A 60,948-nucleotide genomic window follows, 5' to 3' on the forward strand; every position below is an offset into this window, starting at 1 on the left:
GGTCACCGGGTCCCAGCCAGTGATTCCCTGCTAGCACCCAGCAATCGCTGAGTAGAGGGGTCTGTATCAGGGGCGGACTGACCATTCGAGCACTGCCCGAGGTCAGTAGGGGGCCCCATGAAATGCCCCTGGTACCTTTTTATAGGCTTTTTTTGAGTGTGGGCGAGGACATAGGGGCCCCATGAGTTGTCAGTCCGCCCCTGGACTGTAGGTAAACAATACAGATCTCTCCTCTGTCAGCTTCAGCACGCTGCTTTGTATTGCTCTGCATAGCAGAGCAATAAAAAGCAATGTGCTGACACAGTAAAGCACACACACAGAACACAGTTAACCCTTTAATCACCCCAGATGTTAACCCCTTCCTGCCCAGTGCCATTAGTACAGTGTCAGTGCTTTTACTAGCACTGATCACTGTATTGGTGTCACTGGGGATGTCAGTGGCAGTTAGTCAGTTCCCATCTAGTGTCAGAATGTCCGCCGCTGTGAGGGATCCCAGTATGACCAGAGATGTATGGACTGACACAGGGAAACGCAGGCTTCAAGTATAATGTAAAACAATATAATTTATTAAGACTATACAGTACACACAGTGCAAAACCCAAACCTCCAACAAATCACAATATGTGCGGGAACACAGACGCAGTCAGGCAGGCCGGGTTGGTAACTATCGGTCAGACAAGGTACAAAGGAGCAGGCAGGAGAGTGGTCAGGAATAGCTGGGGTCAGTGCAGGGAGAGTTCTAGCAGAGTCACGATCAGGCAGGAATATCAGACAGGAAGCAGACAGGATGCAGGTACAGAGGCTCATGGGAACAAACACCAAGGCACTGACTGCAGGCCTGGCCATTGCTTAACCACTTGCCGTCCGCCTGCTGTTCATAAACGACACCCGCCTTTTCTAGCTGTGCGCGCTCCTTGGGAGCACGCAGCACCGCGATCTGGTGCCCGCTGTGTCCTCCGGACACAGTGAAACACCGATCGTCGGACGGGACCTCTGTATGAGGTCTCGATCATGTGATCACTGATTGGTCAATCAGTGATCACATGCAAAGTAGTAAGCAAGATGTCACTTGTGACATCATTGCTTACTACGTGTGAAATCTGTGAATGATCACAAATGTCACATGGTACAAGGCTATTCACAACAGCCTTGTACCATGTGACAAGGTGTGACCAATCACAGCTCACTCAGTACTTCTCAATGAATGCAAGAATGCAGACAGAGAGAAAGAGAAATGATTGCTTTTACATCCTATATGGGTGTAAAAGCAATCACTGTAAAAAAAAAAAAAAAAAAAAATCTTCATCACCCCCCACAAGTAGTACAGTGTCACCATGGTGACACTGTACTGCTAGGGTGACAGTATGTAAAAAAATAAAAAAAATTAAATAATATAAAAAAATAATATAAAAAAATAAAATAAAAATGTAAAAAAAAGTTAAAAAATTATAATTTTTGGTTATAAACTAATTTGGCTTATTTTGTTTTTACTAAAAATATAACGGAATACATTTTGGTCAATATTTATGATGAAAAATTATTTATTTGCAAAATAAAACACTTTTTTTCAAAATGTTTTGACTTTTTCATTTACATAGCAAAAAGAATAAAAATCCCAGCGGTGAATAAATACCACCAAAATAAAGCTTTATCTGTCTCAAAAAAATGGTAAAAAATTCATATGGGTACAGTATTGCATGACCGCGCAATTGTCATTCAAAGTGTGATAGCGCTGAAAGCTGAAAATTGCCCTGGACAGGAAGGGGGTAAAAGTGTCCGGTCTGGAAGTGGTTAAATACACCTCCTGCAATCAGCCTCAGGTGATGGCTTGACTACAGGAATGAGATTCTGGCTGCTGAGAGCACCCGCTGGCCAGCACTGGTACTGCAGCCCACAAGGCAGGTGAGCCCCAGCACCACCTGTGGCGAGTCCATTCCTGACAGCCGCAGTCCCACTATAAGTCGCTGATCACCGCCATTTCTAGTATATATATATACCAGTATCTACACCGCCATTTGCAGACGCTAGAACGTTCACATAAAACCAATTATTTACACGTATTGGGATTTTTTGAGCAGAATACATTATGGCCTAAATTTATGGCGAAAGTTGATTTAAAAATTTTGTACTGGATATGTTTTATAGCAAAAAGTCCAAAATATTGTTTTTTTCTCAAAATTGTCAGTCTTTTTTATAGCACAAAAAATAAAAAATGCACAGGCGATCAAATACCGCCGAAAGATAGCTCTGCTTGTGGGGGGAAAAAAAAAGGACATAAATTTCATCTGGGTGCATGACCGCGCAATTGTCAGCGCCGTATCGCAAAGAACGGCCTGGTCAGGAAGGGGGGTAAATCCTCTGGACGGTAAGGGGTTAATAAATGCAGCTGCAGGATGGCGGGATGGCGTTTACAGGCGACACATCACCTCCTCACCATCTTTCCAGTGCCTCTGAAGCGCGATCCTCTACCATATTGCTTTTTAGGATGATGGCACACGGTTACCTCAGGAATGAACTAGCCCTTGCACCATCGCTCGGGGTGCCCATCATGTCTAATTGCACAGTCCTCAAATTATTGGGGAGGGGTTTGCCTTGTATTCCATATAACACGCCCTTTATACATTGTTACAGCTCAGGTGTCACTTGAAACGTAAAAAATAAAAATAATTATCACCAAAAAGGTCATTAGAAGAAATAAAACTGCCATTGTTACCATTCTAATGCTGGCCCAGCTCTATCAGCTGACACCGTCGCCCTGAACCTCTCCTCAGCTGACACCTCTCCCCTGACAGAACCTTTCTCCTCCTCTCCTCAGGCGCTTCCCGCCCTCACTCCTGGACCACGTGACCCCCCCAGCGCTTTATCAGCTACCTGCACACCTCTCACCCTCCCGCTTTTTTATGTCCCTCCATAGATGAGATGCAGGGGGCGGGCCCGCTGACGTCACGTCTCTCGCTTTGCCTGAAAATGACGGTTCTCGTTTCTTTTCCTTGGGCTCTCGGCTAGCTGTCATTGCGGAGATGAGGGGGGCTCGTCTGACAGTCGGCTCCTGATTGGTCCATAAGCGATAAGGCCAACGCTCGCTCGGCGCTGATTGGCAGGCGGGGACGCCCGTCGGTGGTGGGAGGGGAGGAGCCTGGTGTGACAATGAAAACGGAGAGACTGGGAGCGGAGGAGAGGCAGAGGTGAGCAGAGGGAGCGGGGAGGAGGACCAGCAGCACCTGCATCATCATCATCATCTCATCATCATCACTGGGGGCATCCTCATCATCATCATCCTCCTACACAGGACAATCAGGGGGCACCAACCACTGCACAGGTATGTCCATCTTCTATGGATTAGTCATCCTTCCAGTGCTGGAATCAGATCACCCCCTTATGTCTGATCTGTATATATACTATATCATGGTACTTATCACATTACTATTCCCATTGAATGCGAAAATCATGCCTACTGCTCTTCTTCCTTTGTGACCCATCGATCTATCTATCTATCTATCTATCTATCTATCTATCTATCTATCTATCTATCATCTATCTATCTATCTATCTATCTATCTATCTATCTATCTATCCATCTATCCATCTATCCATCCATCTATCCATCTATCCATCTATCTATCCCTCCCATATCTATCTATCTATCTATCTATCTATCTATCTATCTATCTATCTATCTATCTATCTAATTAGAATTATTATTCATAATTTATTAATTTTATTATATACTAAAGAACTCCACTGTTGTTTGTGCTTAATTCAATGTGTATATATATATATATATATATATATATATATATATATTATACACACACATATATATATATATATACATTAGTACATGTTACGATTATTATATTCTCGTCATTGTTAATGATAATATTTTTGTTATTATTATTGTCATTGAATGCTAAAATAATGTAATTTGCTGTTCTTCTATTCTACCTAATCTATATACACACTATTTCTTCAAAAGTATTGGGCCGGCCCTCCAAATCATGTGATTCAGGTGTTCCAATCACCTCCATGGACACAGGTGTATACAATCAAGCCCCTAGGCATGCAAACGGCTTCTACAAACATTGGTGAAAGAATGGGTCGCTCTCAGGAGCTCAGTGACTCCAAGCGTGGTCCCGTGATAGGTGGCCACCTGTACAATAAGTCCATCCGTGACATTTCCTGGCTACTAAATATTCCACGCTCAACTGTTAGTGGGATTATAACAAAGTGGAAGCAACTGGGAACAACAGCAACTCAGCCACCAAGTGGTAGGCCACGTCACATGACAGGGCGGGTTCAGCGCATGCTGAAGCGCACAGTGCGCAGAAATCTTCTGCACAGTCAATAGCTAAAGACCTCCAAACTTGGTGTGGCCTTCAGATGAGCGCAACAACAGTGCGTAGAGAGCTTCATGGAATGGGTTCCCAGGGCCGAGCAGCTGCATCCAAGCCTTACATCACCAAGTGCAATGCAAAGTGTCGTATGCAGTGGTGTAAAGCACGCCACCACTGGACTCTAGAGCAGCAGAGATGTGTTCTCTGGATTGACAAATCATGTTTCTCTGTCTGGCAATCTGATGGACATGTCTGGGTTTGGTGGTTGCCAGGAGAACGTACTTGCCTGACTGCATTGTGCCAAGTGTAAAGTTTGGTGGAGGGGGGATTATGGTGTGGGGGTGTTTTTCAGGGGTTGGGCTTGGCCCCCTAGTTCCAGTGAAGGGAACTCTTAAGGCATCAGCATACCAAGACATTTTGGACAATTTCATGTTCCCGACTTTGTGGGAAGAGTTTGGGGATGGCCCCTTCCTGTTCCAACATGACTGCCCACCATTGCACAAAGCAAGGTCCATAAAGACATGGGGTCCTGACCTAAACCCGACAGAACAGCTTTGGGATGAATTACAGCGGAGACTGTGATCCAGGCCTCCTACCCCAACATCAGTGCCTGACCTGACCAATGCGCTTCTGGAAGAATGGTCCAACCTTCCCATAGACACCCTCCTAAACCTTGTGTCCAGCCTTCCCAGAAGAGTTGAAGCTGTTATAGCTGCAAAGAGCGGAGCCAACTCAATATTGAACCCTACGGACTAAGACTGGGAGGCCATTAAAGTTCATGTGCATGGAAAGGCATGAAGTCCAATACTTTTGGCAACATAGTGTATATATATATGTGTGTGTATCACGATATGTATTATTATTATCATTATTAATGTATTATTATTATTTTCATACTAAAATACTAAGGGCCAGTTTCTACCACATGCAGTCCAGTGCGTTTTTTTTTCTGCATCAAAAATGCATGGAAAGTAGGTTATATGGTTTCCATTCGCAAAGCTCACATCAGTGTAGTAAGTTCCGGTGCATTCCAGTTCCAGGGGGGAAAAAAGCAGAACATGCTGCATTTTTTTCTGCACTGACCTGTAATGCGGAAAAATGCATCAAAAACACACCAGAATGCACCTAAAATGCACCGGAACGCACATGTCCTTATTAGAGGCCTTTGTACACCACATACAGTCCCATGTGTTTTTTTTTCTATATAAAAAATGTAGGGGGCCCCATGAGATTCCCCTGGTACCTTTTTCATAGGCTTTTTTGAGTTTGGGCCCCATGATCCCCTATTGCCCGGGGGCCCCATGAGTTGTCAGTCCGTCCCTGGATGTGATTATTATATTGTTACTATTATTATAACTATTGAATATTAAAATAATATCATCTATTAGACTTGAAATCTAATGGGACATGGTGTAAGGCTAGGTTCACATCCGTGCGGGTGGTGCTGCTGCGGATCCGCGCGAAAATCCGTACAGCCGCACCACCCGCACAGAGAAATGCGGACAGACGGGTGCTGTTAATTCTAATGGCACGCCACCCGCACTGGTAAATGCAACCGTACTGGGAACCGAGGTTCCCATGCGGGGTGTGTTTTCAGAAGAAATGCAGGGACTTCTTCCCTGCGTGTCATGGGACACAGGAGTCCATTAAAATGAATAGGCTCTCGTGCCCATGCAAAACACGGCCCGCACGGCCGCATATATGTGAACCGGGGCTAAAAGCAGTATTAAATTCGCAAGCAAACATTTATTATATTGCAGCTTATCAGTTCTTAGATGTGTTGGCAGCATTTGTTTTCTTTTGTAGACTTTCTTTCCTCTATTTTCATCTGGTGATCCAGCCAGTAAGTCTGTGGTGTTTCAGAAGGTCAGGCTGTCCAGCAGAATGTATCAGTTTACATGGATGAGCCAGACTATTCAACACTGATAGGGGTGATTAAAATGAATATGTTTTATTTATTCACGTAAAACCTTTATCCCAAAAAGGAAAAAACTGTTTGCTGTAACTGATTATAAAGTGTGAGCTGGAGTTTGGCTTCAATATGTTTTTGTATTTAAATCTGCTAATACATTTAATGCTCCCCTCCCCCCCAGACTGACAATTCTGCTGTCTGCTTGTCCTGTACTCATCCCTCCATGTGGAAGAAGGTGCTCTGGTCAGATGAGACCACAATTTAACTTTTTGGTCTAAAAGCAAATGCTATGTGTGGTGGAAAACTAACACTGCACATTACCCTGAACACACCATCCCCACTGTGAAACATGGTGATGGCAGCATCATGTGGTGGGGATGCTTTTCTTCAGCAGGGACAGGAAAGCTGGTCAGAGTTGATGGGAAGATGGATGGTGCCAAATACAGGGCAATCTTAGAAGAAAACCTGTGAGAGTCTGCAAAAGACTTGAGACTGGGGCGGAGGTTCCCCTTCCAGCAGGACAATGCCCCAAAACATACAGCCAGAGCTACAATGGAATGATTTAGATCAAAGCATATTCATGTGTTAGAATGGCCCAGACAAAGTCCAGACCTACAGTATCTCACAGAAGTGAGTCCACCCCTCACATTTTTGTAAATGTTTGATTCTATCTTTTCATGTGACAACACTGAAGAAATGACACTTTGCTACAATGTGACGTAGCGAGTGTACAGTTTGCATAACAGTGTAAATGTGTCAAAATAACTCAACACACAGCCATTAATGTCTAAATCGCTGGCAACAAAAGTTGCATATTTGAACCTACAGACAACATACACTTTTCTCACCCACTCAACCCACAGCAATATAGAAGACCACAGCATGACTCACTTTATGTGATGACTTCAAGGTCTCCAGTTTCTATTTCAGTTCTAGAAATGAATAGCAGTGGCTGTGGTATAGCATCACGTAGTACAGGCCCCTGACACTGAATCACGCCATGTGGGGACGTGAATGTACACATGGCTTCTGCTGGGGGGGAGCAGAAAGAGAATAAAAACCACAATGTACTATTTCTCTGTGTTTGTACCGTAGATATAAAAAGAATTATCATACACCATCTAATATGAAGGCTTGGCCCATGTGTCGGGTATCAGGAGTACAAGGCTGTTTTCCAAGTGATTTTGTCCAGTTGGACCACCAAACCTCCTGAAATGGCCAATGTGGTGACATTCCTTCCTAGGAACAGAGATCAGATCTTAGTGGTAGCACATGTCTTTATAGTATTAATGGCTGGTAAGCTGATTACCACTGCAGCATCTCAAATGGATTGTACTGCAGCTTGTGGTCAGGAGGGCTTTTCAGCTACTCTAGCTATTATGAAGCTAGGTGCTTCAGCTGCCGTGGTCTGATCCTTGTCTAGCTCAATCCATTTAGCTCTGACCTTAGAAATTCTGCTAATCTGACTTTGTACTTATGTGACCTTCTGATACAGATAGTTTTAGATCTATATTTCCTAAGGCAGAAATGGACAAATCCTAGGGCCAAGGTAGCCACCATGCTTGAAATCATGCACCTGTTATCTAGCTTTTTCAAGGCCTTTCTGTTGTTATTGGAAGATCCAGTTAAAGTCCTTGATGTCTCCTAAATTGGACTGAATTATACATTCATCCAACTGATTTAGGAGTGCTTTCAAAATGCTGTAACACTAAGTTCCCTAAGCTGTGATGGCCACCATTGGTGAGTTGGGTTCATGGAAAGCCTTGCAGTTCACAAGGAAATTGTGCAGCTGCCCCCCATCCTCCTTATTAAGAGGTAATGTCACTACCATGCTGGTTTAAGATGTACAAGGGTTGGAGGAGTGTAAATTACATTCCTACATTCAAATATCTTGAATGTCAGATATACAGATATGTCAGATATACAGAAGTGAGTACACCCCTCACATTTTTGTAAATATTTGATTCTATCTTTTCATGTGACAACACTGAAGAAATGACACTTTGCTACAATGTGACGTAGTCAGTGTACAGCTTGTATAACATGTAAATTTGCTGTCCCCTCAAAATAACTCAAAACACAACCATTTATGTCTAAACCGCTGGCAACAAAAGTGAGTCCACCCCTAAGTGACAACATCCAAATTGGGCCCAAAGTGTCAATATTTTGTGTGGCCGCCATTATTTTCCAGCACTGCCTTAACCCTCTTGGGCATGAAGTTCACCAGAGCTTTACAGGTTGCCACTGGAGTCCTCTTCCACGCCTCCATGATGACATCACGGAGCTGGTGGATGTTAGAGACCATGCGCTCCTCCACCTTCCGTTTGAGGATGCCCCACAGATGCTCAATAGGGTTAGTTCTAGAGACATGCTTGGCCAGTCCATCACCTTCACCCTTAGCTTCTTTAGCAAGGCAGTGGTCATCTTGGGGGTGTGTTTGGGGTCGTTATCATGTTGGAATACTGCCCTGCCGCCCAGTCTCCGAAGGGAGGGGATCATGCTCTGCTTCAGTATGTCACAGAACATGTTGACATTCATGGTTCCCTCAATGAACTGTAGCTCCCCAGTGCAGGCAGCATTCATGCAGCTCCAGACCATGACACTCCCACCACCATGCTTGACTGTAGGCAAGACCCACTTGTCTTTGTACTCCTCACCTGGTTGCCGCCACACACGCTTGACACCTTCTGAACCAAATAAGTTTATCTTGGTGTCATCAGACCACAGGACATGGTTCCAGTAATCCATGTCCTTAGTCTGCTTGTCTTCAGCAAACTGTTTGCAGGCTTTCTTGTGCATCATCTTTGGAAAAGGCTTCCTTCTGGGATGACAGCCATGCAAACCAATTTGATGCAGTGTGCGGCGCAGGCTGACCCCCCACCCCTTCAACCTCTGCAGCAAATCTGGCAGCACTCATACGTCTATTTCCCAAAGACAACCTCTGGATATGATGCTGAGAACGTGCACTCATATTCTTTGGTCAACCATGGCAAGGCCTGTTCTGAGTGGAACCTGTCCTGTTAAACCGCTATATGGTCTTGGCCTACGTGCTGCAGCTTAGTTTCAGGGTCTTGGCAATCTTCTTATAGCCTAGGCCATCTTTATGTAGAGCAACAATTCTTTTTTCAGATTCTCAGAGAGGTTTTTGCTATGAGGAGCCATGTTGAACTTCCAGTGACCAGTATGAGAGAGTGAGAATGATAACACCAAATTTAACACACCTGCTCCCTATTCACACCTGAGACCTTGTAATATTAATGAGTCACATGACACCGGGGAGGGAAAATGGCTAATTGGGCCCAATTTGGACATTTTAACTTAGGGGTGTACTCACTTTTGTTGCCTGCGGTTTAGACATTAATGGCTGTGTGTTGAGTTATTTTGAGGGGACAGCAAATTTACATGTTATACAAGCTGTACACTGACTACATCACATTGTAGCAAAGTGTCATTTTTTCAGTGTTGTCACATGAAAAGATATAATAAAATATTTACAAAAATGTGAGGGGTGGACTCACTTCTGTGAGATACTGTATAATCATTACATATTGAACACTTATATGGATCAGCTGTCTGTCTCGCAGACAAGCAGAGGTTACAGGGTTTGGTAGCATGGACGCTCAGGGGTATTTATACCTATGTATATGATGAAATCTTCACACAGTCATGTGAAAAGGTGAATACAGGAGGAACTATACAGCTTTGACACATTCAGCAGAATACATTTAGTTATAAGTTGTGTCTAATTAGACATTGATGTGATGTACGTGGGCGCCACTTTCATAGCTAGGTACTTTGCTGTCTGCTTCTGTGGATCTATAGGAAATAGTACCAGTTCATCACAGGCCAATACCAACAAACATTACATACGGCAATAAATGGAGAATGTGCTCATAAAATATACCTAAAGGAGCTTTTTAACAACAAAAATTGGCAATGTGCAAAAATCTGTGGCACCCTATAAAAAGATTGCTTTGAAAGGCATATAGTGAATTTATGTAACATAAATGTTGATAGTCCAAATGCTTATTGCTGCACACCACCATTTTGTCATTAAAGTAAAGTAAAGCTTGCATGAAAAAAAAAGAACACAGGCCCTTGACTTCTAATACGTCGCTGAGCATTGCATTTTGGGATGTAAAGTGGTGGTTCAGAGTTTCAGGAAGTTGAGGTTTGTGTTGGTAATTCAGTGGACTCTTAGGGCTCTCTGCTGAGCCAGTCAAAAAACCATAGAAATGCTAGATCACCTTGTGTTGCTACACATTTATGGCAGTTGTGATGTAGCCTCTTTTTTTTGTAGGCAGAGTTTTTTGTTTATACTCAAAGGTGTGTCATTTACAGCGAACAACTGTGAGGAACCAATTCAAGGTGCTACTCATGCCAGGATGATTAAGCCTCTCTGTGTGTTGGAAAAAACGGGAGAAACCCGGCAACAGGGTGACAGCTGCTAAGAAATGCTAAGAAATGACTCAAGAGTTGCCAGTGATGTTTTCACTAAGTAGGCTTTAGATCCAAATTGGTTAGGTGACAGGATGAGATAACCTTTCATGTGAAGAAATGCCTTCAAGGCACCCATGCCGCCATCATGTACATGTGGAAAAATTAAAAAAAATTGTATCAGTGTGGCCATTCCTTCTGTGTACCTTATCCATTACTCAGGCAGGCTTCCTCCTTGCTGTTTATCTAGTCCTCCAAAGCCTCTTCTCTTTTTGAGGTTGGCAGTCACTTGCTGAATTCATTGACTACAATGCAGGACTAGTAGTTTGCCCCTCCTCCCTCTGTCGTTAGTTGCTAGGGTGCTGGCAGGTAGGCTGCACAGCATCATTGGTAGCTAGGATGCTAGTATTGGGGTGGCATAGAGTCCTTGGTACTAGGACACAGGTGGGAGGGCTGCACAACATCATTGGTTTTCATGGTACAGGTGGCTACCCGTGGGGTGAAAATACATAGGGCTAAACATCAACTGCATACTGATACTCTGGCTTCAAAGCTGACCCCACATCGCATCTCCATGAGTGTGTCCTGAGACAGCCACCTCAGTTGGTCCCATGGGCGTCACAGCTGTGCCCCCATGTTGTAAGATACACAAGCTGGTGATTTCAGTAGTGACCAGAACAAGCATGCACAAGGATCTTCTCGTTTAATACAACGTAACCCTGTGCCCCCATGGTGATTTTAGTAGTGACCAGAACAAGCATGCACAAGGATCTTCTCGTTTAATACAACGTAACTGCTTATGTGCATGAGAGTTTATTCATCCCGGCTCAGAGGCATGCCGAGAATGTACACTGAGCTACCCGTTTTCAATTTTTTACTTAATTGCAGTTTAAGTGTCATTATTTTAGCCCTGTGTCTGTAATTTTCAAATCTCATTTGGATGACTTTGCTGTCCTGATATTATATTTTATTATAATGTTCGGCCACATTCTGCAGCCTTCTCATCTGACCTAGGTGGGTGTGCACCTTCTTGTTGCATGACTCCATGTTTTTTCACCTACCCTATCTAATCCCTGCATAGAGTGGTGCTAGAACCGAGAACTCCTATTTCTGCAGCCTCAGATATAGGGCCAACCAGTCAAGAAGGATAATAGCAATAGGGATTTTGGTTTGGGGCCAGGGGCGGACTGACAACTCATGGGGCCTCCGGGCAATAGGGGATCATGGGGCCCCTGTGTCCTTGCCCAAACTCAAAAAAGCCTATGAAAAAGGTACCAGGGGCATCTCATGGGGCCCCCTACTGACCTCGGGCCCTCGGGCACTGCCCAAGTTTCCAAATGGTCAGTCCGCCCCTGTTTGGGGCAGTAGATGAATGCTGGGACAACAATCTGAGCCATTCAACAGGAAAGCTGTGACCCCTGCAAGAGTATGAAGTTCACCTTTCATGGGAGAAATATGTGCGCTGCCATTGCTAGCCCTGTTCTGAAAATGGCAGTTGCCTGGTGGTTTCTGGATGGAATATTTCTGAGTCACACCTAGAATAAGCATGGCGCTATTGAAAGTCAGACTGAGACTGAAGCATCGTAGATGAGGTCAGCAATCGTAGGCTTCCTTTAAACACAACCATTTCACATTTGATTAGCTTCTATCTTTAAATACAGATAAAAACGTAACAGGATAGGGCAAGACTGAGCACCTGACTCTCTCCATGCAGTCATATGTTGGGTGCAGCACTGTGATGTCTGCTTAATACATTGTGTCCCGTCCCCCCCCATCTGTACTGTCTGCAGATATGGGATTCTCTCTCTCCCTTTCTCAGCCGCTGATGCACATTAATATAATTTGCTCTGACTGGTGGATGTGCCATGGGATTTCGGCCTGCTGATGAACTGTTCCCAGGCTTCCATTCAGTGTACGGTCATGCCAGACAGCCTCTGCCTGTAAGGGAAGCCGCATTGTTTGGGGTTACTGTCGGTCATATTCCTGCCTCTGTTTCACATCTCTTCTGCTGTATGCTTGTGTCTTGACGCATCGGAAAAAAGAAACTTCATTATGTTAAAATGCAATTGCATGTGCCTTTCTGTGAATGAGAGTAACAGGATTCATTATTTTTGCTAGAAAAATAAAGCAGGCTGACGGTTAAAAATGGAAATGTAAGCTCACAAAAGGGGGGCAGTCATCATAAAGCCAGGGAAACAAGCCTAGTCACTAAAGTCCCATGTAATCTTTAAGGCTAGGTTCACATCTGTGCGGGTGGTGCCACTGCACTGCACGAAAATCCGTACAGAGGAATGCGGATTCGCGGGCGGGTGCCATTAGTTCTAATGGCACGCCACCTGCACTAGAAACCGTAACCGTACTGGGAACCGAGGTTCTGCATTTTCAGAAGAAGTGCAGGGACTTCTTCCCTGTGTGTCATGGGGCACCGGAGTCCATTCAAATGAATGGGCTCTCGTGCCCGCGCAAAATGCAGCCTGCACGGCCACATATATGTGAACCTAGGGTAACATGGAATGTAGTTTTCCATGTTTATAAAACCTTCATCCTGCCATGAAGGGCTTTGTTCAAGAACTTCCTGTTTATAGGGTGACAATATCCTGTCCCTGTTTCCCAATTGGTCAGCTGCATTGTCACCCTGTCACATGGACTTCTGATGGGGACTACAAGTGGGCATTTCAACACACATTACGCAAGCATAGTCTACTGTTGTCACCACCACCCTGAGAAATGCCATGCAACCATCGCTGGAGTGCATGTAGACAGAAAGAGGCTGAAGAAGATTAGCAGCACTGAGCTGCAACAAAGGATGCAAAAAGATAAAAATAGTTTTACTACAAAGATACGTAATTGATTATGTAGGGAGCCATATAAAGCATGTAAGGGGTTAAAACCATAGGGCTAAGTCTTTACAGAAAATAACTTGGAAATCCAATATAAAGTCCAATATGGAGTCCAAAGGGAAAACTCCTATGATCTGTTTCAAACTTGTGGCTGCTATCCCAAGAGTAAGAAGTGAACTCTGAATGAAATGCATGCAGAGAAGGGGAAGTGCCATCTAAGTGTAGCAAACCAACAATTTTTATTAAGTTCACAAATTGGCAACTCACATGTACATGACTGCAGCTCGCTTTAAAAACAGTAGCGGCTGCCCAGTGCAGAGTGGGATCCCGGGATCGGGACGATAGCGGTGTTTACCCTTTTTAAAGCAATTTAATTCTTTTACATGTGTTGCCAATCTGGGAGCTTATTAAAAATTGTTGGTTTGCTACACATAGATGATGCTTCCTCTTCTCTGCATGCAATTGTTTAAGACACGCCATGCTTTAGCAAATGCAATAGGATTCTGTTGGGGTTTACATCTATGTTATAAATTTGTCTTTGAAGTGGAGCTCGTGTGGAAGTTCAAAAAACAAACATATATGCTCACTTCCCTGTTGCAGCATCAGTGTGATACTGCAGCTGTCCCCCCGCCAGCTCTAAGTCCATGAACTGAGCGATCACTTGACCGCTGATCATTTAGTTCTCGATCCTCTCTGAGCAGAGAGCGGTGACTGCCAATTGGGCTGGGGAGGGGGCAGGAGCAGCTGGCTCAGGCACTTAGCGGTGCACTGAAAGGCTAACCCAGCTGCCAATCAGGCATCTAGATGGATCCCTACATTATTGTCAGGATCCTTCCAGAGAGTGGAGTTGCTCTGTGATGTCAGCCAACATCTGACTTTAATCCTTTGCCAGCTGATTCTGGTCCACAAAAGAGCATAAGTAAGTGCACTCCTGTGACCCACAAGAGAAGTATGGCCAAAAAAGCTATGGCTATACTTCTTTTTTGAGTTTGGTGCTACCAAATTGTCATGCTTTCCTGGTCATGTGAATTGTGCGGTCTCTGCTTTAGTAGAGGACCTTGACATCAACACACTTCTCAAACAGAGACACCCAATCTTGGGTCTTCATCGAGTAAATGCTCCTCCTGCTCTTTGTGGGTGTTGACATCATTTTTGCCAGCAGCAAGCCAAATGGTCCCAGCAGAGACCACAAAGGAATCACGGTTTGGGGGTCTTGGGTGGTTCGTTACAGGAGATTAGATTTTTATTCCACGTCATATTTATGAATACACTATGTTTTTTAACATTCCTTTATGACTGAGCAGGGTTTGTCACAAGATCAGAACTGGAAGGGTTCTACCACAAGGATACATAGAAAAAATGAACAACCAAGCAATGGGTTGACCACTCTCCACTATATTAAAGAATGAATAAATATAGGTTTTACAAAATGTACAGATTTCCGCTGTTAAAGGGTCCATCCAACCAAAGATTTTAAAAATTGCATTCTAGATACTCTCTTGTTCCCTTGTCTCCTCCTCCCCATGCTCGTCTCCAGGACTTCTCCAGAGCCTCCCCCATCCTCTCTCTACCCCAATTTATCAGACTATCTCCTACTCTGCTCACTTTTAGACGATCTCTGAAAACCTCTGTTCAGGCAAGCCTATCCTGCCTTCAGCTAATAATGGAATCTTCTCTTCCTCCTACCAGTCCATCCCCCACAGTTATTACCTTTTGTACCACTAGCCCCTCCCTCTTAGATTGTAAGCTCCCAGGATCAGGGCCCTCCTATCCCTCTTGTATTGAACTGTATTGTTGCTGTATTGTCTCCCGTTATATTGTATAGCGCTGAGCAAACTGTTGGCGCTATATAAATCCTGTATAATAATAGATAAATTATCTAACGTTCTATTACAATCTCTATCCTCAAGCCTGTGCATGTTTGGAAGGTCTCATTCTCTAAGAAGGATAATTTATTTTATATTTATGTAGAATATATTTGGAAACCATCCAGGATGGGCAAGACCATTGGTGAGGAGTTCTCCCTACTGGAATCCATGGGAGATCCATGGGAGATATAAGAATCCGAATGGTGACTCAAGCCACCATAGTGTGTGCGTGGTGTGTGTGTGTGTGTGTGTGTGGTGTGTGTGGTGTGTGTACTATGTGTACTTTGTGGATAGGTTATTTTTAGAATTTAAAGTGTTTCCTTTTTTTTGGATGACAGCATGGAAGAAACTGTGTTTATGAACAATTGGTCATCTGATCAGTGTCACGTAAACTGCTGTTGAAAAAAAAACAGTTGCTATGCATCATGCAAACCCAAGGGATGACGTGCAATTCAAGCAAAAACAAAGGTGAAATTTAAGGGAAAAAAAGGGAAGATATAGATATTTTTATATCATACTTTTCAGATTAACGGGCATAGCTATAGTATCTTTATAGTTAAACAGCAGGACCAGTATAGCAAACAAGAAAATGTTTATATATCAGTGAAGGGCCACCCCATCAAAAGTGATATTTCGGTTAGAGGCAATGTCTTGTGGACACAGTCAGTACCCAGCTAATTATATTCCTTGGATACTCCAGCAGTGAGATTTGCCTTCTGGGGATTTAGGATATTCTTGCCTACCTTTGTCCTTGCACTTCCTGTTACATCCTTCCTAATATAAAAGCGATGGTGGGAACCCCCCCAAAATGGGCACAGCAGGCGTGCAGACCTGGAACTCTGATTTGTCACCCAGTCACACAGGCTTCTGATGGAGACTACAAGGGGTTTATTTACTAAAGCTGGAGAGTCCAAAATCAGACTCACTTCTGCATAGAAACCAATCAGCTTCCAGGTTTCATTGCCAAAGCTTCATTGAACAAGCTGAGGTTAGAAGCTGATTGGTTTCTATGCAGAAGGGAGTCTGATTTTGGACTCTCCAGCTTTAGTAAATAAATCCCCAAGTGTCCATTTCAACACACATTAGGCTGCTAGAGCCCACTGTTGTCACCATCAGGGAAATCCACCCTATGAATGCTATACATCCATCACTGTGCATGTAGATGTGAAGTATCTGCAAAGGAGCTGCAGGAAATCAGCAGCACTAAGATACTAAGGATGAAAAAAGTGAACACAAAACAAAACTGAAATAACAGTTAGGGTTCACATCTACCTTAAAAACAGTTAGAATAAAGGAAAATGTCTGTTGCTTTTCGAAACCAGTCAGTTTCCACCTGTCATTGGCTGGAAGGCAAGATCACAGTAAACTAATTTCCTGATGCTGCTGAATCTCTGAAGCCATGTGATGCTGGGCAGATGTGCGGACTAAACCAGCCAGGTTTCCTGAAAGTTTATCTAGAAAGATGTTCGCTCACTTAGCCTGCAATAGATCTGATATGTTACACATTTCTACTGGGACGGCATAACATTTGCTGTTTTTTCTCTTGTACAGGGACATTTGTTCTTTTTCTTGGGTCCGCAGAACATTTCCTACCCCAGGGAAAGTGAAGCCACCACTCCATCCATTTTCCTGTGAAATGCCCCATCATCTATCCCCGGAAAGTTCTTTCAATTCCAAACAAGAGCTGCTCTCCTTTGCCGAACCCTCCCGAAGTGTCAGCGAATACAGCTTGGCCAGTCCAGATGGCGGTGAACAAGTGGACGCCCTGCTTTCAAAGACGCCACTGCATTCTAATACAGCCAGGACTCCGGATCCCTACAATGAAAGTCTGTATGATGAACCCTGTGCTAAAAGAGCACTCTATGGGGACGATCCCTGTGAGATTAATTTTATACCTGCCGAAGGTGAGAACTTGTGTGGATGGGGGGCTTTCAAGCCCTCCTTCTTGCAAGTGTTCAACACATCTAAAGGGGTGCTCTTATTCCTCTGCACAGCCTCGTTTCTCCAAGGCATGGTGGTCAACGGTTTCATCAACACTGTTATCACCTCTATAGAACGGAGGTTTGACCTGCACAGCTATCATAGCGGACTGATTGCCAGCTCCTATGACATAGCGGCCTGCGTGTGCTTGACATTTGTTAGCTACTTTGGGGGGAATGGTCACAAGCCTCGCTGGTTGGGCTGGGGAATATTAATAATGGGCATTGGTTCCTTAGTCTTTGCTTTGCCACACTTCAGCACCAGCGAATACAAGGTGAACTTTGCTGAAGATACGGGACTGTGCCCGTCCAATTATACTTATCGGGTCTCTCAACGTGCCTCCAGTCTGTCCTACTACCGCTATGTCTTCATGTTGGGACAGTTCCTTCACGGGATCGGAGCTACACCACTGTACACACTGGGAGTCACTTATCTAGATGAGAATGTCAAGTCAAGCTATTCCCCAGTGTATATTGGTGAGTACAGGCTCCACAATGTTTGTGTGCTGTGATTAGTCTTTTAATGCTATAGCATTCCACGGTATTGCTTTTGGCATTTGTGTACGCTATTTCCAATAATTAGCTAAAAAGTATACATGCATAATGTATGCAAGTGCTCAATAATTAGCAGAGATGTGCCTTTGGCTGTGCTTCAATCTCCGTGCTTTTCTTTCACCAAGAAGCTTACACTAGTCTATTTACTTATTTATGTTATAAAAGGGAATTGGTCACTGGGTCTTCTGAAAATGCTAGTTGTCTGATAGGTATACTGATCCAGGGGTTTCAAGTACTATGCTTGGCTTGGCTGAGCGTGCATGTTCAGTAATTAGAGAAGGAAGAAGTAACCAGGCATTCTTAGTGATGCCTATCTGTTGGGGGGGTCTATCTTTATACATAGGCTGTGTTCTCTGACAGCAGCTGCCTGGCATACAATAGTTGCTGCCATAGACGTGCGACTGCTGAGCCTGCCGTTCTGTCTGTAACCATCCATGAAAGCCAGTTGGCTACCATACTCCTGAGATTGTGGACATTTTATAAATATTATATCTGCATTTTCTCTCTTCTTCTTACTTATGCATTATACTGCATCATCCCATATAGCCATTAATGTCTTTTCCATTGTACAGTCTGGCTATGAATGCCCATCACCTTTTCATGATAGTATATGAGTTTTTTATCAGGACAACCTCCAAGGCTGTGATGAATGGCCCCCTCACATGACCATAACAGATAAGTAAGCTAAAAAAATCTCCACTTCAAATCAAAGAATAGTAGTTTTATAGTGTGGTGTCAAGTTTATTATCTTTGAGAACATAGTAAGGATAAGTGTACTTTTAGTGCACCTGTCCTCCCCCAGTACTTTAGTCATATTATACACTTCCCTACAATAGTGCTGTTGAGGGATCATAACTGTGCAGGCAGCCGGTGTCCCATAGTCAACAGACCTGCTGTACTGGTAGAAGCTTGGGGGTTTATTTACTAAAGCTGGAGAGTCCAAAATCAGACTCCCTTCTGCATAGAAACCAGTCAGCTTCCAGGTTTCATTGCCAAAGCTTCATTGAACAAGCTGAGGTTAGAAGCTGATTGGTTTCTATGCAGAAGGGAGTCTGATTTTGGACTCTCAACTTTAGTAAATAAACCCCTTGGTGTCAGGGTGCAGACTAGCTTTCCATCCAGAGAGATGACAGCTGTCCTGCTTACTGGTGCTGCCAGCTGCCTGATAAAATCTTCCAGGAAGGGCCAGTGCTTGCGATCTGCACTGTCCTTTCAGTTCTATGGAGAGTTGGTACTCTACTGGAGCAAGAGTAAGATCTCTCTGTGGGATTGCATGCATGCACGGGCCAGGCACATAAGATTGTGACAAGGGGTTAGTTGCACTGACAAGCGATCACACTGATAACTCATTGGATCAGGGACAGATAAGTACAAAGCTGGCCATACACAGGTTGAATTTTGGCCAAATTGAGCCGATTCTGCCAAAATTTAAGCTGTGGGGGCTCCATTGGCACCACCTGGCTCAACAAAAGTCGACTGAGAAATCAAAGTAGCCGGGAGCAAAATTACTGGCCAACTGTGACTGCATTAGCTGGCAGGGGCTGAACAAGAGAAAGCTAAACTTGTATGGATAGCCTAAGACTAGTGCGCAAACTGGGGTCGCTATAACATTAGAGGAACTGCACCTTTTGCTTTGGCAGGAGTTCCACTTTAAAGTTCACTTGCTGAGATTTAAAATGGACAGCAGTATCCACCTAAAGCACAGTATACATTTCTTAATCCTAAACTGGTTTTAGTGCATCTTGGAAGCCCCCAGATCTAAGAACTACACTATGAAAAACCTTGAGTTCTGAGTCCCACCCACACCAAAACTAACATTTGCTATTCTAAAGTGTAGCGTGAAAGCCTCTGTGGCCAGTAAAGTATCTCTACTGAATCTGCTAATGGCAGGTTTGTGGCTCTAGGTTGGGAGGCCTTAGAACCAGTTAGAAATTGATGTCCTGTGTATAGAATGTACCCCCCAAATACACAGGGATTTCCCAAGCCCACAGGAAATTGGGAATTCCCAAACATCCTCTCGATGCCTGTAGTTTGACGCTACTGTTAGATCAGTCAGACAGGTTCACTTTACATTCCTTGCATGCTTTGACTTTTTATGCCTCTGTATTCTTTCAATGCCAACATTTGACATTCATTATACATCTGATATTGTCTCTTGGGACAGAAAAAATAATGTAATGCATTGGCCTCTTGTGTATGACATTATTGAAATGCCAGAGAAGCCCTTTCAGAGTCCCACTTACACCAGAAATGTGTCACTGTTACAGTTCCGACACAGTTGTTAAAGGACGGCTACTACAGATGTTTGAAAAGGTTTTCAGGTTGCTGTCCCTTCTACTGAGTTAAGCCAGTGCCAGGAAAACCTGACTTCCCCTCCCTCATCACTTGCGTTACAGGCATATCTACACTATATAGCCAGACGTTTGTGGTCATCCAATTTCAAAACCGTGGACATTAAAATGGAGTTGGCCCTTCCTTTTGTGGCTTAAACAGCCTCTTCATGAAAGGTCTCTTACAAGATTTTGGAGCGTGTATGTGAGAGTGTGAGTTCTTTCAACCAAAAGAGCATTTATGTACTGACATGAAGACCTGGTTCACAATCTGCAATTTATCCCAATGGTGTTCAACAGGGTTGAGTTCAGGGCTTTGTGCAGAACACTTGAGTACCTCCACACTGAACTCATCAAACCATTTCTTTATAGAGCTGGATTTGTGTACAGGGGCACAGTCATTCTTAATTAAAAGGACCTTCCTCAAGCTCAAGTCATTGGGTTGGTTGGTTGGTTGGAAGTGCAAAATTGTATGAAAAGTCTTATTATGGTGAAGCATCAACAGCACCCCTCACCGGTATAACCTCAACTCAGTAGTCTGAAGGTGGTGGGTGTCATAGTCCATTGTCCCCAAACTTTTGGCAATAAAGTATATGCATGCTCAACTGCAATAAGTATACCTGTTTATGGGCCAGCTGACCAAGAGATGAGCCTTAGGTTGATCTTGCTTCCCTTATAAACCTACAACCAGCTATTCTTTGTAGTTACCAAACATCAACTGATTTCTCACCATGTCCTCTTCATTTAGGAATATTTTACACAGCCGCCATAGTTGGCCCAGCTGTAGGATACCTGCTTGGAGGGTTCTTCCTGAATATGTACACAGAGATCACCACCCCGTAAGTAGCACCTTCTTGCACCATAAACATTGAACTTTGTGGTTTATGTTACCAGGCAGTACAGGGGGTTCACTAACCTTTAACCTCCAGGTAGATGTCCTGTCATTGGAAGATTAATCTGATTTGCCATGGCTGCTGTAGGGTAATGAACTCTGTACATCCTGTCTATCTGCATACTTTGTATATATTGCATGCACAAACTTTCATCTGCTGCTTCTAATTAGATTTACTAACGTTCAAGAAAAGATTTACTCTTTTTGCATTTACAGTGGACTCCAGATATGGGAATGATATTATTAGAAAAACATCAATCTTTTTTGGAAAACAGACTTATATTTTGGTTTCCCTATGGGGGAGTGTGACGGATGGTAGGCACACAGAGCAGATGGCAAACACACAAAGCTTTATTGAGACAACAAAACGACAGTCACTCAATGGGAAAATGGCAGAGAGGGTGATCTCGCCAGTAGGGGGAAAGCAAAGAGGGGCTAAACACTTGTAGTCCAGTATCGAGGGCAAATAAAAAGTCTCTGTAGCAGATTGTAATCCAACAGGGGGGTTAGGGGATCATCACAGGGACAGTTCAGGTAAAACAGGGGAAAGCATATGCCCACGGATCCGACAGGGTGTCCGGTCTCCCAGGGATAAGAAAGTAAGACACAGGTACCTGTTGGAAGTCCGAGACAGGTGAGGGGTCTCTCCCTTTGGGGCTGGGGGTCTCAGGCAGCAGGCAGGCAATCTTCCCCCCTTCGCTGGGGCCTCAGGCAGGCTGGCTTGTGCGGTCTCCCCCCTTTGGACTGGGGTCTCAGGCAGCAGGCAATCTACCCCAAGGCTGGGGGTCTCCGGCAGGCTGGCAGGCAATCTCCCCCTAGGCTTGGGGGGCTCAGGCAATCTACCCCTAGGTTGGGGGTCTCAGGCAGGCTGGCAGGTAATCTCCCCCTAGGCTTGGGGGGCTCAGGCAGCTGGCAGGTAATCTCCCCTCCACTGGGGTCTCAGGCAGGTAGCAGGTAATCTCCCCCCTTTGCTGGGGGTCTCAGGCAGGTGTGGGCGATCTCCTCCCTAGCCTTCGGGGTGTCAGGCAGAGTCTGGTCACGAGGGTCCCGCCGCAGCTGGGGCTCCCTCCGTGACTGCACAGCGGAATGAACAACCGGAGAGCCCGGCATCAGCCTCTTAAGCTGACGCAGGACGCTCTCCGGTCGTCCTGGCAACTGGGGGCGGGCCGGGGAGGCAACGAGGCACACTCCCTGGACACGGGCCATGCTTTTTGTGAGCGCGACCTTTGTCCAGGGACATCCGCAAGCATGGGAACTTCTCGTGCCCGCACCACGGATGCCAGGGATCGTGCGGCGTCAGCTTGTCCCCGTGATCCCTCTCATCTCTGCAGGAGGCTCGCACCTCTCCGTAGAGAGGTGTGAACCTCGCTATCCCGTCTCCTCCGGCCTCACTGGATTGGGACAAGATAGTGGCAGAGGTGCAAGGGGCCACGCCTCTCGTCCTGTGCGGCTCAGATTCAAAGAGCCGCGGCAGGACAGGAGACGGCGGGGGGGGGGAGGTCATCTCCTGAAGGGGAAGCAGGGGAAGCAGCTGTGACAGGGAGATTTACTAAAAGTGGAGCACTCAGAATCTGGGGCAGCTCTGCATGGTAGCCAATCAGGTTCTAACTTCAGCTTGTTCAATTAAACTTTGACGATAAAACCTGAAAGCTGATTGGTTTCTGTGCAGAGCTGCACCAGGTTTTGCACTATCCAGTTTTAGCAAATAAACCCCATATCTCTAGCTGTCCGTCATATATGCAGAGATTAGAATTTTAGCTTCTGTGTATGATGCCTCCTCACGTTGAGACCAGCGGCTTTGCATTGTAAAAAATGTCCTGGTAGCCGTTATGATGTATTAGAGGCGATGAGAACAGACATACATTCTTGATTAGGCTGTAGTCTTTACTTTAAGTGTAGATACTGTAGAACCAAAACATTTTTTTTGTTTGGGATGGGGAATAGAGGGATTAAACATCGCTAACAGTTTTTTTTTTTTTTTGCGACCTTTGCCTTGCTGGGTTGATATTTCTTTATTTCCTGATTTGGAGATGCAACAGGATATGAGAAGACATCTCCCAAAATTGAGGCCCATTCCCATCTTAGCGACTTCAGAACGTTTGTTCCCAGTGGGAAATATCCCCTTACCTTTTGCTCTTGTGACAGATCTTCCATTTTGGATTTCCTGTTATTTTCTGTCCCAATGGCAGTGGTCACCAGAATAGATAGAGGGGTGAATTTCCCCAACAAAGACACTGACAGGTCAGAGGATCTAACCCCCCACCACTATCTAAAACTACAGAAAACAGTTTTGCCTTTACATACAACTAAAGTATGTGAACCCTCACCTTGTAAAACAACATGTTCCGTTTAAAATAGAAATGAAAAACATTATAAATACTTTTTAAAAAAAATAAGTGAACACATATTCTCTGTTTTGAGCTGCATAAGGGGCTTAGAGAGCTAGGGTTTGGAGAAGCAGCCGTACACTGATCTTCACAGTGAATGGCTGTGCGAGGGGGGGGTGTTAGCACAAGTTTGACTATTGGAGGACAGAATAAAAAGGTGACTAAGTTGGCTAGTTAAATTCTGGTTTTGCTGCCTAGCCAGCACCAGACAAATGACAGTGGGTATCTAACTGGTTGTCCAAAGCAACAAAGACCGTTTTCTATCCTTCAGGTTTTAGCCATCAGCTCCAATGAATAAAATGTGCTGCACAGGAACATTTTGCATGACACATATTTACATGTGGTATGGAAATAACCTCTTTGTCACATTCTCTGTCAATAGAGGGTTTGTATAAATATTTAATGTGTGAATAAGAATTTTATCCACACACAAAGCCATACAAATGGATTAAGCTCATCATACAAAAATATCCCAGGTTCTCTATACAAAGGGAGAAAAGAGCAATAAATTATATCTAAAGCCAAACGGCTGTCTTCCATTTTGGATAGAGTGGTGAGGGGTTAGAACCTCCATTTGTCCTAGTGACTGTTGTTATCAGGGCTGAAAGTGAGGGATAATCCCAAATTTTCGATTTGGCACCTGAACAGGAATAGAGGGGAAATCTTCCAACAGGGATCCTTTCAGGTGACAACTGGATCTCCCTTACTTTGGAGAGCTTTCCTCTCACTTCCTGTTGTGTCTAAGGGTCAGAAAGTGAAGGGAAATTCCCCCAAGGAGATACAGATGGTACTGAAAAAAAAAACAAAAAAAACAACTTTACTCTATGCAAAATATAGTTTTAAAAAACTGGGCTTTCAACATGCTTTAAAGCAAAGCTGCGACACGGGAAGATTTCCTAAAACTGGAGCACTCAGAATCTGGTGTAGCTGTACATGGGAGCCAATCAGCTTCTAACCTCAGCTTATTCAGTTAAGCTTTGGCAATAAAACCTGGAAGCTGTTTTCTGGTTTCTCAGCAGAGCTGCACCAGATTTCTCACTCTCCAGTTTTAGTAAATAACCCCCACAGTCTCTTTAAGAATATAAGTTGTATTAACTGGCTCCTTTCAGCTTCAGATTTAACCGGATTTGCTGGAAAGTAAAACATTGTTAATAAAATACTTCCCGTATATATCTGTGAAGTTCCTTATTTATCCAAGTCATGGTATAGCTAGTAGTAATTAGTCACAAACAATTGGGCGTGTTCAGTAATGTTGAAGACGTTTCACCACTCATCCAAGTAGCTTCCTCAGATTTTTTTTTATTACCTTTTTAAAATTGAACAACAACCACAAACTAGCTATCCTTCGTAAAAGAATTTTAGGATGATAAAACATTTTGGGAAGAATAAAGGCGGGTTACAACCCCCCGTATCTTTTGCTTGCTTTCTGTGTTCCACTGGGGAGATTTCCTTTACTTCTTGCCCTATAACCTATAAATCCTCACAAAGGGAGGAAAATACCTCGTAGCCGATGTGCTAACCAGAACTAGTGTCCCCACTGGAAGATCCCCCTCTGTTCCTGTCCTGGCAGTGATAACAGTCACCAGGACAAACAGGACAGTTGAATCTCCCCAACAAGAACATAACCAGCAGTAATAAGTTTTGTCTTTCGTCATACTTTAACAGATTTTAGCAGATTTACTTCTACAGGGCAGACGTTCGGTGCAAAATCACGTATATAAACGTGATTTTGCATTTCTGCCACTGGGGGGGGGGGGGGGCATGCGTCTGCCACCGGAGTGCCGCTTCTTTAATTGGATATGCCAGAAGTCGATCAACAGGTGCCAGCAAATGGATGCGAGCCAGCACCTGTTGATCGCTGAGAAGAATGACATAACACAGCTCTGCCTATGCACACAATTAACCCTTTGATCGCCCTAAATGTTTAACCCCTTCCCAGCCAGTGTCATTAATACAGTGACCATGTATATTTTTAGCATTGATCACTATATTAGTGTCACTGGTTCTCACAAAGTGTCAGTGTCAGACTGTCCGCTACAATATCGCATTCCTGCTATAAGTCACTGATTGCCGCCATTACTAGTATAAAAAAAAAAAAGTCCCAGTATATTGACAGCCATTTGTAGACGTTATAAAAAAAGTCCCAGTATATATACTGCCATTTGTAGACAATATAAAAAAAGTCCCAGTATATATACCGCCATTTGTAGATGTTATAAAAAAAGTCCCATTATATATACCGCCATTTGTAGACGTTATAAAAAAAGTCCCAGTATATATACCCAGTACATATACCGCCATTTGTAGACGTTATAAAAAAAGTCCCAGAATATATACCGCCATTTGTAGACATTATAAAAAAAGTCCCAGTATATATACCGCCATTTGTAGACGCTATACCTTTTGTTATAACTTTTGGTGTTTTTCATTTATAGTGCAAAAAATAAAACATGCAGAGGTGATCAAACGCCACTAAAAAAGTTCTATTTGTGGGGGAAAAAATGACATAAATTTCATTTATGTACAGCGTTGCATGACTGTGCAATTGTCAGTTAAAGTAACGCAGCGCAAAAAATGGCCTGGTCATGAAGGGGGGTATATCTTCCAGTGGTCAAGTGGCTCAAGACTGCTGGGTCTGTTTTAACAGCATTCACTCAAACTCAATGTCTTTATGTCTTATTGCAGCACCCATCTAACACCGGAGAACCCTCTGTGGGTCGGGGCTTGGTGGATTGGCTTCCTGGGGGCTGGAGTAGCTGCTTTTCTCATTTCTTTCCCTATCCTAGGCTATCCGCAGCAGCTGCCAGGTACAGTCACTTATTAAAGCAATATAATCAGTGATTATTACCCGTCTCCTCCCTAGGTAAACAGACTATACATAAACTAATGTATCTTCCCTATGATACAATTACTGATATGAGAATTACTGGTAAGCACTGAGCAGATAAATGACGTACATAGTTCAGAGGGAATTACTGTTACTAATGTTCCTTGCCAGTTAAAGCAGAACTTAAAGGAAATATCAATATTGACCCATTAAGACCAGTGATGCATCTTAATTTCATGATCTCAGGTCTATACAGTACATATGATTTTCTCTTACTCTAATGCTATAGCTATACTCTGCTCTGCACAGTTCAACACCCTTCCCCTGCAGAATCATAGTCATTTAATTCACCTACCTTATGGGTGACTTAGATTGTCAGCTCCCAGGATCAGGCCCTCCTAGCCCTCTTGTATTGAACTGTATTGTTGCTGTATTGTCTCCTGTTATTTTATAAAGCACTGAGCAAACTGTTGGCGCTATATAAATCCTGTATAATAATAATAGAACAAAATGGGAGCAGAATGACTACGTCTTTGGCCACTTTCCTATCCCCAGCCTGCTTTTGGGTAGACTGGACCTTAAATACTACTAGCACAATGACATTTGTCTAAGTAATACATTCCCAAAGTCCCCTGCACACCAGAAGAAAATAGTGAGGGTGGGAAGTTTTGTGCGTTTACAGTCTCATTATGTTCCAGGTTCTCAACGTTACGTGGTGATGAGAGTGTCTGAAGCTCATCAGATAAAGGATGGGGACTACAAGCCAGACCCTGATTTTGGGAAGACGATTAAAGATCTTCCAAAGTAAGAATGGTTTGAATTTACTGACTTTTAAATATATATATGGGGGGGGGGGGGTATTATAACCACTGTGAATTTTACTGCTGTTGGGAGTGACACTGTGACTGGTGTGATGGTGATCTCCTGCACTGTGGCTTGTTGCACTGCCATGGTGATACTGTACCGGTGTGGCTAGTGATCAGGGACACTGGCTAACTGCACTGGCATACATTGTCACCAGATGAGCCAGCCAGTGTCCCAGATCACTAGCCACCCCAATATAGTCTCACCATAGCAACGCTGTAGGGGGCTGGCTAGTGATCAGAGACACTTGCTGGCTGCTCTAGTGACAGTGTGTAAGAAAAAAAACATTAAAATTCACACGTGTCCTACAGTGCCATTTGCTGCGAGAGGCAGCAACACACAGCCATTGTTTTTCCTATGTCATTGCTATGATTGGTCATAACAATCACATGACACAGGGACAATTTTATTGGCCCTGTACTCCACTCTGTGATCAGGTGTGTGTGTGTCCAAAGGATGCAGCAATCACAGTGTAACGGACCACCCGACAGCACCTCTATCAGTCCCCTGATAGAGCCTCTCCAGAGCGCGGAGTCTAAGTTCCGGAGCACTTGTTCACCAGGGCCCCTGATGGTGGGGATGGACTTGGAGCGCCCTGGGACCAGGTCGCAGCTACCGGATATCTCTATCAGTGGTAGAGGAGTCTGCCGGAGGCTCCTGCAGGGTGAGAGTCTGATGTGAGGGGACCCGGGATCCCTGAGGGATGGATGGATGGAGGAATGAGCAAGGGCAGAGTCAAACAAGCCATGTCGGTAGCCGGGGGGGTCGGTGCGGTACAAAACAGTAGGCAAAGAATGGTCGGGTCACACGCTGGGTCAATAACAGGAGATCAAATCTAAAGGGGAACATCCAGGAGCAGAGTCACGCAAGTCAAGGGGTCAGGACAGGAGAAGACAGCTAGGTCAGACAATCTGGATCAAAGTACTCACAACATAGGTAACAGGATATGCAGAAAGACCATTCGGCAACAAGTGTCTGTGCAGGGCTGGTTTAAGTAGCCTGCCCTGCACCTGACAGGCGCAGCCTAGGTCCTAATGCCTGCCCAGCACTGTCATAGACGACGGGTCCTAGTGCCCTGCTGCCTGCATGTCTTGACAGACACCTACGCATGTGCAGACCCATGCGTCGCAATGGTCCCTGACACACAGGGTGTGCACAAGCGGCGGAAGGACATTATATACTCCATCTGGCCCTCGGGAGTGAGCTGTCCAGGTGTAGTTAAAAAGATTTTCACTAATCTACTATCATGGTGACCATGTTTTTAGCAGACAGGAAGAGAAGAAAAATCTGCACCAAGAACAGACAGCAATAAAGATATGTCAGGTATTCTATCCTTCTCCTAGCACTTAAAAAAAACACTTTTATTTCTATCTGTGTTGCTGTTGGAAAGTTCCATTGACATCCTGTCTCATTAACATGTCACTGTCATAGTGAAGGGGAAATCTCCTACCTGTCTCTATACAAAACTAACGTTTTTGGTTACCCTAAACATCTATTGTGTCTTTTATAAATGCATGTTATGGGCTTGTTTTTTATTTGTGACTCTAAACAAAATCTAAATAAACACCTTAAAAAAACATTTTGGATAAATGTACACGTTAACTACTTTAGCCTATTTGCATTCTCACGTCTCATGATTCAGTTTTGTCTGAAACCTCTCTCAGTTCCAGCTGAAACTTTATGTGCTTGTTTATTCTTGTTTACTTGCCAAGGGATCTGTAATTATTTACACTCAGTCTTGCATTTTACACATCTCTACTGCAATTGCCTGCAAGGCAGCAGTAAACCCAGGTAAAGCAGCAGTCTCTCTGTAGAGGTCTGACATGCCCCTTTTGAGCAGATATGAAGCTCTACAATCAGCAGAGAATGTGTTGGACACCAGCTTTACACAGTGAAAGACCTGAATCCAAACAGCTTTCATTTTGATGTACACTGAATGTTTATGTAAAAGTGGACTTCACTCCCTTCTTGTAATTTTTTTTTTTTTTTGCTCTTACCTTGAATCTGGGTTGTCCTCCAATTATACTCACCCATTCAGTGAATCCAATGCTTTCTTGTGTAAGCTGTCACTCTGATTCAGGTCACCAGACCCTAGATAACTAGTACTCAGGCCACCAGACTGTGGATGACTAGTCCTCAGGCCACCAAACTGTAGATGACTAGTACTTAGCACATCAGACTGTAGATGACTAATACTCCAGACACCAGACTGTAGATGACTAGTACTTAGCACACCAGAAGGTAGATGACTAATACTCAGGACACCAGACTGTAGATGACTAGTACGTAGGACATCAGATTGTAGATTACTAGTATTTAGGACACCATGCAGTAAACGACTAGTACTGAGGACACCAGACTGTAGATATCTAGTACTTAGGAAACCATCCTGCAGATGACTAGTGCCCAGGACACAGGACTGTAGACAACTAGTACTCCGAACACAAGGCTGTAGATGACTAATATTTAGGATACCAGACTGTAGATGACTAATACTCCAGACACCACACTGTAGATGACTAATACTCCAGACACCACACTGTAGATGACTATTACTCAGGATACCGGACTATAGATGACTAGTACGTAGAACACCAGATTGTAGATGACTAGTATTTAGGTCACCATGCAGTAGACGACAATACTCAGGACACCACACTGTAGATGACTAGTACTTAGGACACCAAACTGTAGACGACTAGTACTCAGGACACCAGACTGGAGACGACTAGTCTTTAGGACACCAGACTGTAGACGACTAGTCCTTAGGACACCAGACTGTAGATGACTAGTACTCAGAACAAGGCTGTAGATGACTAATACTTAGGACACCAGACTGTAGATGACTAGTCCTTAGGATACCAGACTGTAGACATCTAGTACTCAGGACACCAGACTGGAGATGACTAGTCTTTAGGACACCAGACTGTAGACGACTAGTCCTTAGGACACTAGACTGTAGATGACTAGTGTACTCAGGACACTGTAGAAACAGGTTCTTGAGCTGACCCCTGATGATGCAAGGCAGTGCATACATAATATGCCAGGGATTTCCGGGGCATGTGCTGTGCGGCAGAGGTGATGCCTCCTGGGATGTGTGACATCAGTATCCCTGGAGATTTTGGGAAAGGTACTTTACCTCCTTAAAAAACAGTAATATCTTATTGTGTAATGGGTTGTGGGGTGATGTGCTGATGTTAATTTTATTTATTTAATTTAGGGAAGTTTTTGTTAGATCCTTGTTCTTTTGATTTATGTATCTATTATTTTATTTATGTAAATCATTTTCTGTAGCATGACCATGTTCTGCTAACCAAGTGGGAATGCATAACTTTCAACTTCTGTTGTTATAGATGCATGAATCAAATCATAAAGCGATAAGATGCATTAAAAAGGGACTTAACTATCAATGTAATTAGCTTCAATGACTGACCCTGTGTGCAGATCATAATTATAAATCTAGCAGTCTGGGCAAGAATTTGAGCATGGCCTGTCATCCTTTTGGGATACCAGAATGGTTCCCTTTACAAGGTTAAAATTAACCTAGCCAGGCTATAAAAATTAAAATATTTACATATTCTTATTTCTTAGTAAGCAAAATGGGCTTCAAAACAAATCCTCCACTGACCTATCTAGCTGCAGGCACTGTGGAGCAATTCATACTCAATTTAAAAGCAGATTCACTCAACTTGTTCAAATAATTTTTCTCTCAGCAACTCAGATTACCCTGCTTCCCCTCCCAGCAGTGACTTAGTAGCTCAGCTCCCCCCTTCCACCAGCTCCCCCTACTACCCCCTATCAATGATGACCCAGAAGCTCAACTCCCCCCATTCCCCCCTCCCAGCAGTGACTCAGCAGTTCAGCTTTCCCTTTTGCCTTCTGCCAACCTAGATTCTGCAGATCAGCTTCCCCTGTTTCCCCCACCCAGCAGTGACCCAGCAGCGCTATCCCCCCTTCCATCTAAACTATTGTCTCTTCAGCTTAGTTTCCCCTTCTCAGCAGTGATTCAACAAATCAGCTCCTGCCTTCCAGTAGTGACTCAACAGCTCTGATCCTCCTGCTGTCCCCTCCTATTAATAACTAGGTAGCTCTTCCCAGCAGTGCCTTAGCAGCTCAGCTCCTCCTCCCAGCAGTGACTCTACAACCCAACTCCCCTGCTCCTTCTTCCCAGTAGATATTCTTTAGCTCATGATGAGCCTGCCTCCAGCAGTGATTCAGCTGCCTTCTATCTTTCTAATCTCTAAACTAAACACAGTTCTGGGGTGGAAGGGTGGAGCAGGGTGAGCTGAATCGCTAAGGGTCCATTCACACCTGCATTTCTGCCCAGCAATGTGTAGATGCAAGAAAATCAGGGGAGGGCAACAGTGAGTACGTGCAAGAGGCAGTGCCTTTTGAAAGAAATGGAGGGCTCTTGGCTCCCACGGCTAATTGCAGCCACTCACATGTCATTTCCACCTAGCGATTACATGCAGTTGGGTGCAATTAGCTGCAGGAGCATTTCTTTCAATGGGGCTGCCTAAAGCTGGCCATACATGTGTAGATTTTCAGACGCGAATATTTGTAAGAAAAGTCATACAAAATATCTTTGAACATTCAGTGAATGGACGAATGTTGTTCGAAAATTGTCTCTTGCTTTTAACATTTGAGTTTACATAGTCAAAAAAAGTTAGAATCCTACACCCACAGTTGATCCAGAGGAAGGCAAAAAAACCCAGCAAAGCACGATCTAATTTGCTCTTTCTCGGAAAAAAATTTCTTCCTGATCCCCCGAGAGGCAACCGGATATTCCCTGGATCAACTTTACCTAAAAATTTTAGTATCCAGTTATATTCTGTGTATCCAAGAAAGAACCCAGGACTTTTTTGAAGAAATCCACTGAGCTGGCCAGAACCAACTCTTGAGGGAGTCTATTCCACATTTTCACAGCTCTCACTGTGAAGAAACCTTTCCGTGTTTGGAGATTACATTTCTTTTCCTCCAGAATTGAAAATGAATGTAATTTCTGAATGATCACCACATACACTGGCCGAAAAGTCGTCTGTTCAAGAAAAGTTTTCCTTCCTGCCCCTTCGAATTTTCCCATCACTTGAAAACAAACATTGATTTGACCCCACTAATGATTAGAAAATCAAACGAAAATTCTTCAAACGGAAATTCTTGAACGAAAATCTATACGTGTATGGCCAGCTTTACGCAGCTAACCGTTGGGACCTCTTGTTGATTTTCTTGTATCTACATGCTGTAAGGTGAAAACACAGGTATGAATGTGGCCTAAAAGAGAATGACTTGAAGGACTGCTGTGAATGTGATGATTTTTCCCACAGTGCCTGAAGCCACAGAGATTAGTGAGAACTTGTTTTTAGGGCTCTTTTACTGTTTGCTAGACATATGTAAATACTTGACTGTCAATATCCTGGTCACAAAATCATGGTAAGTAGTTTTTTTTTTTTCAAATGTAATCTTTCAGATCAACAAAATTTACTAGCAGATGAGTTGTGTAAGGGTCTACCTGATTGGAAGTAATTTGCTCCTCCAAAAATGCCATCCATCTAAAAAGTCTCTTTCACATTGTTTCCTGTGCAGGTCAGTGTTGATGCTGCTCAAGAATCCCACTTTTATTTTCCTGTGCCTAGCCGGAGCAACAGAGGCGACCCTCATAACGGGAGTGTCGACGTTTGGACCAAAGTTTTTAGAATCTCAGTTTAGTTTGAGTGCTTCAGAAGCTGCAACTTTTTTTGGTAAGTTTTCTGCTGCCAGCAAAACTAAATGGCCACTTGGCTAACACAGAAAGATCACGATTTATAGCTATAGGCAGGGCTTTTTTTTCTCAGGGAATAGGTATAGGAACTCACCCCCCCCCTTCCGAGCCACCCTTTGTCTCCACCCTCTACCCACCTCCGAGCACCGTTCATTGGTTCCACCCCCCCTACCCACCTCCCAGTACCACCCATTTTATAGAAAATGGAACCAAGTATCATTTTGTGGCACTAAGTAATTTGTATGGAATTTGTTAATGTTAACAAGAAAATCTGTAAAATAGATCACCTGTAGCCATCAATAATGGACCTTTCAAGCAACAATAGATCCCCCTAGCAACAATAGATTTCCCAGCAACAATAGATCCTCCAGCAATAATAGATTCCCCTAGCAACAACAGATCCCCTCAGCAACAGTAGTCCCCATGCAACAAAATACCCTACAGCAACAATAGTCCCACCCCAGGAGCAATAGACCCCCACCAGCAACAATAGCACCTCCAGCACCCAGCAACAATAGACCCCTCCCAAAAACAGTAGATCCCACCCAGCAACAAATGACCCCCCCGAAACATAAGACCCACCCCCAGCAACAATAGACACCTCTTGCAACGATAGCTCCCTTCCAGCAACAATTGACCCTCCAGCAAAAATTGACCCTCCCCCAGCAACAATAGACCTCAACATTAAATTACCCCCAGCAACAATAGATTCCCAGCAGCCAGTATCAATGTAACCTCCAGCGCACCCCAGGACTCATTGCCATTTTATACATTCAGTGCTGGAGGTGCCAGAACTGCATTCCCCCACATTCCTATGGAAAAAAAGCCCTGGCTATAGGTGTATTTGAGGATCAGAAACTGTTGTTTTGTGTTTCTTCCATTTGCGAACTGTTGTCACCTTCTCACCAAGCTCTTTGGCGATAGTTTGGTAGCCCAGTCCAACCTTGTGTAGGTCTACATTCTTGTCCCTGACATCCTTGGATAGCTCTTTGGTCTTTGCCATGGTGGAGAGTTTGGAATCTGATTGTTTGATTGCTCCTGTGGACAGGTGTCTTTTATACAGGTAACAAAAAGAGATTAGCAACACTCCCTTTAAGAGACTGCTTCTAATCCCAGCTTGTTACCTGTATGAAAGACACCTGGTAGCCAGAAAGCCTGCTGAATGATAGGGGATCAAATACTTATTTCCCTCATGAACATGCAAATCAGTGCATAATTTGTTAGACATGCATTTCTTTTGAATTTTTTGTTGCTATTCTGTCTCTCAGTGTTACAATACACCGAACATTCGATTTGTAGACCGATCATTTCTTTGTGAGTGGACAACATTCAAAATCAGCAGAGGATCAAATGCTTATTTCCTTCACTGTATATATTTATATATATATATATATATATATATATATATATTTGCTATGATTACTGATTACTTGGAGCCAGGGGTGGACTGACCATTTGGAAACTCGGGCACTGACTGAGGGCCCGGGGTCAGTAGGGGGCCAAATGAGATGCCCCTGGTACCTTTTTCATAAGCTTTTTTGAGTTTGGGCAAGGACACAGGGGCCCCTTGATCCCCTATTGCCCATGAGTTGTCAGTCCGCCCCTGCTTGGAGCTGATTGCAATAAAATGTATTCCTATGAAGCCAGCATGCTGCAGAGTAAGTTTGACAGAAACTAGGCAAAGCTGAAATATGGATTTTGGTTCGAAATGGATTTTAGGTCCCGTTCACATATCACATAGCGGGAATGTGGGTTCCTGTTCGCAATTTTAAAAAGGCGATTCACACATTTTTCACTTGAATGGGCAGCCCAATGCATTTGCTGTGCCAAAGAAGGTCAGGGATCATATTTAAGCCCTGAGCTAGGCTCGTTTTTACACGCATGTTTTTTTTGTGCAAAAGTCACGGCAATGTCACACCAAGTTTTGGGTGCCATTCATCTTGAACACACGTTTTGCAGCTATTTGATTCCTAATCATAAAAATGTAAATGGGGCCTTAAACTAAGCCGCAACTTTGAATCTTTTTAATACATAATTGTAAATTTTGTTTCTCACATCTGCTGTTTAGTTTTGCTTTGAAGATCAAGTGGTTGTTCGGTTTATTTAAAGCCAAATCTTTTAGTTTTGAATAGAGGGGGAGAGGGTTAGGTTTTACCTACTTCCTTTCTCCCGATTTTGTCCGGCATATGTTACCTGGACAGAACACAAGGGAAAATCTGAGGGAGGATCCTGGACATGGCGCTGGTCGGGAGATCGAGGTGTAGAGTTGTATTGTTACCCCCACAATTCCGAGGATTAGCAGATAGCACAAGTTTTTTTCACACTGAATGTGTTAAGAGTATGGGATGTTTTACATAAACAAAAAGGGTGGGAATATAATTCATGGTCCACAGATTATTTTCTTCCGGGTAAAGAAAGTGTTGCTGGGAAGTGGATAAAGAAGGAAGATGCACGGTTGAGAGATGTAAAGGTGGGGGAGGAAATAGGTTCACTTAAGGATTTGTAAAAAAAGACGGAAATTTTTACGAGAATTGATAAGTGGCGTTATTTTTAGTTGAAACACTTTATAGGGAAGCTTCTAAGGCCACTGAGAACAAGAGAGGATTGGAACCCTTTTGAGCACTTGTTAGACACAACGGGAGACGGGAAACACGGGATATCAAAAATATATAAGATTCTCTCTGGAATAATCACAGATACAAGTCCACCATTTATAGAGAAGTGGGAAAGGGATATAGGATTAATGATGGATATGGAAAAGCTAAAGAAAATATATAGTTTAATACACGAAAATGTAAATATGAAGGAGGTAGAAATGAATTATAAATGTTTGGCAAGATGGTATATGACACCGCGTGTAGCACACAGATTGAATGGAGATAACTCACCTTTATGTTGGCGTGGATGTGGGGATAGAGGTACAATGTATCACATATGGTGGGACTGTCCTTAAATTCAAGAGTATTGGGGGCAAATAGTAGACATGATTCAGAAAATAATGGAGGTTGATATCCCAAAAGACCCAGAGACTTGCCTGTTTCATGGTACTAAGCTTTCGGTTAAGAAATATAAAAAATATGGTGTTATCTTAATGCAGCGAAGGGATTGATACCCAAGTTTTGGAAGAAACAGGAGGTACTAAAAATAAAGGATTGGATAAATAGGGTAGACCAGATATATAGACTGGAAGAACTTTACCACTTGAGTGAAGATAAGATGGAGAGTTTTCGTGCCAACTGGAAATGTTCGGAGGAGATTAAGGAGTCAGAATTAATCCTAGAGTATATGGGAGTGTAATAGAGAAAAAATGTGGATATGTTTGTGAATTGGGATTTCCATAGGGAGCGGGAAAGATGCAGAGTGGAGGTTTTGGGGGGTTGGAGGGAGGTGGGGGGGAGGGGAGGGAAAATGTTAAGGATTTTTGTTTAAACAATCAGATATTATGACAATCAAATCCGTGGTAGTTTTATGTGTTTATTTGTTTATGGTTTTTTTGTATAAATTTGATATTTTGAAAATTTAATAAAATATTTCAGATCAAAACAATCAGATATTATGACAATCAAATCTGTGGTAGTTTTTGTGTGTTTATTTGTTTATGGTTTGTTTGTATAAATTTGATATTTTGAAAATTTAATAAAATATTTAAATAACAAAAAAAAACAAGGGAAAATCTACTGAATAGAGACACAGCCTGAAGTAAAATAGAATGTCTCATCCTTTTTGCCTCTGCAATCTTTTTGATTGCCACCTGTGTCCCTGTTAAGGGGGGGATTTCCCTTCACTTCCTGTTCTGTCTCACTCTTGTCAAATCAACGTGATGGGAAATCACCCCAGGGGAGCACAGCAGACAGCAGCAAAAGCACTCCCCGATAGAAAACAATATTGTTTAGATTGTTTTGGACTTTAATTATCTTTTAATAAATCTCTACTACATTGTAGAAAAGACTGTATGTTTCAAGTAATATGTGATGTGCTATTGGTGGGTGTTTCTTAAAAATCATGCCGAAGTCATGTAACAAGGTCAATGTGAGCAATGGAAACACCATCAATAGTAGAAGCACATTTGTGGTTGGAAACAGGAAGGAAGAAGTGTGTATGTGAATGTATTACTAGGTGTCAAGTGACTTTAAGGAACTTCCTAAAATAACTGCAACATAACAGCTTAAGCTAGGCATTCATGGGCTGACCGAGAGAGAATCAATAGATTCCTCCATGCATGCTAAACAGCATGGATGGAGGAATCCACACTGCTGGCTATTGTATTCAAGCAGCCGCAGTTGTCTCAATACCCGCACATCAGATTAGATGCAGTCACTGTTCGCTCATCAATTTTCCATCCGGCCTCTCTGATTTGTTTCTTCTACTTCTTCTGTTGAGCCGGGTGGTGCCAACAGGTCCAGGCACAGCTTGAATTGGCACACAAATCAGATGAAATTTAAGCGTGTATGGTCAGCTTTATTGGGTAGCACTCATAGCACTTCTAGCACTGGGGTCCTCAGGATAGAGTCCTGGCCAGGATGCTGCATGAAGTTTGCATGTTCTCCCTGTGCTTGCATGGGTTTCCTCCAAGTGTTCCGGTTTCCTCCCACACTGCAAAGACATGGTGATGTGATAATTGGCTCTTGTCTAAATTGGTTCTAATATGTTTGTATGCATGTGACACAGTGACCATAGATTGTAAGCTCCTTGAGGATAGGGACTAATGTGAATGCACAGTATGTAAAGCACTAATGGTCAACAGCAGGGGCGGACTGACCATTTGGAAAAGCGGGCACTGCCCAAGAGCCCAGGGTCAGTAGGGGGCCCCATGAGATGCCCCTGGTACCTTTTTCATAGGCTTTTTTGAGGTTGGACAAGGACACAGGGGCCCCATGATCCCCTATTGCCTGGGGGCCCCATGAGTTGTCAGTCCGTCCCTGGTCAACGGTGATGGTAGCCAGCGGGACTGGCTTCTGATCATGTGACCACTGGGACAGTCAATCATGGTTTCATGATTGCAGTTCTTTCCTGCCCCCTGGAGGTCAGAAACCTTTAAAGGAACACCAGGGCAGGTGCAAAGGTGTTCATAAATGGCAGTTGTTTATCTTACAAAGTGCTTTAGCAAAAGGAGTACTAGGGTCGTTGGTTCGAATCCCAGCCACGGCACCACCTGCCTGGAGTTTGCATGTTCTTCCTGTGCCTGCGTGGGTTTCCTGCGGGTACTCCGGTTTCCTCCCACACTCCAAAGACATGCTGGTAGGTGAATTGGCTCCTGTCTAAATTGGCCCTAGTATGTGTATGTATGAATGTGAGTTAGGGACCTTAGATTGTACACCCCTTGAGGGTTAGGGACCTTAGATTGTACACCCCTTGAGGGTTAGGGACCTTAGATTGTACGCCCCTTGAGGGTTAGGGACCTTAGATTGTACGCCCCTTGAGGGTTAGGGACTGATGTGAATGTACAATATACATGTAAAGTGCTGCGTAAATTGACGGCGCTATATAAGTACCTGAAATAAATAAAAAAAAGAAATGCCAGTTAGGGTTTACATACTGTCTTTGTACTTAGAACTGGAGTTCTGTCCAAAAATACTGATGTAGGGCCCCTGCTTATGTGAAAACAACCCATAAAATACCTAATGTGCCATTGAATTGTGGGCTGATGGAAAGATTCTCCATGAGAACTCTTTAATATGTCTTTTGTCACGTTAGATTTGCAAATCGATGAAAATTCATCACACTTGCTCATTGTCAGACCATTGTGCTGCCTAAAAGTGAAACTAACATTCGTTTGAGGTCAAACGCAGTGCGATGGTGTTTAGCACAATGAACAGATGGGGAAAGGCGGGAGGCTGAACGCCTATTTCTGCACTTGTGTCTTCATTTGACGGCACAGGAGCTCAGCATGGAGTCTTATCGACTTGTCCCATTTAATTTAGTGAACTGCATGATTTCATGAAGGGGTAAAAGAACGGATTTAAAGGGAAATATCATCTTTTCTAAATGTGTGTGTGAATGTGGTCAGCTTAAAGTATACCTCTAAAAAATGGCAAGACTTCTTCCTGCAGTTTGGTCTTGTCTACACATCTTAGTGGGTGGAGTTGGGAATGCGCTTCCCATTGGATTGGAATTAGTCGTTCCTAGACTAGAGTGTGGTGGCCAGGTCCATTTGGCAACAATGAGAAAGCTTTGTCTCCTGTATGTATTCCCAGTGTGTACAGTTCCTGTAACGTAGCCGAGGCTGATGATTTGTTTCCTTCTCTTATACAGGGTACCTGGTGGTTCCTGCTGGGGGTGGCGGAACCTTCCTGGGGGGATTCATAGTGAACAAACTGAAATTGCACTGCTCAGGAATCATCAGGTTCTGTGTCCTGTGTACTGTACTTAGTCTTATGTCAGTCTTCATCTTCCTCATCAGCTGTCCTAACATGCCCATGGCTGGAGTCACCGAACCCTACCTTGACAGGTACTCTTTGTTAATAATCAAGACTACCCACATGGAAGAAAAATATATTTGAAATATATTTTTAAAATATTATTCCCAAATATATTGACATATATTTGAAATACTACAATTTTGGCCATATTCAATATATTTAAAAATATATTTCAATAAACATATATATATATTCTGCATGTTGAAATGTGTTTTTATTACAAAATATCTGAAAATAATTTATAAAAATACATTTTAAAATATACTGTATGTCTTTAAAAATACAAATTTTTGAAATGCATTTCAACATGCAGTATATATATATATATATATATATATATATATATATATATATATACATACATACACACACACTGCATGTTGAAATGCTTCTTTTATATATTCCAAAATGTATGAAAATGTTTTTACATATATTCGTAAATGCATTCCAAAAATGTAGATCTGTATTTTTAAAGACATACAGTATATTTGAAATGTCTTTTTACAAATATTTTTCATACATTGTGTAATAACGCATTTCAACATACAGTGTGTATATATATATACTGAAGAATATATATATATTTACTGAAGAATATTTTTTAAATATAATTTCAAATATATTTTTATTCCATATGGGTAAACACCATCACTGCTACTACTTGCTTCAGTTTTGTATTGCTGAAATATATGTCTTTGAAATAGGTTTGGAATATGTTTTTCAGTGCCATCATTTATAACTGAATTTACAGTGAAAAGATGGCCATAGATGGGCAGTTGTTATTTTATTTTTTTACATTCAGCCTTTGGCCCAGATGCAAGATTCTTCCATCAACACACACAAGGTGGATGGAGGAATCCCCCTGGCAAAACATTGTATTCTGACAGCAGCTCCTGCTGATCAACAAAAGTTTTCCAGCACGTTCTTTCCACAGAAGTCAATGGAATGATCGACTTCGGTGAAGGGGGATGGCCACATACTGGTCCCTGCTAACCCAGAAGCATTTCAATCAGTGTATGGCCAGGTTTACTGCAGGCAATTTTTTTTTGTTGTTTTAGATCTATCTTGCTGTCACACTGCATGCGTTTAATTATGCTTTTTTTCTGCATCCAAAAGCACACAGAAAGTTGGATATATGGTTGTCAATGTCATAGTTCACAGCAGTGCTTGCAGTTCCAGTGCATTCCGGATACAGAAAAAAAATAGAACAGGCTGCATTTTTCCTTCACAGAACTGTACTGAAACGTGGTAAAACACATCAAAAACACACTGGAATGCACATGTCCCTATTTCAAATGAAGAAAAAGAGAGGAGAAAATATGAACTGGAATGCAATAAAAAAATGCACCGGAACGTGCCAAAAACGCGCATGCAAAAACGCATCCGGAACGCATCTGGACTGCATTTCTATAGTGTGAACCGGCCCTCAAAGAGAACATTCCCTCATTTCCTGTCATAATCACCACCATCACACAGTATTAGGCTGGCCATACATGACTCGAATTTCAGCAGATTCCTGCTGAATTGTCCAAACTTTGAGCTGTGGGTGACCCTGTTGGCACCTCGCAGCTCAACAAAAGTTGATTTAAAAAATGAAATAGCTAGGTGAAAATCTGTGATTTCATCCAATTAGATGCAATCACTGTTGGAATAGACAGCAATGTAGATTCCTCCATTCAGGCTGTTTAGCATGAATGGGGGAATTATTGTCTTTCATTTAGCCATTGGAGCTCAATGTGAGTGATCTACATGTGTATGGCTAGCCTTAGGGTAGTTATCGGAAGCAACTGGCCAAAATTCCCTTGGTGAGTGGCCCTGTCAGCCACCTCCCGCCTGACATCTAATGTTTGAAAAATCGACAGAGCTGGGTGGAAAATTGTCAGCCGAATAACGTTTGCACCCAAGCAGATGGCATCAATGGAGGAAGCGATTAGTGTTTGTTTTTTTGTTCAGTGTGCAGGCTGACTAAAAAAAAACTATCATTGTATGGGCAACTTTACAGGTGTGATCTAATTGTCCCCTGTGCTTTCTCAGCAGTGTCCTCTTAGGGAGCGGCCTCAACCTCTCCTCTGTGTGTAATGCCGGGTGCCGCTGTTCACAGGATCTTTACAGTCCTGTCTGTGGAGCCGATAATGTCATGTACTATTCTGCTTGCTACGCGGGCTGCTCAGGACGCTACATGGACCGTGGTAATGGCAGAAAGGTAATTATCTATCTTTTACATGTATATAAGAAATTGTCATGCAGCTAAGGCAGGCCATAAATGGGTCGAAAATCGGCCGAAAATTCGTCCAATTCGGATCGTTAGTGGGTGAATTTGTCAGCCATTTTTTGTGATTTTGACAAATTTTTTTTATCGGTCATGTTGGAAAAAAACCGGCCAATTTTGTCAATCGGCCGATTTTCACGGCAATGATGGGCAAATCAGCCGAACTTTTTACCGATTAAAAAAAATGCACATGAGCCGTGACCTGCAAGAAGAAGGAAAAGAAGAAAAAGAAGATGAAGACAAAGAAAAAGAAGAAGAACATCTGTATCTATTTGTATCCATTTTGGATACAGATGTTTCTATTCAGATACAAATAGATACAATGTTGCAACCGCAATACTTTTAAATGTCAAAAATAATAGCGGAGTGTCCCTGCAGAGAGCTCCGCTATTATATTTGACATTTAAAAGTATTGCGGTTGCAACATTGTATCTATTTGTATCTGAATAGAAACATCTGTATCCGAAATGGATACAAATAGATACCATGTTGCAACTTTGCTATACTTTTAAATATCAAATATAATAGCGGAGCTCTCTGCAGTGACACCACTATTATATTTGCCGGCTGTAGACGGGATGAAAATCAGCCTTTTTTTTTTTACCAATGGTGGTAACGTCGGCCGATTGAACGACCAATTTTTCATTTTTTTTTTAAAAAAAACAGCCGGTTTTCGCCCCGTCTATGGCCTGCCTTTAAAGTTACAGGTGGCTGCTAATGAGCTGAACCACCTACTGACTTCTCATAGCTTTCGGAGATTTAAAAACAGAAGACATAAAATGTAACAACATAATGACAGGTAAATGGCCTTTTGAAAAGATGCATTTAAAATAGGCATAATGTCTTTTTTAGGGTTTGGAGACTCTGGCTGTGAAATTAGCCCACTGATGTCTGAAGAATCCTCTTATTTATCTGAATAATTTTTTTTTTTTGAGGGGAAGGGTTAGAATATCTCTAGTGATTTATTTTTATAGCTGTTCCCCTTTGGGAATATTTAACCCTGCTTCCTGTCTTGAGGAGTGGGGCTGCTGATCCAGTGCCTCAGACTAGGCCATCTACCTCCTGGTCTTGTTGCTGGCCCTCTTGCTGCACTTGTAGTCTTTAGGAGACTTTGAGGACCCTAACAGAAATATGGGAAGTGCCCATGTCACCAGGCAGTGATGTGGGCACGTAGAATAGGACCCTTCCACTCTGCAGTGAGGAACAGAGAAGACTCCAGAGCCAGCATGTCACCTGACAATGGATTAAGACATTTCTGACATTTAGCTAGGTTTTTTTTTAACTACTGTTCAGGAATGAATTAGGTAGAAATTGGAGGGTGGAACCATGACTGGAGAGGACCTTTAAGCAGGCAAAGTGACAAAACAGGTAGAATGAGGCACAATCATACTGCTTGCACCAATTGGGTGCAGTGACCCTTTGATTACAGCCTTTTGATATGGAGGAGACAAACAATCCACTGCAGTATATCAGCCCATTGGGGTCTCTGAGGGATAAAAAAAAAACAAAAAACAATATTCCCAAGGTTAGGTTCACACCTATGCAGTTTGCATTTGGTCCAATTCTGCAGTGTGTTTTTGATGAGTTTTGCATTTTTTTTTCTTGTTGCTACGCAGATTTAAAACCCAAAACGGCTGAAAAAATGCACTACATGCTTTTCTGCAGTGTTTCTACTGAAGTCTATGTAAACAAAAACGCAACGTTTTGCATTTAAAAAAGTCCCTGACCCTTTCCAAGAAACACACTGGGTGAAAACGTGGAGATGTGAACCTGTCCCATAGGAAATCATGGTAAATGCAAAGCGCTGTGGAAACCGTTTAGGTGTGAACCTAGGGTAAGGGCCGGTTCACACCAGATGCAGTCAGTGCATTTTTAATCTGCATCAAAAATACATGCACAGTGTTTGCCACGTATTCCAATGGCCCACCAGCGCAGTCCGTTCCAGTGCAGTCAACAAAAGTAGAATGTGCTGCAAATTTTCTGTATGGAATGCATCTAGAATGCAGTGCAACGCGTAAAAAATGCACTGTAATGCACATGTCCTAAAACGAGATGAAAAAAAAAGGGGGGAAAACAGATCAAATACAGCCTTAAACACATAAAAAAACACGTATGCAGAAACGCTTCTGGAATGCAGAAATTGTGGTGGGAGCCAGCCCTTACCCCGGTTCACATCTATGCGGCCGTGCGGGCCACATTTTGCACGGGCACGAAAGCCCATTCATTTGAATGGACTCCCATGCCTGTGACACGGAGGGAAAGAAGTCCCTGCACTTCTTTGGAAAACACAGCCCACACAGGAACCGCGGTTACCAGTACGGTTGCGTTTTCCAGTGCGGGTGGCGTGCCATTAGAACTAATGTCACCCGCACACGGGTCCGCAATTCTCTGTGCGGGTGGTGCGGCTGCATGAGTTTTCGTGTGGATCCGCAGTGGCACCACCCACACAGATGTGAACCTAGGGGGTAAAGCTGAGTAAACACTTGTAGACTGAAAATTTGTATGAAATTTCATCTGTGAATTCTTAGTACATTCAACAGCTTGATGAATGTCGTTTGAAAGTTGTTGAAATTTTTTTTTTTGCTTTCAACATTCGATTTTGGAGTGAATGGATTTTAACAAATGAAAACCACATACACTGTTAGAAATTCATTTGTACAAAAAATTTCCATCTTACTTCTTCGAATTTTCTTGTCGCTGTAGTTGAAAATGACCCCACTAACGATTAGTTTATGAATTCTGCAAATGTTTACCCAGCTCTAGATAATAGTTATTTCTGTTCTGTACCTGTCATTAAATAGCATTTTCTGTATCTCATTTATCATATTGAACGCTCCTTTAAGTTGGCAATCTCTTTTATTTTTTTTTTAGATGTATGAAAACTGCAGTTGTGTGGCTTCCAATATCTCTGTGATGGGGACACAGGCTGTAGCGGGAAAATGCTCTTCCTCCTGCAAAAAGATGTCGCTGCTGCTGGTGTTTACATTCTCTGTTATACTGTTTACATTCCTGTGCAGTATTCCTGCACTCACTGCAACGTTACGGTATGAAATATCAGTCGATTTGGCCAGGTCCTGTACATGTAGCAGAGACATACACCAATCAGCCATAACATTATGACCACCCACCTAATATTGAGTAGGACCCTTCTGCTGCCAAACAGCCCTGGCCTATCGAGGTGTGGAGTCACCTAGACCTGTGAAGGTATGCTGCGGTATCTGTCACCAAGCTGTAGTAGTAGATCCTTTATGTCCTGTAAGTTGCAAGGTGGGGCCTCCATGGATCAGACTTGTTTCTCTTATCACATCCCACAGATGCTCGATTGTATTGAGATCTAGAGAATCTGGTGGCCAAGTCAACACCTAAAACTCGTTGTTGTGTTCCTGAAACCATTCTTGAACCATTTTTGCAGTGTGGCAGGGCGCATTATACTGCTGAAAGAGGCCACTTGCCTTCTTCCCATAGTGCATCATGATGCCATCTCTTCCTCAGGTAACCAGCGCTGTGGACATGGGTCAGCATGGGCACCCTGACCAGTCTGTGGCTATGCAACCTCATATACAACAAACTGCAATGCACTGTGTATACTGACACCTTTCTATCTGAACCAGCATTATATTTAATAGCAATTCGAGCTACAGTAGCACTCCTGTTGGGTCAGAATACATAGACCAGCCTTCGATCTCTATTGGCATCAATGAGCCTTGGCTGCCCATGACCCTGTTGCCAGTTCTCCAGTTTTCTTTCCTTGGTCGGTCCTGACCACTGCAGACTGGGAAAATGCCACCAAAGCTGTAGTTTTGGAGTTGCTCTGACCTAGTTGTCAAGCCATTACAATATGGCTCTTGCCAAATTTGCTCAGATCCTTACGCCTGGCCATTTTTTCTGCTTTCAAGACTTCTACCTCAGGGACAACATGTTCACTTGCTGCATAATATATATCACACCCACATTCAGATGCCATTGTCAATTGTGTTCACTTTACCTGTCAGTGTTTATAATGTTATGGCTGATTGGAATATAAATAGTCACTAAAAGCTGGCCATACACTGTTAGTGGATGGAGGAATCCCCGCTGTGTCGGGACATTGTATTCTGACAGTGGAACAACCTACTGTCAGAATACATTGATAAATGGCTGCAGCTGCTGATCAACAAAACTTTTCCAGCATATCCCTTTGATAGAAGTCAATTAAATGAGTGGGGACAACACAAACTGATCAAAATTTGGCTGGTCCCTGAATTTTGATCAGTGCATGACCAGCTCTACACTCCATCTTATTTTCTCAATGCACCACTGCCTCCTCTGCTTATAAGGAGTCACATGACTACATCAAGAGCCAGACAGAATGCTTCCTGCTGCCAGCCAATCAGACAGCAGAATGGGGCTGCGTTACTTGCCATTCAGCCAATCTAGTGCATTCTTCTGTGCTGGCTTCTAATGCCAGGAGATGTCTTTTAGATTTAGGGTAAATGTGCAAAGCCCTGTAGATTTTCAGTAAGGTTCTATTTACTATCCCTAGGAGGGATCTGCCTATAAGTGGCCATCATGAACAGAAACTATGTTTTTGGGATAATACGGATACAGTTAAGTTTTAATCCATTACACAGGCTTCCCAAAGCATTATGGGTTGTCTAGACAGACAGCCCAATCATAGCTACTTCACTTCAGGCTCACTCTGTCTGATTGCAAGCTTGGACGCAACCATACAAGGGGGGGACTGAGTCACAAAAGGACAAGATGTGGGAAAAAAAAGCCTAACGCTCCACCTACTGGCTGGTTATTAGATGTACACATTATACAGTATAATATATAATCAATTATAAAATATATACTACTAATATATAGTATTAGGTTAATCATTTTATAATAACCAAAAACAATGCAAAAATATTAAAATGTATAGTCTCGACCATCAAATGTAGTCTTGACCATACAAATAAATATGTCCCAAACCACTATATGCTCCCTGTAAAGTAAGCCTGTGCTGCATTCAAAAGTATTTAAGGACAGCGGTGCTAATGGAATGTACTTTAGAGTTTTTGGTATAGGTTGGAGTTCTTCTATAAGTGTTCTTTATGTTCTTCCCGTGTTAATGTAGGTGTGTGCCGGATAGTCAGCGCTCCTTTGCACTCGGGATCCAGTGGATATTAGTGCGAACATTAGGTATGCTATGACAAGAAGCACTTAGCTAATGGATTCAATAACCCCGCTGATAGGCAGGGCTGCTTCCTGCATTTCATCATCTCCCATCTCTGCTGTTCACTAAGTAACCAGCTCTCCCTATAAAACACCATTAATGGCTACAGCTTAACTGGTAAAGTGGGCTTTGGATAGAACAAGATTTATGACTTTTTATAAAATGATTTGAGCTTTCCTGTAGCTCCCAATTTTAAAGTAGATTTGTTCAGGTGGGAGGTAAAATTATGGCATTCTGGTGCTGATTAAAACAATGCACAGATCATATTTACCTCTTACATTCATATTGCCAATGATCAATTTGGGAAGAGGGGGGGAGGGGGATTGGGAGCCTTCTGTTTAAAGCTTTTCTCATTTTAGATTGAGTGCGGAAGGGTTGCTTCTTTGTCAGGTTTCCTAACCTCCTGTTTTCTCACCAGCGAGGGCAGCAATAAAGCCTGACAGGGGTTCTAACCCTTTCCCACTAAAAACTGTTAACAGCTAAATTTATTGCTGGACTCCCACTTTAACTCTCCAACTCAGCAGATACCTTTATGAATTCAGAAGCTCTGGCTACTACTGCATGGCAATACCCTAACTTGCCCGAAGCTTGTTACTTTAGCTAGTAAGTGAACCGCTGCATCTTCAAGTGCTCTTTTCTTGACAACACCACTGTGTGTTCTTTACAGCTTGTCTGGTGCCAGGGGCCTCTGCTGTAGTACACAGGTACTATGAGCTAAAGAATGAGAACGATGGCTAGATGTCAAGAAATAGACCAGCGACTTACAATTATGTTCTCAGATACTAAATGACAGCTGATCCTGTCGCACAACTTCAATTCTAGCAGTATTCAAGGGGTCAGGAATGGCAGACTCTTGCACTGCATAGGAGCTCCACCTTTGATAGGTAACATTCATCTTCACAAGTTCCCTTGCTAATTCTTTTAGTTCCAAAACTCCATTATACAATGTTAACATATTCTGAATTGCTTTATAGAATAATAAAATTATTCGTATAACTCCCTGCTCCTGAAGAGCTTACAAAGAAATGTCTATACGATAGGTTTACTTTTGAATTAGGGCAGTAGTAGCTAAAGGGGGCCTCAAATGCAGCCCCCGACATCAACGAAGGGCCGCACATAATGTTATACATGTAAGTAATGCTTGAGAGGAATAGATGAAATGTGAGTCAGAGTGTTTTGGATGGAGATATGTTGAAGAAGACAATGCGAAACTGGGAACATGTTACATAGGGGTGGTAGAGATCAATTCCATTACTCTAATCAATGTTCCCACTACAGAATGCTGAGAGCCGCACATCATATACCAAAGGGCCACATGCGGCCCTCAGGCCACAGGTTGGGCACAAGGGGTTTTTAAAGTAGGCAACACCCAACTAATACTCCACAAAGGAAAGGTTCTAAGACAACATGTACAGTAGCTTTCATGTATATAGTTCCTGGAGGATACGGAAGTTAGTACCCTACTGCTGCAAGGCAACATGACTAACCACCAAACTGCCATGCTGCCTCACAGTGGCTAGCATCAGCCACACATAGTTACTTAGTTGGTCCGGCTAAAAAAAGACAAAAGTTCATCCAGTTCAACCATTAAAAAAAAAAAAGTTATAATCCTATACCGACAGTTGATCCAGAGGAAGGCAAAAAAACCCCCCAGCAAAGCACAATCCAATTTGCTCCTGCAGGGGATCATATCCCCCCTTATGTATTATACATAGAGATCATATCCCCCCTTATGTATTATACATGGTGATCATATCCCTCCTTATGTATTATACATGGAGATCATATCCCCCCTTATGTATTATATATGGAGATCATATCCCCCCCTTATGTATTATACATGGAGATCATATCCCCCTTATGTATTATACATGGAGATCATACCCCCCCTTATGTATTATACATGGAGATCATATCCCCCCTTATGTAAAATACATGGAGATCGTATCCCCCTTATGTATTATACATGGAGATCATATCCCCCCTTATGTATTATACATGGAGATCATATCCCCCCTTATGTATTATACATGGTGATCATATCCCCCTTATGTAAAATACATGGAGATCGTATCCCCTTTATGTATTATACATGGAGATCATATCCCCCCTTATGTATTATACATGGAGATCATATCCCCCCCCTTATGTATTATACATGGAGATCATATCCCCCTTATGTATTATACATGGAGATCATATCCCCCTTATGTATTATACATGGAGATCATATCCCCCCCCTTATGTATTATACATGGAGATCATATCCCCCTTATGTATTATACATGGAGATCATATCCCCCTTATGTATTATACATGGAGATCATATCCCCCCCCCTTGTGTATTATACATGGAGATCATATCCCCCCTTATGTATTATACATGGAGATCATATCCCCCCCTTATGTATTATACATGGAGATCATATCCCCCCTTATGTATTATACATGGAGATCATATCCCCCCTTATGTAAAATACATGGAGATCGTATCCCCCTTATGTATTATACATGGAGATCATATCCCCCCTTATGTATTATACATGGTGATCATATCCCCCTTATGTATTATACATGGAGATCATATCCCCCTTATGTAAAATACATGGAGATCGTATCCCCTTTATGTATTATACATGGAGATCATATCCCCCCTTATGTATTATACATGGAGATCATATCCCCCTTATGTATTATACATGGAGATCATATCCCCCCCTTATGTATTATACATGGAGATCATATCCCCCTTATGTATTATACATGGAGATCATATCCCCCTTATGTATTATACATGGAGATCATATCCCCCCCCTTGTGTATTATACATGGAGATCATATCCCCCTTATGTATTATACATGGAGATCATATCCCCCCTTATGTATTATACATGGAGATCATATCCCCCCTTATGTATTATACATGGAGATCATATCCCCCCCTTATGTATTATACATGGAGATCATATCCCCCCTTATGTATTATACATGGAGATCATATCCCCCCTTATGTATTATACATGGAGATCATATCCCCCCCCTTATGTATTATACATGGAGATCATATCCCCCTTATGTATTATACATGGAGATCATATCCCCCCCTTGTGTATTATACATGGAGATCATATCCCCCTTATGTATTATACATGGAGATCATATCCCCCCCTTATGTATTATACATGGTGATCATATCCCCCCTTATGTATTATACATGGAGATCATATCCCCCCTTATGTATTATACATGGAGATCATATCCCCCCCTTATGTATTGTACATGGAGATCCTATCCCCCCTTATGTATTATACATGGAGATCATATCCCCCCTTATGTATTATACATGGAGATCATATCCCCCCCTATGTATTATACATGGAGATCATATCCCCCTTTATGTATTATACATGGAGATCATATCCCCCCTTATGTATTATACATGGAGATCATATCCCCCCCTTATGTATTATACATGGAGATCATATCCCCCCCCTTATGTATTATACATGGAGATCATATCCCCCCCTTATGTATTATACATGGAGATCATATCCCCCCTTATGTATTATACATGGTGATCATATCCCCCCCTTATGTATTATACATGTTTATCATATGCCCCCATAATCTCCTCTCCTCAAGAGAGAATAAATTCAATTCCTCTAATCTTTCCTCATAGCTGAGCTCCTCCATGCCTCTTATCAGTTTGGTTGCCCTTCTCTGTACTTTCTCCAGTTCCCCAATGTTCTTTTTGTGAATTGGTTTGAGAGATCAGGTAAAGGCCAGTGGCTTCAGCAATTAAGTACAGACTATGCTTGCCTGAAAAAAAGATATTTTGCAATAATGTCCCCTTCTTTTTCAGGTGGTATCCCTGGACCAATTGCCTTTGGCTCGATGATTGACATTTCCTGCCTGCTCTGGCAGAACCAAAGTGGAGAAAAGGGCTCCTGTTACATGTACCAAAACTCAGCCATGAGCAACTATATGCTTATTGCTGGTCTTGTTTACAAGGTGAGTGAAGGGTTAATGTGAGCTGCCCTGATGTCCAGCATAATTGGACCTTACAGTTACCCCGCCACTAACCCAGCATCAGGCATGACCTTGGGCATGTTCGGATCAGGGGCGGACTGACCATTTGGAAACTCGGGCACTGCCCGAGGGCCCGGGGTCAGTAGGGGGCCCCATGAGATACCCCTGGTACCTTTTTCATAGGCTTTTTTGAGTTTGGGCAAGGACACAGGGGCCCCATGACCCCCTATTGCCCGGGGGCCCCATGAGTTGTCAGTCCACCCCTGGTTCGGATCCTAGTCTGCCAGGAAGCTATCACTGCACATCACTAATTGTAAGTGGCTGGGGTATTCCCCATCCCACAGCCGCGTGTGTTCATTTCATGCCCCTGCAGACTGGGAATTGCCTAAGGAACTTATGATTGGCAGTGCACAGTGACAGCTTTCTGGCAGGAATGCTTCAAGTGGGTTTGTTCTGAATCGAGTTCAGTCCCAACCAGAAGGCAACTGCCATTCCTGGGCCACTGAGATGTGGGTGGAGGACTCCATGCCCTTTAGCTGACATATACAAAAGGGCAGGGGATGCTTATCACATCATTGACCTAGTTTGGCCACAAACACAAGCTCATCCCTATTCCTGACTTGAATTAAGGTAGCGAGGAAGTGAGGTGGTCTTTCAAATACAGTGTAAGGGACCGCCCGGCGGTACCACTAGCACTCCACTGAATAGGTGTCCCCAGCGCACGGAATCTAAGTCCCAGGGTGCTTGTTCACCAGGGCCCCTGATGGTGGGGATGGACTTGGAGCCCCCCGAGACCAGGTCGTGGCTACTGGGTGCGTCCGTCAGTGGTAGTGGTATGCGCCAAGGGCTCCCACGGGAAGGAGTCTGATATGAGGAGGTCAGAAGACCCCACTGCGAGGGATGGGCGGATGGATGGATGAGCAAGGTCAGACGGGCCGGGTCGGTAACAGAGAGGACGGTAAGATACAAGGCAGCGGGCAGAGAATGGTCGGGTCACACGCCAGGTCAGCAACAGCAGGTCAAATCCGATAGGGGGCATCCAGGAGAGAGGTCAGGCAAAGCAAGGGTCAGGATAGGAGAAAATAGCAAGGTCAGGTACAATCCGGGTCAATAACTTACAGGGTACAGGTTCGCAGAATCACAGGATGCAGGAAAGACCAGAAGGCACTGAATGACAGCTCAGGGCCATTTAAATATCCCGCCCTGCGCTGCCATTGGTGCCCAGCGGGTGGCCGCGGCTTCTACTGCGCATGCGCGAACTCGAACGCTGCGGCCGGCCCGGACCTAGTGCCCGTGTCCCTGCACAGGGCGGTGCACTGCGCCTGCGCCGGGACCATCGCGGCGGGGATCGAGGAGATCCCTGACATACAGACTTCAATAAAGACCTCACCCGCTGACCCTTCCCAGCTATATCCAAGACCACATAAAAAACAAATCTTTAATCTATAAAAAAAATACAAAGCTAAAAGGTGACGTTGCCCTTTAATTATGCTAGTACCCTTCTTGGTTTTACAGGTGATTGGACTAGTGTTCTTTTTGCTCGCTCTCTTGCTCTATAAACCTCCACCGGTCTCTCCAGCCATTACTGTGGACAAAGCATCCAATGGGCATTCAGAAAGACCTTGCCAGGGGGAAGCCGCAGTGACATCACCAGACACGCCCTCCTGAGGATCCCTACCAGTCACTTCTGCACTTGTTCCACTGCCTTGACGTATTGCACAGTCCTACAATCCTCATCTGCTGCAGATTGTTAGACTTCGTCCTGTTTAGGAAGGAAGGGCTATTCGAAGCACTGCAGCGATCCACCGCATACAATTCAGAACACAACTTTCGTTTTATACTGAATGCCAAGATGCGCCCAAGGTAGCACAATAATCACTGTTCTCTGATTGCCATTCTGGGCACAGGAAGCACAGTCAATGGTACACGGTTTCAGTATGTCTGGCTATGCAGTGTGTTCCTTAATGTCATTTATTTATGTTAATATTTTATTGTAATGTTATCAATAATGATTTTCATACTACTAGACAGGGATAAATCTTTCTCATAGGAAAAAAAGAAATAATTATGCCAGTTTCTGTAGATGCCAACAGACACTGCAACTTGAACAGTATTTTTACATGACATTTAGTGGAATGAGATTTTAGTTCTCATCGGCTTTTTACGGACTTCTTCACATGGTTGTTTTTGAAAATGCCAGGCACCTTTGCATTGGGCACTAAGAGAAAAGCACAGTAAATATGTCAAAGAAGGTTTTCCCAGAGCAGTACAGGGGTTTAGTGATGAGCAAGGTGACTATATAGAACGGGGTGGGGAGATACCAAGGGCACTTCCATATGGTGTTTGTATGTTTGTCCTGTGTTTGTGTGGATTTCCTGTGGGTCATCCTATTTCCTTCTACAAGCCAAGAACTTACTGGGAGGTGAACTGACTGCCATTCAAAGTGGGTGTAATGTTTATGTGTTGGAGACTTTATATGACAGGCTCCTCGGAGGCAGGGACTGATATAAATGATTAAAGGATCACTGTAAGGCATTAAGGAGACACTGCCGCCTTGAACATGTAGGGCAAAGGAACAGTATCTCTGCAAAGGTCACCATTTCCCTGTACTCACCTTGCATGCAGACCGCTATAGTTCCTTCCTTGGTTGCCAAAGGTTTACTTGTTTTCTTACAAAACTGGTATAATATAGGAAGGTGTGTTTCCTGCAGGGCACAGTAAAATTCTATATTGTGTTTGTGCCAAACTCTGGTGTCGAACACAGCGCACCCCTTAGGTGTTTGTGAAGACTCAAGGTTTTTTATCTTCATGTATTCAATGCTTCCCCCAGTCCCCCCTTCCTACATCTTACCTGAGCACCATCTCGATCCAGCGATGTGCACAAGAGTCTCAGCTCTCCCGGGTCTCTCCTTCTTCATTGGCTGAGACAGCAGCGGTAGCCATTGGCTCTGGCTACTGTCAATCACAGCCAGTGAGCCAATGAGGAGAGCGGGAGCGGGGCCGAGCTGTGCTCCGTTTGTGAATGGACACAAAGTAGCAGCTCAGGTGCGAGCCCGCTCTGGTGGCCCCATAGCAAGCTGCTTGCTATGGGGGAACTCGGCAGGAGCACTAGGGCAGACCCAAGAATAGGAAGATCAAGGCTGCTCTGTGCAAAACCATTGCACAGAGCAGGTAAGTATATTCTACCGGCCTCTCAGCGGGTGGGCCTTGACGCAGAGATACTGCATACATGCGTACCTAAATGTCAACAAATCTGTGCTGAGAGCACGTGCCCTGCATGCTCCCAGCACAGGCACCAACGGAAAGCTCCCAATCGATAATGTGACCTCTGTGACAGCCAATCACAGCAATCACATGATCATAAACCCTACCCCACCTCCCGGAATCAGAAACCCCTTGAAGAGCCAGGAGGCGCCGGCATTAAGGGGTTAATGTGTCCCAAACATTCAGCTTCATATGATCATAAACCCCACCCCACCTCCCGGAATCAGAAACCCCTTGAAGAGCCGGGAGGCGCCGGCATTAAGGGGTTAATGTGTCCCAAACATTCAGCTATACCCGTAGACACACTATGCAATCTATTCAATGATCTGATTCTGCTTTTAACAGTCAAGTTATGTTTTTGCTAATTATTTTGTGGTCATGATAAATATTGAAGTGACAGCATGTTTATAAGTTGGCTTCACTATTATCAGTCCTTGTATGTTTATTAATTATCTGACAAATTGGAAGTCTTAAAGAGGGCTTACAATTTTTCAGGAAAAGGAAGTCTCTATACTTGCTAATCAGTAGAAGTGACCTGCTTAAAATCCCCACTATTCCACTGATTTACAGGAGCCCTAGAGCTGCTCAGTTGTCTCCAGGTTGACAAGTCACATTACTGTGTAATGTTTGCTGCCAACAGCCCGACAGCCCCTACAGCAACTACAAGATTCTGTAGTGATGTAAAGGCCAGCAGGTGGAAATCTGAGGGGGATCGGGCGTCCAACAAACCCAACATGTCAAATGCAGAAGGTTCTTCATATAGCTTAGCTTTTTAGGAGATTGAAGGTAGTGGCAGAGAGGGCAATACAGGTAAGTAAGTTTTACCTATTTATGTAGCAACACAGTTAAAAACTCATCAGCCCTCGTGTTACAATTCACAGGAATCCAGACTTCACTACCACATCCTCATTGGCTGTAGTGGTTTAAGAAAGCATCAAAGGAAAGAGGCTGGAGTTCTTGACAACTGCACCACAGTCGTCAAGCAACATGCACCTGTTTCAAGAATCGAAAAAAAAAATTTGAAAAGCTTATTGGGATTTCATTAGGACCATATTGCTAGGAATAAATTCATTGTGTGCAGGATACACACAAAACGAATAATATGGACTGGCTGCTATGACGTAATTAATGCAGATTTGGACCTTAATGTGAAAACATATACTTGAAGGCTTGTGTACAAGGGTGGGTTACTGTGTCTCACATTGAGTTGTATAGTGGAATAAAAGCAAAGCACAAACTAATGTCAGATTGACCTGAACTGATCCCGAAAGCCTCTATAATGAGCTATCCAATATATTGTATGTGCCGAACAGAGGGCGGTCTGAGGACTGAGCCTGGCTCTGAAAGCTGTAGTGCTAACTAACTGGCTGCTAGCAGAGATGCTGCCATAGATACTCACAGAGCTTAATAGGTTTCTGAGCAGCCAATATACTTCCAGAGAGTGGATTTCAGTTAAGGGCTCAGACTTTACACAGTCCTTAACATTTCTATGAGAATTAAAGCAGATCTATAATCAGATACACGCATTATGACCTCCTACTGGAAATGCCTGATGAGTCACGGTTATCAGCATGACGGTCTGGCACTTGTCATTTTCTGAAGGCGCTTAACAATGCTAGACTCCACATTTCTTTGAGCACGGGTGCTTTTTAAGGAATTATAATTCATTTAAAGGTCATTTTGTATAACAAAATCTGACAATTGTTTTCTAGTTTTGGGAGGGACTGAGATGACTGCGTCTTTATTGCGGTTTATAAACCTGGTGGGGATATCACCCCAGCACAACCTTGACAGTCAGGGCTGTGATTGGAAGCTGGACTGCCTGGAGTGGTCTTAATATATTCCTACTGTTCCATTAGGAGGCCAGTGAGCAGGGCTGTGGATTAGGGGGTACCACCAGTCCTCCTATACCAGGGGTAGGCAACCTGCGGCTCTCCAGCTGTTGCAGGACTACAAGTTTCATCAAGCCTCTGCAGGTCATAGCTGTAACTGTCAGTTTTGTAATGTTGCAATGCCTCATGGGAAATGTAGTTCCACAACAGCTAGAGAGCCACAGGTTGCCCACCCCTGTCCTATACGAACTGTATGTGGGGGGGGGGGGTGATCGGCATGGTGCACGGGGGGAATTACTGAAACTGATCCCCTGTATGGCTCTCTCTGCAGCAGATGAGAGCTGGCTTTTTCTCCTCTCCCATTTGCTGGCTTTCAGCTGCTGCAGAGAGAGCCATACAGGGGATCAGTTACAGTAATTGCCCCCTCCCTGTGACCATACATTTCCCCCTGCTGCTCAGCCCACCTGTGTGCCCCCACCCTGGCAGTGCTGCTGGCTTACCTCCTCTCCTTGCCACCGACAGCTGCAGACACACAATAGGATCCTTCAGGATGGAGAGTGAGGGAAGGGTGCAGAAAATGTGTCACATTTATCAGCCCCCTTCCTTTCCTAAATGAACACAATGAATGATCGATACTGATCGCTCACTGTGTTCATTCATAATTGATGCATAGTAAACTGGTTTTTTTTTGGAGGTCAGGTTAGCTGCATGGGGGCCTTGTGATTTCTAACAGCAGCCTTGCCAGTGAGACTATATATCTGCTGGATATGGTTCATTCTCCCATTGTCCTCCAAAAAACTGAGCCCTAAATATTGTTATTTAGCTTGACCCTATAAATACTTCAGATAGGCAAAGCAATATGACCAGTCAGGAGATGGTAATATATTGCTCTTATTTATGTGTGAATGACATGGCTTGCCTCACCCCAAGATAAGTTATGAAAAGGGAAATTGGTGATATAGCTGTAAGATGTATTGTTTAAGGAAACTGTCTGTTTTTATGACAAAGCAGTTTAATTTTTAATGTTTTATTTAAAATTTTGTCTTTATACAATGTTCTTTGTAATTGCCTTTACATGAAACCTTAAACAGAAATTCTAAAAACTGGACTTCTCCTGAAGGAGATCTGACGCATGAAGAAAATGGATCCACGTTCCATCCCTCAAGGATGGTATACATGCTTTAAAACCTATTTTGGGCAGGGGGTGGGGGCTCTACATCTGGGGATCCTGAGCCTAGAATCACGTTTGTTCCAGGACCTGCCATATTATGTTTCTTGACCTGAGAAAACCATGCTCCTACCACTGCTTTCTTTTAGGCCCTGTTCACACCATTGTGGCGTGCTGGCGCCCTTAAAGAGTAACTCTAGGCAACAAATGAAATTGATCAGTAAATGGCCAATGCTCTTCAGGAAATACTGCAACTAGGCTTATATAACAAAGTTTACCATAGAGGGAACCATCACAGATTGCTGACTTGGGTTTGAACGTAGCAACTCTCATCCTAAACTTTGCTTCTGCACAATAATCCACCAAGGGCCCGTGCACATACACAATAAAACACACAAAAAAAGATGCATGTAGCATTTTTGGCAGTGCACCACAATGCATGTTAGCGAGTTGCTGCATGCTGCATTGCAATGCTCTTCTGTTTTCAAGGTGCATGGCAGTGTGATGGTGTGAATGGGACTGAATAATAAAGCAGTGGTATGACCATACAGCTGCTTACAAAAAAACAAACAAACAAACAAACAAACATTAACATATTTTTAAGGCTCAGCAGTTTGCTTACAAATGTGGTCTATGCCTTGCCTACAGTTGCAAGAAAAAGTATGTGAACCCCTTGGGATTACGTGGAGTTTTGCATGAATTGGGCATAAAATGTGCTCTGAACGTCATCTAAGTCACAACAATAGAAGAACACAGTCTGCTGAACATAATACTACACAAACATTAGATGTTGCCATGGTTTAATTGCACATAACATCTAAACATTCACAGTGCAGGGAGGAAAAAGTATGTGAGGCCCTAGCTTAATGACTCCCAGAGCTAATTGGAGGCAGGAGTGAGCCAACCTTGAGCAACTGTACTTCAGAACAGCAAAGCAAGCAGAGCACCGTTAGTTCCAAACCACATGAACTGTCATGTGACCAGCCTCTCCTCCAATCATGGAATTTTTTCTGCAAGGAAAAGAAAACTCTGTGGGACACCGCAGGCTCTACAGCATGGTCTACATTTTATGAATGACTCATAAAATGCAGATGCAGTATGGAGCAAACACTGTGGTGTCCGGCGGATAGCAGATAGCAACATCCACTCTCTAGTATAAATGAGCCCCCAAGTGCGTACATCAGGGGTCTCAAGTTTCAGTGGCTGCATATTTATTCCTGATGAATAGTTTACCAAGTAGTAAAGGATGGGTGAGGATACAAGCCCAAGAGTTTGCAACTTCAAAAATAAGTTTTCAAATACTGTCCCAACAGGAATTATGAAATCTCAGCTTTCTGTAATCCACTGCAGCTACTTGTACTTCTGGGTGGGCCTTCTTACTTAGGTCACATTTTTAACTTCCCCTCTTTCTGCGTGAAAGATAACAAGGAGCTTACAGTGGGCAGGGCAGTGAACACCTGTCCCGTTATTTCACATGCCTCAGCAGCCGGTGTTCCCAGAAGAGGTAGACGTTTCCTTTGAGCAGTAGGGTGGACTGGGGCACGAAGCTATGATTTAACACTGAAGCCCTTTTCAGGTACGTTGACCTCTATATGCATCTCATGTCTTCATTTTGAGTCTGACCGGAGTGTATGTTTAATTTATTCACTGGATGTATGTTGCTTCTATGGTGTTTTGTATAAAGATGTATTATGGATGTACATTTTTTTTTTATTAAAAAAAAAAGTTTCTTTAGTTTTATTGTTAATGTGTTTGGTGTATTCTTTATCTGTAAATATTTAAAACTGTGTGTATATCAATGGAGCAACCAGACTGAAGATTTTCCTCCTGCAGCCGCTGAATACCGGCGGGAGGGATTGGAGGAGAAGTCAGCTTTCAGCGGTTGCAGTAGGAAAATGGAGAGGATTGGTTCCTGTATATGCTGCCCCTGCCTCCCCTCCTGTCCAAGTGTAAAACAGAATGTGACAGGGAGGCCACACGGGACCCCTGGAGCATAGGGCAGGGTCACCATTGCAATCCCTGACACGCTACACCAGTGGTGGGGGTGGGAGGTAAAAACACATTTCAACTATGGGTTTTTAACATCCACAAACTGCAAATGTAAATGAGCACTTGCTGTGCTGAGCCCTTAAAAGGCTGCTTTCATGCTAACTAACACGGAAAGGTTTCTTCACAGTGAGAGTTGTGAAAATGTGGAATAGACTCCTTCAAGAGTTGGTTCTGGCCAGCTCAGTGGATTGCTTCAAAAAAGGCCTGGATTGTTTCCTAGATACACAGAATATAACTGGATACTATCATTTATAGGTAATGTTGATCCAGGGAATATCCGACTGCCTCTCTGGGGATCAGGAAGGAATTTGTTTCCAAGCAGGAGCAAATTGGATCATGCTTTGCTGGGTTTTTTTTTTTGCCTTCCTCTGGATCAACTGTGGGTGTAGGACTATAACTTTTTTTTTTTTATGGTTGAACTGGATGGACTTTTTTCAGCCAGAATAACTATGTAACTATGTAGCTAATGTGGCTTTCCTGTGGGTTAGCTGCAAAATGTCATAGACTTATATGACATCTTGCAGGTGTGGTACACCAAGAAGGCATACCAAACCTGCAGGGTATATAAGAAGTGCACTTTTCCGGTTTGAGGTTGAGGGGCACATGCTGGATGAGCCAGTCTACTGTATATCCTAGATTGTAAGCTCGAAAGAGCAGGGCCCTCAATCCCCTCATGTTTTGCATTGTATTGGTATTGTTCTGTCACATGTTCTGTCCCCCTCTGTAATGGACAGCGCTGAGCAAACTATTGGCGCTTTATAAATACTGTATAATAATAATAATAATATATGGGAGCGAAGAGTTGACAAGGACAGACATTTGGGTAATGAGCGGTGAAGAAGGATACCACACTTATACATCCATTTACTGACACCTAGTGCACAATTGTGAGAAATGCAAAAAAAAAAAAACAGAAAGTCTGGGATCTCCAGAGACTGTCACATCAGAAATTGGGACAGGACAGAGAAGATCTGAGGATTGTACACCTTTAGAAGTCCTATAGCCAGGGGCGGACTGACAACTCATGGGGCCCCCGGGCAATAGGTGATCATGGGGCCCCTGTGTCCTTGCCCAAACTCAAAACAGCCTATGAAAATGGTACCAGGGGCATCTCATGGGGCCCCCTACTGACCATGGGCCCTCGGGCAGTGCCGAGTTTCCAAATGGTCAGTCCGCCCCTGCCTATAGCTAAGTACATATCACCTGACCCATGCAAAAAACATGTGATAGTCTCAGTTAAAGAGAATGGTTTTCAGCAATTATATTTCCAACATTTACACATTTGTAAACTGTTTTATAGACATTGATCAGCCATAACATTATGACCACTGACAGGTAAAGTGAATAACACTGATTATCTCATGACAATGGCATCTGAAAGTGGTTGGGATATATTAGGCAGCAAGTGGACATGTTGTCCCTGAAGTTGATGTTTTGAAAGCAGAAAAAATGGACAAGTGCAGGGATTTGAGTGACTTTGACAAGGGCCAAAGTATAATGGCTAGACATCTGGGTCAGAGCAACCCCAAAACTGCAGCTCTTTTGGGATGTTCCTAGTCTGCAGTGATCAGGACTGACCAAAAGTGGTCCAAGGAAGGAAAACAGGTGAACCGGCAACAAGGTCATGGGTGGTTGAGGCTCAATGATGTACGTTGAGCGAATGTTGGTCCGTGTTGTCAGATCCAATAGAAGAGCTACTGTAGCTTAAACTGCTGAAAGAGTTAATGCTGGTTCC

General features: G+C 43.3%; 1 protein-coding gene across 4 annotated transcripts; it reads left to right on the plus strand.

The window, feature by feature from the left end:
• Positions 1-3,134: 3,134 nt before the first annotated feature.
• SLCO4A1 (solute carrier organic anion transporter family member 4A1) lies at positions 3,135-58,898 on the plus strand. 4 transcript variants are annotated; one of them, XR_016308275.1, is made up of 12 exons: positions 3,135-3,185; positions 16,943-17,847; positions 21,004-21,094; positions 26,220-26,341; positions 27,060-27,165; positions 32,809-32,963; positions 39,236-39,431; positions 41,437-41,605; positions 44,543-44,715; positions 46,773-46,837; positions 47,539-47,755; positions 50,734-50,848. XR_016308275.1 is itself a non-coding variant. In XM_089661535.1 (12 exons), the coding sequence occupies exons 1-12, from the start codon at positions 3,148-3,150 to the stop codon at positions 52,566-52,568; spliced, it is 2,322 nt and encodes a 773-aa protein (XP_089517661.1). In that variant the 5' UTR covers positions 3,135-3,147; the 3' UTR covers positions 52,569-58,898. The 4 variants fall into 4 exon arrangements, 3 of the variants coding, with proteins under 3 accessions (XP_089517661.1, XP_089517663.1, XP_089517664.1); XM_089661535.1 differs by lacking the exon at positions 47,539-47,755 and adding an exon at positions 52,416-58,898 and having other exon boundaries at positions 50,734-50,882; XM_089661537.1 differs by lacking the exon at positions 47,539-47,755 and adding an exon at positions 52,416-58,898 and having other exon boundaries at positions 41,440-41,605; positions 50,734-50,882.
• Positions 58,899-60,948: the final 2,050 nt, after the last annotated feature.

Source organism: Staurois parvus, unplaced genomic scaffold (assembly GCF_062004578.1).
Source record: "Staurois parvus isolate SC_StPar_1 unplaced genomic scaffold, SC_StPar_1.0 ptg001349l, whole genome shotgun sequence".
In the NCBI taxonomy this organism is placed as follows: domain Eukaryota; kingdom Metazoa; phylum Chordata; class Amphibia; order Anura; family Ranidae; genus Staurois; species Staurois parvus.

Bases quoted from the DNA above. Each gene is read 5' to 3' on its own strand.
- SLCO4A1 (XM_089661535.1), top strand. From the start codon at position 3,148: ATGAAAACGGAGAGACTGGGAGCGGAGGAGAGGCAGAG. The intron at 17,848-21,003 runs GTGAGTACAGGC...CTCTTCATTTAG, and splicing joins CTATTCCCCAGTGTATATTG to GAATATTTTACACAGCCGCC. The intron at 46,838-50,733 runs GTATGCTATGAC...CTTCTTTTTCAG, and splicing joins GATATTAGTGCGAACATTAG to GTGGTATCCCTGGACCAATT.